The sequence below is a fragment of the Staurois parvus genome, unplaced genomic scaffold (assembly GCF_062004578.1).
Source record: "Staurois parvus isolate SC_StPar_1 unplaced genomic scaffold, SC_StPar_1.0 ptg000340l, whole genome shotgun sequence".
Taxonomy (NCBI): Eukaryota; Metazoa; Chordata; class Amphibia; order Anura; family Ranidae; genus Staurois; species Staurois parvus.
The window spans coordinates 4,719,937-4,792,025 of NW_028318136.1; the positions used below are offsets into that span (position 1 = coordinate 4,719,937).

General features: G+C 44.0%; 1 protein-coding gene across 1 annotated transcript; it reads right to left on the reverse strand.

Moving 5' to 3' along the window:
• Positions 1 to 40,588: 40,588 nt before the first annotated feature.
• On the reverse strand, positions 40,589 to 53,574 carry LOC149456971 (olfactomedin-4-like). Its single transcript, XM_089684218.1, has 5 exons — positions 53,518 to 53,574; positions 51,834 to 51,983; positions 48,842 to 49,054; positions 46,455 to 46,614; positions 40,589 to 41,397 (listed from the first exon to the last, which is right to left on the reverse strand). Exons 1-5 carry the CDS (start codon positions 53,572 to 53,574, stop codon positions 40,589 to 40,591), a joined length of 1,389 nt encoding a protein of 462 aa, XP_089540344.1.
• Positions 53,575 to 72,089: the final 18,515 nt, after the last annotated feature.

Below are 72,089 nucleotides of genomic sequence, written 5' to 3' on the forward strand. Positions count from 1 at the left end.
GTTGGATTCCATGGCCAGAAAGAATGCATTGCTAGATCTATTAATTACAAACAACACAGATCTGGTCACAGAGGTGAAAATACAGGACAACTAAATGGTTAGCACTTCCGCCTGGCAGTACTAGGGTCATTGGTTCGAATCCCAGCCACGACACTACCTGCCTGGAGTTTGCATGTTCTCCCTGTGCCTGCGTGGGTTTCCTCCGGGTGCTCCGGTTTCCTCCCACACTCCAAAGACATGCTGGTAGGTTAATTGGATCCTGTCTAAATTGGCCCTAATATGTGTATGTATGAATGTTAGTTAGGGACCTTAGATTGTACACCCCTTGAGGGTAAGGGACTGATGTGAATGTACAATATATATGTAAAGCACTGCGTAAATTGACGGTGCTATATAAGTACCTGAAATAAATAGACTTGGGAATCAGCGATCACAGGATAATTACATTCAGCATAAATCAAAGGATAAGGAGGCACAAGAGTAGTACAAAAACACTAAACTTCAAAAGAACAAACTTTTCTAAAATATGCTCAATACTACAGGATATTAAATGGGAAAAAATCCTAGAAACATTGAACACTGAGGAAAAATGGGAATATTTTAGAAACATACTAAATAAAGGTATAATGTAATGTATTCCAATGGGCAATAAATATAAAAGAGTGAACATTAAACCTGGGTGGCTTAACTTTGATGTAAAAGGACATATCAAAGAGAAAATAATGGGATTCAAGGAATATAAGGCAGAGGGGTCATTGTCTGCATTCCAACACTACAAGGAATGCAATAAAAAGTGTAAGAAAGCAATCAGGGTGGCTAAAGTAGGCTACGAGAGAAACATACCAGAGGAGAGTAAAAAGGAATTCTAAGAAATTTTTAAAATATTTTTTACTATTTTTTAATAGCAAAAAAGCAAGGTTAGAACACATTGGTTGTAATGTGCCGAACACCCCCCTGTTCGGTTCGCGGTCGAACATTCGAACAAAAGTTCGACCGCAAACTTCGAACATGGGGGACAATTCACTAAGTGGTATCTTACCGCATCCGAGTATGCGGTAAAATACTGCACAGCATTTTTCCAAACAAAAGTTGGCATTCACTAAAAAGCGCTACTAAAATACCACAAGTTATTTTATTAAGTCATGCGTTAATGTTTCAGCTGTCAGTGGGATTCCATGCTGACAGCTGAATGTAAATAGAATTGCCGGCAATTAAAAATAAAAAAAACCCGGATGCATGCAGACCCGTCCGCACCCAGCGCTATCTGACATTTTACCGGTCAGATGTATACAAATTGGGTGGAGATAGCAGTGTTGTCACCGCTAGCTCCGCCCGGTTGTGCTGTGTATGGAAAAAGTATTGCACCTGACCTGTGCTCAACCTAGCCAATCGCAATGCACTGTCAGGGCCCAGTGCATTGTGGGGCGCGGCGGACAAAAAGCTTGCTGAATGCCCTAACCGTTTCTTCTGCTCGCAGAACACACAAACACCTGATGTTTGAGTTGAACTTATGTTCGACTTGAACATCCCTACATATTGGCCCCCTAAAGGATGATGAAGGGAAGCTGGTTACAAATGACAAGAAGGAACTGTACTAAAAACATTCTTCTCAGTTTTACAAAGGAAAAGGAGGGGTATAATCTAGACTGTATCAGTAATAACACATCACAGACTGTACCCTCATGGCTAACAGAAGACAGTGTTCGAAAAAGACTAGAAAATATCAACACATGGAAATTACCAGGACCAGATAGCTTATACCCGAGAGTCCTCAAAGAACTCACTCAGGTTATTGCCAGACCACTATACCTAATTTGTATGGACAGCATACTGATAGAAATAGAGACATATACCTGGGAACTTCAGACCAGTCAGTCTAAACATTGTCAGGGGACTAGTCAAAGAAAGACTGGCACTATCACCAATCGTCAACATGACTGCAGGTTGCGCGCTCCTGTTCGCATTGAGTGTGCGAATCGGCAGGTATGCATGCGTGGTGGCAAGCGCAGAGCGTGATAGATTCTGGCACCTATTCTCCTTTAAAAGGACAGCAGCTCTGAGAACTAGTTGCTGGATGATTGTTAGCACCCCTGTGTTCCTGTACCCTGTCTTATGATTAGTGCATTGCCTGTTGCCAATTCCAGATTATCGTTGACCTATTTTGTCTCTTCTCCCAGCTCTGACCCCTGGCCTGATTCACCGACTTTGCTGCTGCCTGATTACCAGTGTATGACCTTGGCTTGCCTTCTGACCCTGCCTCTGCTTGACCCCCCTGTGATTGACCTAGGCCTGTTTCTGATATTGCCTCTTGCTCCTGCTTCTGCCCGACTCTGTGACCTGAGCTTCAGCCTGACTCCTGACACTGTAATCTGCCTGCTGCCACGTTTCACCTGCAATGTCTGGGGAACATCTGCCTGCTGCCAAGTTCCGCCTGCAACATCTGGGGAACATCTGCCTGCTGTCATGTTTTGCCTGCCACATCTGGGGAACATCTGCCTGCTGCCACGTTTCACCTGCAATGTCTGGGGAACATCTGCCTGCTTCCAAGTTCCGCCTGCAACATCTGGGGAACATCTGCCTGCTGTCATGGTTTGCCTGCCACATCTGGAGAACATCTGTCTGCTGTCAAGTTCTGCCTGCCATGTCTGGGGAGCATCTGCCTGCTACCAAGTTCCGCCTATCATGCATGGGGAACATCAGCTCTGCATCCCCTCCTGTCAGTTTTACATCTTCAGGTGACCATCATCCCAAGGTTGTCAGGCTCTCAAAGCTGGCAACCCATGCTTCTCTGGGCCGAGCACCCCCTGTTCCTACCCTTAGGACTGTTCTGCAACAAGGGGAGCCCTCCTAGCACTCTGGCCTCTGACCAGGTACATGACAAACATCAATAGTATGTAAACTAATTGAGGGGATGATAAGGGACTATATCCAAGAATTTTCTGAAGTAAACATTATAATTAGTAGTAATCAGCATGGATTTATGAAAGGTCGTTCTTGTCAAACCACTGTTAACATTCTACGAGGAAGTGAGTGGCCATCTAGACAAAGGAAGGGAGGTTGATGTTGTATATCTGGATTTTGCAAAAGCATTCGATACAGTTTCACATAAATGTTTAATTTACAAACTAAGATCTATAGGTATGGACCACAGGGTTTGTTCATGGATAGAAATCTGGTTACAGGGGTGCATGGTGATAAATAGCGAGTACTCTGACTGGACTGAAGTGGTAAATGAAGTACCACAAGGCTCTATCTTGGGGCCAATTCTGTTTAATCTTTTTATAAATGATATAGAGGTTGGGATAAAGAGCTCAATCTCAGTGTTTGCTGATGATACAAAGCTAAGTAGGGCAATCATTTCACAAAAATGTATAGAAACTTTACAAAAAATACCTAATTAAAATGATGAGGTGGGCAAATACATGGCAAATGAGGTTTAATGTTGAAAAATGTTAAGTAATGCACTTGGGAATAAAAATAGGAATGCAAATTACTTGCTTGGGGGAGAACCTCTAGGGGAATCCAGGATAGAAAAGGACCTGGGGGTCCTAGTAGTTGACAGGCTCAGTAATGGCATGCAATGCCAAGCTGCAGCTGCAGCTGCAGCAAGCAAAGCAAACAAAATATTAGAGTGCATTAAAAAGAATTTACTCAAGAGAAAAAACTATAATCCTGTCACTTTACAAAACTCTGGTTCAGCTGCATCTGAAGTATGCTGTCAAGTTCTGGTCTCCAATCCTCAGGAGGGAGGTGCGGGAACTGGAGAGAGCCCTGAGAAGGGTAACAAAGTTAATAAGGGGACTGGAGGACCTCAGTTATGAGGAAAAATTTCAAACACTAAACTTTTTCTCCCTGGAGAAGAGATGCTTGAGAGGAGATATAACAGCAATATAAAAGTATCTAAATGGTGATTCCAATATAGAGAATAAACTATTCAGTCTCAGGGAGTGTAGGAAGACATGTCAGGGTGCAGTGCATTGTGGGACACAGCGGGCGAAAGCCAGTCCAGATGTAGTTAAAAAACTTGTACTGAAATCAAAGTGCAACTGTTCACAACAAGCCTAGAGGAAGGACGCCCATTTGGGAAACACTCATGGATGACAGCAATGCATAGCAGAACAGGTTGCAGCTGAGCTGACAGCGTCTGTCTCGAGGGGAAGAATGCGGCCTGGCCAGTCTGAGCCCAAGTGGGGAGGTTTCCAGGAGAGTGGCGATTCCCTAAGCTTTCTCTCATCATCTGGAACCTTTACATACTGCTAATACTGTCCCTACACTACCAACACGCTAGAACCAGGGTTTGAAATAGACTCTGCCACAACTAAGATGGCCACCACCTCAAGTCACATGGGCAGCTAGCATCCAACAGCATTTGTGCCCCAGTGACCCAGGAGACCATAGAGGAACCATGTTCCTCTTGACTTCCTCTTCTTCTGCACTGCCACTGCAGTTGAGCGCCTCCTGCAGTGGAGAAAATGGACTGCACCTGCTTGCATCCTCAACAGGGCTTCAAGGGAGTATTTTTGGAGAGAGGGTGGATGAAGAAATTAGGCTGTAACAGTATGTCCAAGATGGGGACAATGGAAAACTTTGATTAGAAAGTGCATATTCCAGTATCAGAGTTAAAAGTATGGTGTTCACCCACCTGAAAGTTAGCTACGAACCTTTATATTCACTTTGGTCCAAAGGACGGTGTCAGGGATCATGTTAAATGACTATTTGTAGGAGTGTTTTATAGGGGAATGTGGGGTGCACCAGCAATCAGAGGTTTGGAACCATTTCTTAGGTAATGTAACTGCTTAGGAAACACAGACACCTTGGTAAACTAAAGAATGTAAAATTCGTGGAGATCCTACTATAGTTGCTTCCAAATCCAAAGCCAAGTTTCCATAAATGAGTGTGAACCACCAGTCGACAGTAACCAAAAGGGATGCAAAGTAATAACAAAACAGATTAGGCAAGGCTAGGCCATCTCCATCGGTAGGGAGTTAGGTAGACTATTCTGGAGGTTCTGCCCTATAACAAGAAGGCTGAGCGTATGGCATTGTCAGACATCTGCAGCTTGAGTGCAGAGCAGGAACAAGGGCAGGCCAGGTGTCCCGATTTGTAAACTAGAGATTGTAGAATTTATGGAGAACATACTATAGTTGCTTCCAAATCTAAAGCCAGATTTCCATAAGAGTTCATACCTCTGAGCCCTGCACTCTGGTGGTGGGGGTATTGTGGGGGTGCATGGCTGAGTTCCTGGGCCTATTTTCTGAAAAAAAGCCCTGCATGTAGTTTCATAGCTTTGACTTGCAAGTTCTGCTGTTACCTGTTGTCCCACAAGACTAGTTAACCACCTGTTGTTGATCCAATTAGCTATATGCCTAGCCCAGCCAGGCTATTTCTCTGCATTCAGCTCAACCCATCTCCACGAGCTCTGAAGAAGACCAGGTAGTTCCTTAGACTCTGCCCTTCCAAGGGCCCTCACCTTTGCAGTATGTGCGGGCATGATATGGTCTCCCCCAGCCAGTATCAGTAGGTATTATTCCTGTCCTAGACCCCCTCATGTACGTTAATTATAACCTGTTCCCACTCCCTGGCACCCTTGTGCACCTCAGTTTACAATATTGTTACTTCTGTGGTCCTGTAAGCTCAGTATCCCACAGTTGATAAGATACTCCTGTCTCTCTGTGAGCCCTGTACCCCAGTGCACTAAGTGCAGTTCACACCATGAACCGCATTTGATGCACATGCAATCCGGGTGCAGTGTAATTTCAGCCCATTCATTCGAATGGGCTGAAATTGCACTGGACCACACCAGACGTAGTGCATGCACTACTTTAAAAAAAACTCACAGGAACTGGATGACTTGGTACTATTGTAATATGCGATCCAGTGTAGGCAAATGCATTCTGTTTATGACATGCATTTGGGGTGTCATTAAGTTAACACTGACCCACTGCAGATCGCAATTGCAGTGCATTTTGACATGGTGCAGGAAATGCTCGGATTGTGAGTTTTATGCAAGGCTTTCTGTTGTAATTGGGCTCTACATGTTTCTTATTAGTATTCTGTGTCCTACCTGTCTGTAAGACCAGCACCCCAGTGCTGCTTTTTACTCTTGCCATTCCAGTGAATCCTGTATTCCATGCTTTCCAAGATCCTTGGCGCTCTGCTTTCTTGAACCAGGACAGCTATAACCTTCATGGGTGTGCCCTCTGAGCACTTTGTCATCCAGTGAGCAGGCTGCATGGAGGGTCCATGATCACAACCATACATGACAGGTATTGATCTTCTGGAAAATTAATTGGGGAATCCAAATTGGAGATTGTCTGTCTGAAAATAGAGTTACATTTGGGTAATGAAGATCATTTTAATAAGATTTAGGCTGAACATTTGTTGTCCGTATTCTGTTTAATTTTTGAAGGTGGTCCTTGTGTGCCTTTGAAACTTTTGACTGTGGTAAAATAAAGATTATTTTGTGGTACAAGGACTGTGCAGCATATGTGTGTAATAATAAGTTTCTAAAAGAATTTGAGATTCAGTGAGACAGTAATTCATAAATTTTGAAATTGCTGAACCCATTGCAGTGGAGTGGAATCTGCCAGAATTGGTACATGTTTGTCTAGGGGAAATAAGATTAGATTTAGAGCAATTTTTATCTTTATACCCAAGTAGTGCCTGAAAGTATTAAATGTCTGTAGGGTGGCCATCAATGAGGATTGAGCTTCATTCAAGTATAGCAATGCATCATCTTTATACAAATTTAGCTTTTGCCAATTACCCCACCTGCAGACTGTGAGCACCCTAGCTGATGGGGCTAAATACAAAAGTTTTTATCCACGTAATGTCCCTTTCACATGAACGTTCCGATTGGGATTCATTTTAAAACCAAACACATATTTAATTACATAGGTTTTGAGGCTAGTTTAATGCAGATAAAGCACTGTGGGTTTAATTACCATCTTAATCAACCACAGAACCTGTGTAATGTGTTCAGTAATAAAGGGATGAGGTGGCAACCCTAGTTCAGATTGCTCCACCTGTCCATTATTCCCTCCATTATCCTCTATGGAGCAGTGGGTGCAAATGGAGATTTACACCCACCTACATATAATCCGATCCACTAAAAACAGATGGATGGGTATTCATTCCCCTTCTGTCCAGCACATCAAATTGGATGGCAATTTGGTGTAAATGGACAGGTGGTCTACTTACATCCAACCACCCATAGAGGAGAGTGGTCTCTGTCTGCTCTGCATGAGTGAAGCAGACATGGACCTGTCGCCCACCTGCTCAGTGGGGCAGATCTCCTGCTGAGCAAGCGGATCCCACTCCATGTAAAAAGGCCCTGATAAATTGCTCCCTAAATTTAGCCAGGGTGGCCCAGAGATGGGGCCAATTCACTTCAAAAACTTTTTGCACCTTAAAGCAGAGTTCCACCCAAAAGTGGAAGCTCTGCTTTTCTGCCTTTCCCCTCCCCTCTTCGTTATTATGGAGGGTACCTGGGAGGGGTGAGTGGGTACCTGGTAACTGAGCCGGAAGTTGCCCCCCCCCCCCCCACACACACACACCCCGCAGCCCTCTGGGGCACATCCAAGGTCCCAGAGAATTGCGGCCCATTCACAAAGCTTCTGCTTACAGTGAAGACACCGCTGGACCCCTGGACAGGTAAGTGCCCCAATATTAAGTCAGCAGCTACAGTATTTGTAACTGCTGACTCTTCATTATTTTTTCATGGAAGGGGGGTGGCTGGGAGTCGGAACTCCGCTTTAAGAGGAAGCGTAAATTCTGGTGCCAACATTAGCACGTTGAGCAGAAAGATAAAGGTCTTTAAGGTAGGCTCAGACAAATGGTAGATTGTTGTCCGTATTCTGTTTGGTTTTTGAACGTGGTCCTTATGTGCCTGTGACACTTTTGACTGTGGTAAAATGACAAGGATTATCTTGTGGTACAAGGACTGTGTAGCATATATTCTGAGTAGGTCCAGACTGTATTAAACTTTATCCTTTTATTCAACACTGAATATTAAGTGTAAAATAGCTGAATCCATGTTTTGCTGCAGCACACAGTGAGCCACGTGTGTGGGTTTTTTTTTTTTGTTTTTTTTTTCCTTGCCATGTTATTCCTCTTTCTTAATTCCTGAAAATGTGGAGGTCTGCTGATGGGTATAAATCATAAAGTAGTCCCTAGAGTGCAACATCAGGCCTTTCACCATATTGCACTAATAAAAACGCATAGGTATCTCTGACCTTGTGCTGTTCATTGTTTTAACACTTGCTGATTTTAATGAAGTTCTGTTTTACCCTATGTTCACACCTAAGCGGTTTTCTGCAGCGTTTTGCGGAAATGCAGTACAATCCATTTAACATGATTTCCTATAGGACATGTTCACATCTCCGCATTTTCACCTGGTGCAATTTTTTTTTTTTTTTTTTTTTTTTTGAAAGGGTTGGGGACTTTTTTTAATGCAAAAAGTTGCATTATTGGTTCTATAGACTTCAATAGAAATGCTGCAGAAAAGCATGTAGTGCTGTTTTTTGTTTTGTGTTTTTGTTTTGTGTTTTTGTTAAATCCACCTAGCAGCAAGGAAAAAAAAACAAAACACGCAGGTGCAAAATGCAGTGCAGAAACAGGTCAAGCGCAACCTGCATAAGTGTGAAACTTTGCCTAAAGGTATATATGTTCAAATAAGTTGGTGCAGCGCTAAACAGTAATACATATTAATAAACATACTGCCATGCAATTTCAAATAAATGTGGATAGGTGATATCACCTTAAGGTGATTAATCGTGATATATAGTTCAAAATAATCGCGTGGATCAATCAGAGATCACAATTCCAAAGTGTGTGGACGTCCTGATCCGGGAGTGACAACAGGTGCAAGCCACACGAATGGGTAAAAAACGCACTCACCAGATGTGCATTTAGAATGCACAATAATAAATCCTGCGTCATCAGGTTATAGAAAGGTCATCAGATCTCGGGTCAGGTTACCATACGAGTCACTATCCCAGCTCCACAGAAAAGGTCACCAGAAACTGCTACCAGGTATCACCATCAGTGTCATCTATCCTCCAAAAGGGCACTGTGAATGATGACACTCAGACAGAGTGCCCAATGAGAGACCACATAGTGTGATATTGCTTAAGGTACCTTTTATTCAAGGATAATAGGTGCAATGGTAAAAACAAACTTTCAAAAAGTTAAGGGGTAAGCCCTTATCCCTATGACTATGTGCAATGGACGAAACGCGTCAGAGGGGCAACAGCAACTGGACATCTAATCACAGCATACCCTGAATACATGGTCAGTAACTTTTTGGAACTTTTTGAAAGTTTGTTTTTACCATTGCACCTATTATCCTTGAATAAAAGGTACCTTAAGCAATACCACACTATGTGGTCTCTCATTGGGCACTCTGTCTGAGTGTCATCATTCACAGTGCCCTTTTGGAGGATAGATGACCCTGATGGTGATACCTGGTAGCAGTTTCTGGTGACCTTTTCTGTGGAGCTGGGATAGTGACTCGTATGGTAACCTGACCCGAGATCTGATGACCTTTCTATAACCTGATGACGCAGGATTTATTATTGTGCATTCTAAATGCACATCTGGTGAGTGCGTTTTTTACCCATTCGTGTGGCTTGCACCTGTTGTCACTCCCGGATCAGGACGTCCACACACTTTGGAATTGTGATCTCTGATTGATCCACACGATTATTTTGAACTATATATCACGATTAATCACCTTAAGGTGATATCACCTATCCACATTTATTTGAAATTGCATGGCAGTATGTTTATTAATATGTATTACTGTTTAGCGCTGCACCAACTTATTTGAACATATATACCTTTTAGGCAAACTATACTATTGGAGGTTTTCTTTTGGTTGCCTTTCGGTGTATCAGCTGCTTATTTATTTGAATACATATATGTGTGTGTGTGTGTGTGTGTGTATATATATATATATATATATATATATATATATATATATATATATATATATATATATATATATATATATATATATATATATATATATATATATATATATATATATATATATATATATATATACTTTTTGTTCTTTTGGTAGCGCTCACTAAAATCTCTTTTTTTGCCTAAAGGTAGACTCAGACAAAGTTAGTATTTTGTGCGCAGAAAAGCATATGTGATTTGATAAATTTAATTTTTTAAAATGATCCTTTTTGTTCTGTGGTTTGTCTATAAGACTGTTATTTGTGGTTCTAGTAGTTGGGGAATATTTTTTTGTAGTTAATACGACTGTAGTATACGTGTGCAACAACAGGCACAGGTTCTGTTTAATCCCCTCTTTTGGGCCTTCGTTTTCAATAGTCGTTTTTGTCATATTTCAGGTTGTGAGTAAAAAATGTGCTATGTCAGGACGGTTTTTGGGTTTTTTTTTTTATTTTATTTTTTTTTGTCAGTGTAAAAGATGCAAAGGGTTGGCAACCCTGATTTTAAAGATCATGCTGTACTGTGCCTTCTATAACAAAAGGTCATGGGCATATGATGGAGGGAGATTTATAGGAAATCCACAGTATTTTACACATGAGAGACTGTATTATATTTGGGGTTTGCATACTGCATGTTTATATATTGAATCACAAGCAATTTTTTTTTTTTTTTTTGCAAAAAGCATAGTTACTGCACATGTTAATAGAATGAATATCCCTACACCCCTTCCAAAGGTAAAGACTGGATCTCTGTTCTTTGCCACCAACTCCACGGACCTCTACCCTACTGACACACCCAGTTTTTCTTTCCGTTATCTGGATAGAAAATTGGACACACACAAATATCCCAACACTCTGTGTCCAGCTGTTACATGAAATAAATTACACTATTGATTATTAATAAAAGTGCTAATTGGACAAATACAATCAGACAATTACCATTACCCTAATCAGCAGTCTGGATGACCAATATTTACAATGCAGACAGTGGAGTACACAATATATAAGTAAGTAGCCATTGTGATAGACCATATCAGTGTAAATTGTATCAATACCACCCCGAGAAGCTGGTGGGCAGTGAGAGATATTAACAAACAAGTGACAGGACTGTATTGCCCATGTGATCTTATGGTGGCTGTGCTGGGCCTAGATTGATTAGGATGTCTTACTCTAAACCGGACCACATGAACAACCTAGAAAGGAGAATTGTAAAGGGGGCAAGAGGGGCAGTCTGAGAGGGATCTTCAACAGCTAACATTGGGGCCTAGTAGGCAACCTTTGGTGCATTGGTGAGGGTGATTGTATCCTGCTTGAAAATGCAGTATTGCGCTCATTTAACTGTGCAATGCAAACACTCCTTAGCCAGGGGAGAGTTTAGTGGATTTAATTATGTTCTGAGGTGGCAATATATGAAATGAAGTCAAGAGTTAGAGGGCCACAGTCATAAGTATCTAAGTGTACAGCTGCATTTCAGATGTTAAGTGTAGGTGGGCTGGTGGCCCTCTCACCAACTCCTCTGAATGGTGATAAAGCCTGGTGGACTGGTTCCAAGGTGTGTTGAGCTTGGTATTGGCAGCCTGCTTCACAATTTGGCTGGTCTGGTGAAAAAGATGGTCTCTACGTAGATGAACAGTAGATATTGTGATAGCAGCAATCTCATGTAATCACTCTGGTCAGTGGGTTGCATAAGAATGCTCCTGCCCCAACAGCTTGGGCCTCTACAACAGGTCTAAATGGCTCGACTCTCACAGCGCCAATAGCATGGGCTTTTCTTGGGAAGAGCATATAAAAGGCTTCTCCTGGCATCTACTGTTGCACGGGCTATAGGGATTTTCGTTTAGAGTAGGCATAGACCTATAACATGGATGTTGCCTTGGACTTGGCATCAAAGTCTGTAGGCTTTGAGTAGCCTGGGTCTCCTTATACTGGTGTAGCACTACCCCCTTAAGGGTTGCTTAGTAATTTTCAGGTTCCCTATCAATCTGGACTTCTTTATGAAAGCCCAACCTTTGCTGATACCATCGTACTCACACACAAGTTAGTGTAAACCAATTTGAAGTTTATGTTGACTTTGAACGTAGCTTGAACAAAAAGCACAAAATAACATTGGCATTTTGCAGCAGATATAATCGCTCTTGTCAACTTTACGTAAAAGTAACAGCATCCACACTAAAGTGCCAGTAACTGTTAGCAGGCCTGCTTTCAGAAATAATCCATTGCCTCCAATCTGGGGTGACTGTTGGATCTTCAGTGAGCGAGAACTATCAATAAATGGGTAAGCTCACTGTAGTCCTCAAAACCTGATGGCAAGGATTAGACTTGAAAATGGAGACGGCTCTCATCTGTAATCAACCAATTCCACTTGAAAAACAATATGGAGTCTTCTGCACGCTAGTTGGGACCCCATTGGTGTGAAGATTATCTAAGGCAGGGATGTCACACTGGTGGCCCTCCCAGCTGTTGTGCAACTACAAGTCCCATCATGCCTCTGCCTTTGGAAGCCATTTTTGTAACTGTCAGCTCTGCAATGCATCATGGGACTTGTCGTTTAGCAACAGCTGGAGGGCCACCAGTTTGACATCTACACCTTAGATTAGGGGTAAGTACTTCTCCTCCTAATGGTAGTAAACTGATGCAAGGTCCCCTTTAAGGCTCTAAAGAACAGATTCTAAGTAGTGAAGTGTAACAGTTGGCATAAGTGTCTGAACAAAAAAACTATCTCTGGGTGACAAGGGCCAAAGGCAACAGTAGTAGAAATCCCATTCAGCTGGGAAGAGTAATTTTTTTTTTTTTTTTTTTTTTTTTTTCTTCAGTTGCAACTGCTGTATTGTGGCCTGCAGCTGTGTCCTGCGGTCAGCTTGGATGATGAGACTGTAATGCAAACATGTTCCAACGATGGTGGCTGAGAGAATTGGGCCACAAACTGGGGTAGCTAACTGGCGCCCCCACAGACTCTCCCAGTCCTGATTTGGCATCCCGTCTGGTCTTCTGCTTACAGATTTGGCTCACTGGACAGTGAGGCAAGACTATCAGTAGACTTTCTGCTCCTCCTTCCTCTCTGGCTCCGCAGCCTGGTCCAAAACTTCAGCCGTCAGCACACTTCCTCCTCTCTCAATATCTCCCCTCTAATTTCCTGCTCACTTTCCCGGTATTTGAAATATACACTATATTGCCAAAAGTATTGGAACATCCCTCCAAATTATTAGATTCAGGTGTTCCAATCACCTCCTTGGCCACAGGTGTATAAAATAAAGTACCTAGGCATGCAGATTGCTTTTACAAATATTTGTGAAAGAATGGGTCACTCTCAGGAGCTCAGAATTCAAGCGTGGTACCCTGATAGGTTGCCACTTGTGCAATAAGTCCATCCGTGAAATTTCCTTGCTACTAAATATTCCATAGTCAACCGTTATTGATTTTTTAACAAAGTTGAGGGAACTGGGAACAGCAAATCAACCATGAGGTGGTAGGCCACGGAAAATGACAAAAGTGGGGTCAGCGCATGCTAAAGCGCTCAGTGCGCAGAAGTCACTAACTGTTTGCAGAGTCCATAGCTAAAGACCTCCAAACTTCGTGTTTCCTTCAGATTAGCACAACTGTGTGTAGAGAGCTTCCTGGAATGGGTTTCCATGGACGATCAGCTGCATCCAAGCTTTACATCAGAAAGTGCAATGCATTGGATGCAGTGGTGTAAAGCACGCTGCCACTGGACTCTAGAGTGATGAATCACATACTCTGGCAATCCAATGGACTTGTCTGGGTTTGTCGGTTGCCAAGAGAACAGTACTTGCCTGACTGCATTGTGCCAAGTGTAATGATAACACATGCAGTGCTACAAATGGTTAATATAAAGTAACATATAAGGTAATACGTGATGGACTACTAGTGCTTAGTAGTGATTGATAAGTGTCCTCATAACATAATGCAATAGTCCCAATAACCCGTGCAAAAACGTGGTTGACTCCGTGCTGAAAAGTGTCTAATATTATGCACTCACCAGAAAGCGCATAATATGCGCATTTGAGTTGTCAGACCACTCCTGGTCCCAGAAAGTTGAACCTGTGTGGATCATCTGGCAAGCTGTCACTCTGATGAGAATAAACTTTTCCTTGGCCAGCAGGGGGATTCCCGACATCCAGAGACCCTTAGTAGCACTGATCCAGGTTCCTTACCCAGGGCACTCATATGGAGTATCCACCTTAAGAGAGGGGGGAGCTTGACCAAAAAGCCCACCCCAAAAAACACTGATAGTGTAGTATGTTTCAACAAAATCCTTTATTGTAGAGTAAAAGACAGGTCACTCACAGGGTTTCCCAGAGTCAAAGATGGCCGCCGGCCTCCACGAGGTACAGAACGGCGTGGCTCCACCCTGACGCGTTTCGTGCGGACGAGCGTGTTATCAAAGGGAATCCCCCTGCTGGCCAAGGAAAAGTTTATTCTCATCAGAGTGACAGCTTGCCAGATGATCCACACAGGTTCAACTTTCTGGGACCAGGAGTGGTCTGACAACTCAAATGCGCATATTATGCGCTTTCTGGTGAGTGCATAATATTAGACACTTTTCAGCACGGAGTCAACCACGTTTTTGCACGGGTTATTGGGACTATTGCATTATGTTATGAGGACACTTATCAATCACTACTAAGCACTAGTAGTCCATCACGTATTACCTTATATGTTACTTTATATTAACCATTTGTAGCGCTGCATGTGTTGTTATCATAGTGTGAAGGTTTGAGGTTTGTGCCTTTCATGCCAGCTGCTTGTTGTTCATCTCCAAGCGCTCGTTATTTATTCTTTTTGCTGTGCCAAGTGTAATGTTTGGTAGGGGGGGGGGGGGATTATGCTGTGGGGTTGTTCTTCAGAGGTTGGGGGTTGTTCTTCATAGGTTGGGCTTTGCCCCTTAGCTCCAGTGAAGAGATGTACCTCTAGAAACCCACTGGTTAGGATTCCCCAGAGAGCGGAGTCTAAGTCCCGGTCTGCTTGTTCACCAGGGCCCCTGATGGTGGGGATGGACTTTGAGCGAACCGAGACCAGGTTGCGGCCCCTGAGTACACCTACCTGTGGTAGAGGGATCCGCCAGAGGTATCTGCAGGGTGAGAGCCTGATGTGAAGAGGTGGATGTGCCAGAGCAAGATGGATGGATGAGCAGGAACGTGGTCAGACAAGCCGAGTCGGTAGCCGTGGGAGCAGTGCGGTTTAAAGCAGCGGGCAGAGAATGGTCGGGTCACACGCCAGGTCAGCAACAGAAGATCAGATCCAATAAGGGGCATCCAGGAGGGGGGTCAGGCAAGCCAGGGGTCAGAGCAGGAGAGTACAGCACAGTCAGGGACAATCCGGGTCAGCAACAATCAAGAATCACGAGTATGCAGGATCAGGAACACAGACCAAGTGGCAATTCATGTCAGTGCAGGGCGGATTTAAATACTGCGCCCTGCGCTGTCATTGGTGCCAGGCACGCACCCGCGGCTCCGAGTGCGCATGCACGGGTTCGGTCTCCACTGCGGCCGGCCAGGACCTAGTGCCCGTACACCAGCGTAAACAGGCACACTGCGCCTGCGCTGAGCCGTGTGTCGCGGCGGCTCCTGACGAGAACTCTTAAGGCATCAGCATACCAAGACATTTTGGACAATTTCATGCTTCGAACTTTGTGGGAACAGTTTGGGGATGGCCCCTTCCTGGTCCAACATGACTGCACACCAGTGCACAAAGCAAGGTCCATAAAGACATGGATAAGAGAGTTTGGGGTGGAGGAACGTGATTGGACTGCACACAGTCCTGACTTCAACACGGTAGAACACCTTTTGGGATGAATTGGAGTGGAAACTGCGAGCCAGGCCTTCTTGTCCAACATCAGTGCCTGACCTCACAAATGTGCTTCTGGAAGAATGGTCAAACATTCCCATAGACACCCTCCTAAACCTTGTGGACAGCCTTCCCAGAAGAGTTGAAGCTGTTATAGCTGCAAAAGGGCGGGGCCAACTCAATATTGAACCCTACAGACTAAGTCTGTGATGCAATTAAAGTTTGTATGTTTACAGGAAGGCGTCCCAATAATTTTGGCAATATAGTGTATGCCCACATGTCAACTCATCTGGGAAATGTAGTTTCCAAATCCACTGCTCTTTAGTAAAGTCCTGCAATTCGGCTTACATGGTCCATTTGGCTACTCTTCATGTGAATGCTACTGTTCTGCAGGACAATGTCATCTTGTGTTGGCTTCAACATCCTGCATTAGACATTTTATAGCTGGGTGTTAGTGGCAGGAGAAGAATGTGGCCACAACATAACATCCTAAGGAGGGTCAGCAGCCAGATGCATTCTGAACACGGGTATATCCCACACTGGGCTACAGCTGTCTTTTTTTTTTTTTTTTTTCATAACAAGTACCTGTACTAACAGGTGTGCTTGATGAGTGGCTGTATTAAATGTATGTAGGCTCTGCTACAAACAGTATACAGCGCTCCGTTCTGTTACGTTGCGGTCTTGCTCCCAGAACAAAATGCAGTAGGGTTGAACGCTGCTCAGCCATTCATACAAAGTTTGGTATTCTACATATGAATACAAAGCTTCCTGTAATTGGCAGATATCATGTTATCTGCATGCACCTCAGCCAATCAGAGGAAGCTTTGTATTCATTCAAAGAATTCAAAGCTTTCTGTAAAAGCGCTTTTGCTTGACTTTTTTGTTCCAGGAGAGCAAAGGGAAGTTCCCGTCCTGTTGCCGGAACACAGAGCTGTATACTGTGTGTACCTAAGGCTATATACAGTTAATACTAAAATACTATAATCTTTTTTTCTTTTGGGGTGGCCGGGGGCCTGGAACTCCTTTCTTAAAAAAAAAAAAAAAAAAAAAAAAAAAAAGAAATTTTATTGATTTTATTCTACATAATAAAGCTCAAACAAAACATGGGAAAACATATCATTGCATCGGAGAAGTAGCAGTCATCGACCATTTTGTTACTTGTGTGGAGCATGATGAGAGAGGTGCATAGCGGTTGATAGATGGAACTCTGTTTTAAGAGGAAGCAATCATTCTTGTGCCTACACTAGCATGTTGAGCAGAAAGATCAAGGTCTTCTTTAAGGTAGGCTCAGAAAATGGTAGATTGTGGTCCATATTCTGTTTAGTTTTTGAAAATGGCCCTTGTGTGCCCTGTGAAACCTTTGACTGTGGTAAAATAAGGATTGTTTTGTGGTACAAGGACTGTGCAGCATGTGTGTAGTGTATTTTCCAAGTAGATCCAGACTGTGCAAAACACCACACGAAAAATTGCACTTAGGGGTGTGCTTTGTCCTTCCCCCGAAGGGGATGGACCACTACCCTGATCCCCCGGGGCACGAAGCTCCTGACAGGGACAAGGTTCCCATTTGGTCCTCCTGGCCAAAAGGCCTGGTGGACCACCGTTCCTTGTGTCCAGCCGAAGCCAGACACCCAGTACTTGGTCAGGGGGCTCTCCCGAAGAGAAAACCCCCTAGGGACAGGGGAGGAAGGAACCAAAAGGCCACACATCCTCCCCCTAGACTTCAGGGCAGGCCCGAGGACCCACACCCTCCATCCTGTGAGAAAAACACACACATAAGTAAAGAAAAAGTGACAAAACGTGGGAGGTGTAATAAATTAAATAAAGTGGTCGTGCCAAATTGTGCACAGACCAGGCCCTGAGGCCTGTAGCAAAAATTGCCCTGGTCCTAGCCAAAAGGCCTGGTCCTAAGGGCGCTGTGCAGGAAAAGTGTAAACACAGTAACCATGTGCCATCTTCACACTGTGGGGTCCCAGACTGTATTGAACCTTATCCTTTTAAGCAACACTCAATATTAAGTGTAAAATGGCTGCACCAATGTTTTGCTGCGGCGTGCACACACACAGTGAGCCACATATGCTTTTCCTTGCCAGGTTATTCCACTATTAATTCCTAAATATGTGGAGGACTGCTGATGGATAGAAATTAGGATAATCACGACGCGGTCCCTAGAGTGCAGAATCAGGCCAATATTGGACCAATAAAAACGCATTGATACACTTCCCCTGGCTTCGCTTGACTTTTGTTTCAAGAGTGCAATGGGAAGTTCCCATTCTGCTGCTGAAACACAGCACACTGTATGTACCTGAGACCACATACAGTTAATGTGCCCAGCAAGCACACCGCCATCTTGGCTCAAACAAACTATTTAAACTCCCATTTAAATGTGGATGTAGGCTTTTACAATGCCCGCTGCTCACTTTAGTGATCTCTTCATAACACGCTGGAAGCACTTCTGACTTTGTCAGAGTCCATGTTAGAAAACTTTTATGTTGGATATTTTTACATATATTTTACCTTCCTTATAAAAATTAGTGGAAAATTGCTGGTAAGGGTTTAACAGAATGTTGTTCCCCTTTTGCTGACAGGTAATAGAATAAACAGGTGACTTAAATTCCAATGTTTCCTGTTAAGATTACAATGAGATAAGTAAACCCAACTGATAAATGCATTATCAACACATACACAATGGTCTTTCGTCAGTGTTTACATTAATTATGGGGAAGTGACTTGACAGTCAATCTTTCGGTGTGCACAATTGCTTTTTTTTATGGTCTTTTGTTGTAGGATACATGACACAAGATTCGTCTACATATGTATTACCTGCCAATTTAAAATACCACCCTAGGATATTTTTACTAGTCAAGTATGATGACATAGGCTCATAAGGAAATAGGTTGTACTGACATTTTTAGAATGCATTATGTGATGGTTTTATAATCCAAGTCTCTAATGTTCTGTCTCCTATACTAAATGTTATTTATAAGTAGCTATGGATGAATCTTTCGGGGTTTGATTCGCAGGGGGTTAATCAGATCCTGTTTTAAATTTGCAAAACCTAATCTTGGCAGTTAATCCCCATAAAATCTATCGGTGGCTAATTCTGTCAGTAGAATATGCTTTCATAGTTATTAGGCAAACTACTGTGTACAAAAAAAAGGCATGGGAAGCTTTTGTCTTGTGATGTTGCAGGGGCCTATTTCACAATTCTAGGTGGGGGAGGGCCGAGACTGAGTCACCACTTTGGCTCAACACTCTAAAACCCTCAGACTGTACTGGGACACATTTTCTCCTACATATGAGGGGCCTCTTCCAGCAGTCCCAGGCCCAATTTGTAGGGATCCTGCTGAGCACCTGGATCAAAATGTGTAGCTTCGAAGTTACAGGGCATCTGGTTAACCAAAAGACCATTTTTTTTTTTTACCACCGCTGTATCGCAACTACCAACTCCTTGAAATGCATCCACACCTGGAGGACCTAGGTAATGAGGACTGCAGGCAAAATGCTAGTGGGAGAGGTTATACTGGGCTGTCCGTACAGCTCTAAGCAACAGCATAACCCTATACTCCTGAATTCTTATGTATCCTGTAATGTACTTCAAAAAAAGAGATATCTGAATGGATGCTGCTACCTCTGGTGACCTTCAGTTGTCATCTTGGTGGTGAACATAATAAGATAGTATAGCGTCCTTATAGAAAGCTAGGGAGAGCTAGATAGTTTTTCTAGTAAGAAAGGCTGAATAGCAGCCTGGGTGAGTCAGCCAGAGTAAATGCAGATAATGACTGAAGGCTCTGCATGTCAGATCCCTGATACCTCTCCCTGTTCTAGAGACTTGGAGAAGTCTCTAGAACTCAGTGGGCAGGGGTCCACAGTCAAATCTCCCTGAGGAAGCAGGCTTTTGTCCTGTGAAATGCATTGGAGAAAATTAAAAGGAGTTATTTGGGAGCTATATACACATCTGTTTTTATATGTACTGTATATGGAATTCTGGAGCAATTTTTATATTGAGCTTGATGCTTGTATTGTCACAACATGCAATGGTCTGTTTTTTGTTTTTTTGTTATTAAATAGAGCTAGCTGATGCTCATCTTTTTTTGTGCTACAATCATGTTTTTAACATTTTGTGTAATCACAAAGCTGTGTGTGTGGGTGGGGGGGGGGTGTTTTTTTTTTTTTTTTTTTTTTTTCCCTCTGATTTCCGTTTTTTTTTTTTCTATTTCTTCTACTTTAAAGCTGAGTTCCAGTTGAATAAAAAAAGTCAGCAGCTGCAAAAACTGTAGCTGCTGACTTTTAAAATACAGACCCTTACCTGTCCTTCGGTCCAGCGGTGTCCTCACCAAGGCTGGTTTCACCAGCCATCTTCTCTCCCTGGTGCCGGCATCTTTAGTGTGGGCACCCGGCTGTGACAATTTGCGGCTTCACAGCGGGTGCCAACTGCACATGCGTGAGTAGCGCTGTGCTTTGTTATTGGGCCCCGTAGTCTCCTGAGACCTGTCGCATGTCTCAGAAGACTACGAGGAGGGAGGGGGGAGGACAACTTCCAGTTGTGATTGCAGAGGAAGTGGGAGCGGGTACCTGTCAAATTAGGGTAGCCGCTCCCGAAAGGTACCAATCCTTAACGCAGAGGGGGGGACAAGGGCTTAAAGCCTTTCCATATGTTAGTCTATCCTACCTGATCATGTTTATATATTGAGTTGCTGTTGGCCAGTTTTCATCAAACCATGCCCAAAGGTTGAGGTCAGGGTGCGTGGTGGTTTGGTACACAGTTGTAACGCCCTCTAGTGTACATAGAGGTGTGTTGTGTGTTTTTTTTTTTTTTTTTTTTTTTTTTTTTTTTTTTACAGTCAGAGGCTTGCTAGAAGCTTGGGAGTGAGTTCAGCGAGGTTACTTTAGGTTAGGCTGGAGGGCTCTGCAGGTCAATTCTCTGAAACCTCCCCCCTTCTCTAGAAATTTGGAGAAGCTTCTAGAAGCAGTGGGTGAGGGGCTGATCTGCATACTTGGGGGATCTGGCCAGTCCCCAAGCAGAAGGCTTGGCATTGTGGCTAGCTAGCCCCTTAAATATGAGAGCCTGAACAGCAGGGGAGTCATGTGGAAGATGGAGTGAGGAAGTGCTGCTGATGTGAAGCCTGGGAGGGGGCCCCAGAGGAAGGGGGTCTATTTCTGGTTAAATAGCCAACATTCCCAGAATATGAATTAACATGAGAAACCCCCTAAAGGAATTGGGACTTTGAAGGCATAAATATATAAAATGGGAATACAGAAAGTACAAATTTTTTTTTTTTTTTTTTTTTTTATTAAAATTTTCACAGCATGACGAACCATTCAAGATCTTAGTATAACATCACCATCAAAAGTATTTGTTGGTAATACAAATACTTTATATAGTCCTACATAGTTGACCATTTTTAAAAAACATAATGTGACATCACCATCAACACATATTGCAGAGACAATTTGTATAGATCCAATGCGTTTTGGAGTGCCTTCAGGGAAAGAGGAAAGCTCTGCATAGGAGTGACATTATCTACAAGATTGAACAAATATTTGTTTGAAACCGTGCAATACCCAACTAGTTCTCCCTGGGACTACATTATTTGTCTTGGAATCCCTTTCCCTGCGATACTATCAAGACCAGGTGGATGAGGAAATTTTCATCTGGGGTCTGAGGATGTTCACTTACGGGGACCACATGCTCCTTTACAAAGACTGTGAGATAATCTGTTAGAAGGGAAGTGGAGAAGAGAGTTTAGGATTTATTTTTTTTTTTTTTTTTGTGCTGTTTTCTGGGTTCTTGCCATTTTTGTCTATGAAGGTGTCCTCCAAGATGTTACAGTTCCATTAGGCATCCTATATATCCCTAAACCCTATCCAAGTTGTTAACCCCTAATAAAACAACAAAAACAAGTGCATGGACTGTGTACTGACTTTGGATCAAAGTGTGAAAAATGTGTGTTGCCTGGCTGTGCAGAGCTTGGGAGAACCAGAACACTTAAACAAAAAATTAAAAAAAACACTGAAGGCCGCTAAGGATACAGTGAGGTCCTACAAAAACACCAGCCCTTGAATAGTGTCAGCAGCAACTGCCTGATGCACCCCAATCACACCATGTTATAATCTAAAAAAAAAAGTGAACAGGGCACAATTAATAGGAAAAAGTAGCTAAACTATTGAAGAGCTATCAGTTGGTTATTGCAGATATTTGTTCTTTAAAATGTATTTTTGGTGTACAGATCTGTGCACACAGACGAGACACAAAAGATGTGCCCCAGCACTTAAGTTCAAAGAACCTAACCATAATTTTGTTAAAGTATATGAAAACCCAACAACTACCTCATGTTTTAACAGATCACTTGGAAATCCTGATGTTATTTTACCTAAAATAAATTGACAGCCTAAAAACTCTTATTAGGACTTTGAGTTTACAAAAAAAAAATTACCAAAACCCATACTGATATTGATATATAGAAACGGCCAAAATTGCCCCACTAACTGTGAATATCGGCTGATTTTTCGTTTGGATGAAAATTCGGCCGATAAACGACCCGTTTATGGCCTGCATAAGAGATGCATCAAAGCAGTATTGATTGATATCAGCCATTTATGCAGTAATGTGCATAAATGGCTGATAAATCTTAATTATGTCTGGTAGCTCTCTGCATGTTAAACTGGAATACTCAACCAGCATATCAATGGGATCGGACTAGTTTTACCGGTCTTCCCTGGCTTCATCATAGGTGTCTAGGGGGCCAGTGAAACTGGTCAGGTGCTAACCACAAAGCTGGCACATACGCATGGGAAGCTCAGACCTTAGAGGACCCAATTAATTTTATGAGCATCATTCAGTTATATATATATTTTATTAAATTGCAGACTTTAGAAGAGACTTGTGGATTCATGAATCATTAGGTTTGATTTATTCTTTCTATCTATGGAATGCTAGGGTTTGAGAAAGTTGTTGATGGTGGAACCTGTTTATTCACTTTGAGGTAGGTTGAGAGATGGAGTGCACAGTGATGCATTGACATTTATTTTCTACAGTTTGATACCAGTCTCAATCAAATATCTCATGATAAATGCAGCTGCCATGTGTGATTTGATGTGATACAAAATTTTCAATACAAGGGCCATTTGTGTTAAAAACAAGTCAATAAAATTTACTTGAATGAATTAATGTAGCCAGGTAGTTTGCTAAGAATTGAGAGTTAGAAACACTGACTGCAGCTGCTCTCTGTAACTGCTGCCCTGTGGTGCTGAAGTGGTTAACCGTTATAACCGCAAGAGGTGGGAACTACTGAGCAGGTTTAGAGTTCAATAGAATGAGTTAGGCAGCACCAGAGGTGACTGTGACGTGAGTGACTTTTGGGGGTGGGGGGACCCCTGTATCATCTCCCCAAATCCCTGTTATGTGTAACCCACCCTGTGCCTGTTAGGGGTACAGGGTGCTCTGTCCTGATATGGTGTAGACATGTATAGGTGGGCTGGGGGGTTGTCTTTGTTCACTGCCACCTGGTTGATCCATTTTCATTGTTCTCTGCCATGCGGCTGCATCCCATTATTCTAGCAAACTATTATGGGATGTTTTGTTTATTGGTGTGGGGGTTGGTAATTGTTCGCTGCCATGTACTGCATCCCATTGTTCTGTGTCTTGATTTGGTGGGGGGTGTTTCCTGCAGCCCTTCCCCCTGATGGGGCGGCCTGCTGATGTGTTTCCTGTTCCTGGTTGTATTTCCCCACCCTGTGTATATATCTTGTTTGTGTTTTAAAATAAAGCAGTTTACTTCCTGTCTTAAGAAGAGCCTGGTGCTGTATATTTCCTGTATGGTCAGCGGTGGTGTCCGTGGATAATGTTCGGACAGGGAAGCGGGAGTCTAATGGAAATACCCTAGTGCAGTCGGGGTCCAGTTCCGTTACAGTGAGATTCTGTATTCAAGAGTGTTTGAACTGTATTTTCGGGACATTTAGAGGACAATGGGGAAACTGCTACATTTTCTTGGTCTGTAAAGGACAAAGCTGCCTTTTGCTGTGTGGGAGTTGTGAACATCGCTGTCCAGCGTGCACCATCACTGTTGCATATCAGCAGCCTGAGTGGGATTCAGAGCAGAGAGTTTAGGGGCTCTGACAGTCGCTTGGGTAAAGAGCAGAGAGTGATCTAATTGGAGTGTGTGTCCTGATGGTGACCTGCGATATTGCCGGGAGTGGTGAGCTGGCATTGTGGGTATTATCTGCTGCTAGAGAGACTGAGCCCTTTAGGAACTGACCATACAGCCATCTAGTAACCATATTACTAGTCTGCAGGCGTCGCTGGGACTACTCATGTGCACCAACAGTACAACTGGGCCCCAACGCTAGCAGGATGAAAAGTTGGGAATAAAGACTATCCTTTTTTCAGCTGTTAGAGATCTTTATCGAATTGCTTATGCTAATCTGTATCTCTCAGAGGACATTGCACCATATCCTAGTCATTCTCCTAGAGCGCACTGTAGACTAGTTATAGTAGTATTATTCACATTGCAGTTAATGCTTATGCACTGTTTATTGCTAACTTTGCTAATTCATGGGTTAATCCTAGTCTAGTGGTACAGAACTCCATTCCAAGTTACCTTAGCATAGTGATTATACTGTTTAGCAGACTATGTCCGAACCTACTGTGACAAGTTGAGTATTGTTTAACTCAATGGTAGTGCAACTGTAAGTCCAGTCCACTTCAGATGTGCTTTTTTAGGGCTTTTTCTGCCAACTTTTATTTAAAGCAGGGAGTTCTCAAATGAATATCTTCCCACGCAGGGAGTTCTCACCATCAATATCGAAAAGAACAATATTCAGCCTCATGGCTTTCTGCAGCTCTACTGTTCAAGCCTCATGCATGGGTCGTCCAGACCATCTACTACACTTCCCAGTGCTCGTGCACAAACACTCTGTGTCTTTCCTGCAACTCCCTGCTGCTCTCACTTTCAGGCTCGGGCCTCTGTCCTGTCCTGAACAGAATGGTGCAGACGTGTACCTCTTTTCCCTTGCAACATACATTCACTCCCGGGAGGGTGGCGCATTGAACTCTGATTCTGGCTCTAATATGAACCCAGCGCATACCTGTGCCATTAGTGTGCCTGTTTTCTAGAAATCCTGTCCTTGACATGGATTTGACCTTCTGTGTGTTAATTTTATACTCAAGACAAGACATGTTCTAACCCGTATTAATACATTGAGTTATTTTACCACTAAATGGTCTTGTGTGTATTTCCTAATGCTAATTCACAGCCGAATGTAAAGGTATCTATATTTGCGTTCTTATGCTTGCAGTAACTTTCATTCAACCAGATGTGTCAGAGGGGCTGAGGTTGTTCTTGGAGTTGAGGAGCAGAGAACTCAAATTATCAAGCGGCTCCTGCGGGAGTACTGCAACACTAACTTCATATCAGAAGCTCCCTTTCACATCAGAAAGTACTCCTTTACAGAAGCCTCTTCATCACATCAGTCTCCCATCACTTCAGAGCCCATTTACATATCAAATTTACTTTTACATCAGGGTACATATCAGGAGTCAAGACAAGCAGATCTGACTCCTCAGTTTGTGCTGAGGAGTCCAAGGATATGCCAATGACCCTAACTGTGATCCAGATAAAAATCTTGATATGGGCGATAGTTTGGAGACCACCGTGATGGCTAAATTCATGCATTGGATGTGCTATTAAGTGATGGCTAAATGCATGTTCATTATGATGCAAAGTCTATTAAGCATGGCATGTGTATGAGATGTTCATTGCAAGTAAGGAAACTTTAAAGCGATCTCTAAATGTTAATTTTTTTCGGCAGTTAACAAACATGCAATGCTTACCTACTGTGTGCAGTGGTTTTGCACAGAGCAGCCTGGATCCTCCTCTTCTCGGGTCCCCTGCAGGCTCTCCTGGCTCTTCGTTCTTGTCGGGTGCCCCCACAGCAAGCAGCTTGCTATGGGGGCACCTGCTGCTCTGTGTGTCCACACATGGAGCTGTGGCTTGGTAAGGCCCCCTCTCTCTCCTCATTGGCAGACTGACTGTGATTGGCCGCTGGAGCCAATGGCTCCCACTTGCTGTCTCAGCCAATGAGGAGGCAGAGACCCAGGACAGCTAAAGCTCTTGTTCACATTGCTGGATTGTGATGAGACTCTAGTAAGCATTCAGGGGACTGCTGCACATAGAATGTTTTTTTTTTTTTTTTTTTTTTTTGCCTTCATGGTTAGAATGCATGAAGGTAAAAAACCTTGAGCCTTTATAACCACTTTTATGTATAGAGATTCTCTTGTGGATATAATAATACTCGACTATTGGGGAAATTCAATAGTGTTAACAATTTTTCAGATGGTAGTTTTTCTAAGGTATAATTAAGGCAATATTTATTTATTTATTTTTTTGTTTTGGACAGAGTGGCGATTGATTAGAACACCTACTAGGTTTTATTGCTGTCTGTGTCCCCATTAGGGAGATTCACTCTCTAAATTTGTCTTATTGTTCACATTGAAGTGACAGAAAATCGCACATTTTGGGTTGTCCCCAGAAACAGGAAGTGAAGGTAAATCTCCCTAATGAGACATAGATGGCAAAATAATTATCAAAGGGGTTCTAACTCTTACTCTATCCAAAATGGGGGGGGGGGGGGGGCGGTTGCTTATATTGCTAATTTTAAGAGCTACCTGTGCCTAATTAAGGCAAGCATTTGAAATTGTGTTGGCAACCTTACCAACCCATGCAGCAAATGTAGGTACAACGGTACTTCCTACTACTACCCCTTAAGAGTCTGTCATTATGACAGGGAAAAATAACAAACTGTTGCTATGGAGCCTATAAAATCAAAGACATATTAAAGAGACCTATCCTATCTCACATTACAACATTTCCTTTATGGCTGGTTTTGCAAGACCCAGGCCTAGGTCATAAAACCCATTAGCAAAATATATCTGTCTGAAAGCTGAACTCTAGGGTTTTTTTTTTTTTTTTTTTTTTTAAATCTTAACTTTGTTTTTAAGCTGGTCCAAACTAACTATTTTCTTCAATTCATGTGCTCCCTAGGAGGGCTGTATAAATTGTAGAGCATGAGCTACATACAGTATACTGTGCTTCCTTCTGGCTGCAATTCAGAGACTTCCTGTCCCTTTTCCCTAAACAAAATCAAGTCGGACTGAGCACTGCTCAGCCATTCACAGGAAGCCTTGTCATTTTATGAGTGACTACAACTCTACCTCTGGCTGCGAGACACAGTTTCTATCTTGGCCAATCACAGGAAGCCTTGTGTTCATAAAATAAAAAGCTTCCTGTGATGGGCTGAACAGCACTCGGTCTAACTATTCTGTTCTGGTAACAGGACAAAGTCCCTGTACTGTTGTCGGAACACAGCAGTATGTAGTATGTAACTGATGCTACAAACCGTTTTATACAGTGCTCCCAGTGGGCTTGTGTATTAGTGAAAGAAATAATTTGTTTGGGCCAGCTTGGTCCAATCAAATTTTATTTAAAGCTAAATCAAAAAGTGAGTGAAGGGGGGGGGGGGGGAAGCACATCTATGCATAATTTGTAAAACCTACATGCATTACATTAACAAGTATCAAACCAAATGTATAAGAAATTACCAGTCTCTTAGATACTAAAGATCACTAAATTATGAGGTGCAGAGAGCTGAAGGGACACATGACCCCTTCTGAAGAAACCACATATAAGAGTCATCTCATGTGTAGTCTTTCTTTCAAATGGTAATCGTATTCTATTCAACAATATGTTGGTGGAATGTAAAATTGCATTAGCTGGATATATTGATATAGTTAGGAAACTTGCATTAAAGGAGGTGTTGGTTCTATTGACCCTTAGACCCCTGGTCTAAGTTCTCTGTCACTCGTTCTGTCTCCTCAGGCCTGGAGAAGCATTGGTTACAAGTAATCACACATGAGACCGTCTTATAAGTAACCAAAAACTTCTAATTTATTCCACAACGAAAGCTCTCTTATATAGTACAATATAGCATGCAAGTGGGAATACAAGCATTTACGTCAATCCTGAATAATGATGAGAAGCAAAATTTAACTTTCTCAAGAATAAGGAATGTCTATAATATTACATAAAAACTTATCTGCTACATACAATAGAATCTGGCTAGATACTTTTCAAGGCTGTGAACATGATCTTTCTCAGGCATTGTAATTAGTTATAAGTAACAAACAATTATTTTCTCATGGAACAGAAATATTTGACATTTAATTGTATCATAACAGAAACAGGTGCTTGTTAATACAAAGAAATAGTTGGATACTTTCACCGTCTCTACCAAGGCTAAGATAAAAGATAGAAGAATTTTGTGAGTATAGTTCTGTAATACATAACTGACATAGCATATTTTCATTAACTCATTCTGGTTATAATACAAAACAATTAATCAACATGGAATATAAAATGGAGTGGGAAAAACAAAATGACAGACCTAAAAGACATACATTTCCCTTCAGGAGGGTGTGCTGAAGTATCCTCAAACCTTTCACCCTCTTACCTGCCGCTCCTCACACCCTTTGATTGGTTATGTTGTTTTCATAAACTACCTCTAGAGGGTCCACAAAAATCTGCTGGAGCTCTAAGTTTTTTATCAAAACTATACACAAATGCTAAAAAATCTCTGAGGGCCAATGACTCTGATACACCTGAGCAGACTTATGCTGCATTGATCTGAACTCTGTTGGAACCAAAGGCTAGGCAGAACCTTGTTAATTACTTTAGTATTTTATTCCCGTTTATTTTACTGTTTTCAATTTTGTATCCTCTTTCTTATGCAAATATTTTTCTTGCATTTTTTTTTTCTTGCAGGCTCCTATGGCATACCTGCAGTTATTTAAGTGCCATGCTGCAGCTGAGAGGAAAGCGATTGAGTGTCAGGCTCAAAGAGGTGCTGCCCGTCTGCATGACTTGGAGATGGCTAAGCCCTAGCAACAGCAAAAGGATCAGTCTCTTCATTTTCTTGAGCATGGTGAAGTGCGCTATGCAGCCACCTTTCCAGTTATGGAGAAGGACAGTGATTTTGATTATGTTTTTGCTTTTCCTAAAAAGAAGAAAAAACTGTCATTAGTACCACTTTCCATAGACACATGTGCCCTGTATCTGATGCCAGGGCTGAGAGGTTCTGGTATGTCGCCTGGAGTCCTATGTGGATTTGCCAGTCCAGCAAGATTACAGTTATGAGGCCATAAAGGATGCAACAATCAGAAATGATCAATTGACACCAGAAATCCAGGTCACATCAGAAAAGAACTGCAGACTCTTATATAGATGTGGTAAGCTGTCTATGTACCACATTCTGACAACAGATGAAAAGACTGAAAAAAATAGCTACAAATTCCTGGAAGACCTGATGATCCAGGATCAACTCCTGCCCACTCCTTGCAGACGTTTGACAGTCTGTGTTGGAACGCAAACCTGAATCTATCAAAGCTGAAGTAGAATTGGCAGATAACTACATGAACATTGGGTAACTGACCGCCTCACTGCAATCTATGCCTACTTTGTAAAACCTAATCTAATGAAATTGCATAAATAATAAGAGTCTAACCCCTATATTACGAGGTACAGAGAGCTGCAGTGAGTAGGAAAATCAACAGTGGCAACCCCTGCTACACCTGTGAGTGATGCCTCCCAGCAATCAGCACCTGAAGTTCCTGGTAACAAGCCAGCATCAGCTGATTCCCACATTTTGCTTTACTTGTGGCAAACCTGGACACCACAGAAACCATTATTGACCAAAGAAAACCAACATCACATTGCCAGCCAACCAGTACCCGTTCCATTGAGCTGTTCATCAGTGGAAAAGAAGGGGAAGCCATCCATCCCAAATCAGTCTGTCACTGGGTTAACTGAACCTTGACTGGTAGAGATGAGCGAATCGAACATGACGAAGTGGAATTCGTTCCGAAGATTTGGAAAAATTCTATTCGCGACGAATCCGAAGATTAGCAAACTTTGGATGCACGAATCGAATTTTCCCAAAAATGGCGGCGACATGTGTGGCGATGGAGAAAATGGACAGAGAAGATGGGGCGAGGATCTCTGGGAAGACGCGCAGACAAGGCGCGCTGACCCATAATGCATTCATGACATGTGATCGCATTAGCCAATCAGCAGCCAGCCAGCACTGTGTAATGGTGGAGCTATAAATCGCGGCCATCTTAGAATTCTCCATTAGCCTCCGGTCATTCAAGAGAGACAGACCTGTGTGTATTAAGGGACAGAGTTGGGGCCACAGAGACTTTAGGGCCACAGAATCGTTACTTAGGGACAATGACTGGCTTCTGAGACTGTAGTGCAGAAGTCACCCAGACGCTGTGGCTTTATCCTCCCTCAAGGTCAAAGATGCTGTGCTGTAAATCTTTGAGAAGGAAGGGGGGTTGTTCCTTGCTTAGATCCATAGTTATCACAACCCACATTTTCTGTCTGAGCTGATGCATACTGTCTGTGTGTGGAAAGGCCCAACCATGATATGCATCTGCATTTTCTGACAAACAGCCTGTGTGAGCATTTCAACGGGACTGTGGAACAGGTTTTACTGATGATTGTGAGATCACAGGGAAGGGACTGTCAAATATATTAAACTTACCTGATATTTGACTACAGCGAAGTGTCCCAGAGTAAACGGACTTATCACTGTTCTAATTTCTGTATTAAAAGCAAGTGGGAGGACCCTTGGCCCTAACCTAGGAGACTTGGGAGGACAAGGTTGCTGTACTGTGGTGGATTATGTTCTAAGGTTCCAGATCATTACACTGCCCCTGATTGGTCTGGTGTAGAGGAACATGACAGTGGCTCAGGCCTAACAGAAACGCTGATGCAACCTCAATGCCAGAGAGCAGATCCGCAATGTGGGTCAGAAGGTACATGTTCTACTCCTTGTGTGATAAAACAAACTACAGACAGCATGAAGGATCATACCCAATCACAATGCATCTGAATGACATTACATACATGTGTGATTAGAAATGAGGAATGGAAGACTTGGAAGGCTTTCCATTTGAACATGCTCAAAACAAACTATCAAAGGATGGCATATGTAATGCCAGCTTGCAGCCAGTTTGCTCAGGATGAGATAGACGTACAGCTAGATATGTTATCTTACACTTGTGTAATGGGCACAGACCTCAAGATTATCTCACACCTCTCTTCCAAACAAACTGTTATAAGTGCTGGCTTGGTTCACAGGTAAACCCTGGAGGATGCACCTTGCAGTTCAAAAGGTGGACACCAGGGTGCATCCTCCAATCAAATAGTCTGCCTACCACATTTCTTTGGAGGTAAAGGGGGACATAAAAGGCAGGCTTCAGTCGGGTCATTCAGAAGTTGCCTGGAAGAAATTGAATGTTATCTCTACTGCTGATGCCTATGCCAGGGTTCAGGGTCAATATTGTTGGATAAGCTGGCAACCATCCGCTATTTAATCATGGACATGATCAGGGGGTATTTTCAAATTTCTCTAGCACCTGGGGGCTTGGGGAAAAAAATGAGACTTCATCCTCCTATTCAGAATATTTGCTTTTACGTTAATGCTGTTTGGGATGAAGAACACACAAGCCACCTTTCAGAGAGTCCTAAATAACTTGCTGGAAGCATTCACAGTTGCTGATTGGGATTACATTGCCGTGTTCAGTCCTACCTGAGAAAAACACTTTGTAAACCTGTCGGTCCTGGAAAAAATGGCAGTTGCTAATCTGACATTCAAGCACAATCGGTGTCTAATAGGAATGAAGAAGTCCAGTGCACCAGCTAGGAAGAGGGACCCTCAGACCTGAGACAGGGAAGGTCAAGGATATCGTAGCTTGGTCTTGCCTTTTAAACCAAGAAACAAGTTACACCTTAGACAGGTGCCTACTATAGGAAATTTGTATGCAACTACAGCATGCTGGCTAAATCTTAAAAGCTGGAGAAGGACTTCCAGGCCTTGAAGGGGCACTGACCTGTACTACACTGCTCCAGACCTCATCCTTTGGTTTCTGGGGGAAACCAATGCCCCTAATATATTACTTCAGTCCTGAGCCAGATGGATCTTTCTGGGGAGGAATATGCCATCATCCACCTGAGCAAGAAGCTACTTCCCATCTACTTTAACAGACCTGCCATACATAAAGTACATAGTACTCCTACTGGATGGACCATATCTGGGAGCCCACTTACTGATCCAATGTATAGACCTCCGTTACATACACTTTTTTTTTTTTTTTTTTTTTTTTTTTTTTTTTTCCCCCAAAAGTGTTTTCACTGCACTAAATCTTTTGTCAAACTTCTAAATTATTGCATTTGTTAGCTTCAAAAGTCATTTTAAAGGAAAAACTGTAGTAAAGTTGTGGGGCAAACCAATCATTTTTGAGTATTCTCTATATAATGCAAGTGTGACAGTGGTGTCTGGTCTACACACGTTTTGCTAATGGCTTTCTCTCTTTACCATCTTAGAAAGTTGGGAGGTATGGTCTATTCCTACAGCTAGACTCGGCACATATTGAAAATCAGTTAAAGCAGATCTATACACAATGGCTACAACATCATATAATCTTAATGTTATGTTAATGTAATTCCAAGAATTGTTTTTTAATATTCTTCTTGTTCAATATCTATAGTAGGTTTTCAGGTAATACTGTAAGTAATACAAAGGTTGAATAGCCTGATATCACAAGTTCACATATAGACATTGGATCATGAAAACAGTGGATAACCCCTTTTAAAGGTATGATGTTGTAGGATGCAACCATAGTAAAAGAAATAATAAGGTGGTAAAGGGGAGGAGAGAAGTTTCAGGGCAAGAAAGGGAAGTGGAAGATGTGGCCAGGGAGGATTGTTAGCCATTATACGTAATCATTATTGTAGACAGAATTTTTCATTATTCAGGAAGATGGAGACTGAAACTCCCTGGTATAAAGTGAGAAACCATAGTTCTTATACTGTCAGGAGTGTCCAATGCTCTTGGTCCATAACAGCTGCTGATATCATTCCAGTATGCTTGTTTTAGTTGTGGCGCATTCTCCCTGTCTGTCCACCTGCAAGGTGATTGATGTGGCCAGTCTCTGGGTGGAGAACAAACCTGATTTAAGCCAGCCAAGACTGTAGTCTCGTGCTTGTGATATTGTGTTTAACATGTGCTTCAATCTCCCTATTTTTTTGCCCTTCTGTGCTATTTGGATCTCCCTGTTTGACTACTCTCAACTCCTGCCTGCCTTTTGACTATGAATTTGATCCTGACTGTTCTGAACCTTGCCTGCTGTGTACTTAGACTGTCATTGAACCCATCTGCCTGTTTGCCAACTGCAAGTATCTGTTTGTTGTGCTCACTTTGTGCCTGCCCCAACATGGTAGCCAGGCACTATAGCATTATATATAAGCCCTGGGTGCAACCAAATACCAGTAAGTCTGCTTGCCTTATGGGAAAGGGAGCTGCTATAGGTGAAGAACACAGAAGCCAGCTATAGTGTCTGACCACCTGCAGTAGGGGTATGCGAGACATAGACCTTTTTATGAGCTTTAGGTATTGATCCTTGTATCTTGGCCCATAATTTCTCATTGGGTAATGTCCATTGTACCCAAGACTTAACCTCTGTCAAAAATAGGTTCTCTGATAGCCATGCCTCTTCTGTTTGTTTTTGCTGCTGCCAGGATGTGAGTCATTAATGTAAATTAGCATGGGGAAATAGTGTTCCAGGAGAGTGCACAGGATTCTGTATACTTGTGACCACCATCTGCAGATAACGGTGCATGTCCACCAGATGTGTGGAAATGTGCCCATACCTGAACAGCCACGAAAATGCGTAGAGTGAGTGCCAGGTACCGTATACCACCGAAGCAAAACTTTATAATTAGTTTCAATCACTGAAACATTGCATGATTTCCATCTTAAATCTTGTTACCATTTTTGAACATAATTCAGGGGCACAGGAGTGGATTTAGACAGGAAAGTGCAGTATAGGAGGGAAATCAACCCTGGAGAATGTGAGTCATCCTTATATTTAGATTCACATGTAAAGGCTAGAGAGGGAAAATGGGAAGGAGACTGCAATGAACAGACTCCATGTCCATTTTGTTTTATTAGTTTCACATCCCTTTATATAAGACACTGAAGTAAACTGAAAAACCCTACCAGATAACACCTACTAGGACTTGAAAGGTACAGCATCAAAATTATAAATAAAACCTATCCATGTTGTACAAACTATTTAAAAATCTCACATAATGTGGATGTCATATAGACATATTATTTATATATATATATATATATATATATATATATATATATATATTCTTCCTAAAGTCCATAAAGACCCAGTTAAACCGCCTTGGTAGACCCATAATTAGTGGGATTGGGTCTTTATGCTCAAAAATCGGTGAATATGTGGACTTTCCTGCAACCTTTTGGTCATACAAACACCCTCATATCTTCGTGATACTAAGCAGGTATTAAATGTAGTCGACAACATGACTATAACACCAGATACGTTTCTGGTCACGGCGGATGTTACGTCATTGTATACAAACATTAACCACTCAGATGGAATGGAGGCCGCTGACTTTTACTTGATGCACTATAGCACCTTACCTTTAGCACAAAGGAACTTTATTTTAAACCTCTTAGTTTGCTATGCAACACAACTACTTTTGGTTTAATAAAGCCTACCACTTACAAGTAAAAGGTGTTGCTATGGGGGCTAAATTTGCCCCCAGCCTTGCAAATTTGTTTGTCTCGCTGGGAAGAGGACATAATTTACGCCACACTGGCCTGAATTACTGGTACACAAAAGATATATAGATATTTTTCCTCTTGTGGAAAGGAGTCACTCAAACTTTTTTGGTACGCTAAATAATAAACTCAACATCAGCCTGACCTATTGGTAGAGTAAACATGACATTAATTTCCTGGATCTGACACTAATAGTAATGGTAAAATTGTAACAATCATTTTTCAAAAATTCGGATCGCAACAGCTATATCCCTACAGATAGCTGCCACCATCCTGCTTGGCTGGCGAACGTACCAAAAGGCAATTTATGAGAATCAGGCGCAATTGCACAGATATAAGTACTTATTTTTCTAAAGCTAATATTCTAAAGAATTGATTTCTCGAAGGGATATGATAATGATATATTTTACATAGTACCTTGAATGCCGTTGCGAGTATGAACAGAAGCGAAATGTTATAAGATTAGACCAATACGATCCAATATGTGTCCTTTTATCTCGACAGCATAAATCCATTAGTAAGATAATTAAAAATAATTGGAGTATCCTGAAGGCAGATCTGGTTTTATTTAATATTCTCCCAGACAAACCGGAAATCACCTTTCGCAAAGCCACATCTTTTAGGCACACTTTGGCTCCCAATGTAGTGGACCCTCCGAAAAATATTTCATTGTTCTCTGACCTTAATGGGTTCCATCCTTGCAATAGGTGTATCATTTGCCAATGTAACAACACTCGGAGATATAAAATTGATAGCTTCACTTCACACATTACCGGTAAAACATACAAGATAAAAAAGTTTCTCATGCTATAGCAGGTATGTGGTTTATTTGTTGCAATGCCATTGCCGCAAACAATATGTAGGCCTAACCACCAGAAGGCTGCGTGACCGCCTACGCGAACATGTAGCAAACATTAAAGGATTCAGAGAGCACTCTTTATCTAACCACTATTGGGTACACCACAATAATGATCCCTCTTCCCTTAAATTTACGGGGATCGATATAATCACCCCACATTGGAGGGGCACCAACAAAATGCGTGCTGTCTCACAGGCAGAAACAAAGCGGATATTCAAACTTAATACCTTGCATCCTTTGGGGCTGAATATTGAATTAGATGTGAATTGTTTTATTGCTAATAGCTGAGAATTAAAGTTTATTATCTATATTATTTCTGTTACATACTTGGTATTCGAATTTATCTTGTACTATATGCTTACCACCTTTTTATATATCTATATCTATAGAGAGAGAGAGAGAGAGAGATCATATTTTATATATTTCTTATGATGCTATCTGTTATATCTTGTCACCATTCCACACTTCAATACCAAATTACTGTTTTATATATTTTTATGTGTTATTACCGATTTAGCCTTATTTTTCTAATATATTGAATATCCTTTAGAACATTTATTTGTAATTTTTACATATTTATTATGTTCTATTTACTAGAGGTTTCTTGACCCAATTTTATATTGAGTTTGATTATGCATATGATTGTCATTTTTATTATGATTTTTTTTTACTGAATATATTTATATTACATACATTTTTGCCGTGTATATATGTGTGTATATATTTTATGTTTTCCGAGATTGGAATTTAATTGCCACATATTAATTCTTTATTATATATAAAATTGGGCAACCCCAATTTCATTATGCGCTGGCATAATTACCTGTGTGTGGCTTTAACATGATCGGTACTCTCGTAGTAACGATCGTTCATTACTGACACAGCTGTGCTCACAGACAGCATCTCTTAAGTTCTTTTATCCACGGCAAAATGGAGTTTCTCGGAGCCGTGCATGCGAACTCCGACAAAATGGTGGCGGTGTAATGCACATGCGCCATTTTCTCTATATAATGCTAAGACGTCAGTCACGCTTGTCGGTTCTCCCTCTGATTGCACGAAAGGCCTCAGGAGGAACCAAACAGAGCGTGACGTCATCTCCGCCGGAGCTACAGGGAAGCCAGGCAGCAATCTTTCTTAGGGTTAGTGCTGCATGCTCTGCAATACTGTGGATGTCACATTACCACCCTTCAATTTTAAATTACTCTCAATAAAATACTCAAGTATACTACACTATGGGTATCTGTTTCTTGGCTCCTTCATGGAGCTATTAAACTTTCAGGAGACCCCCAGAGATTTTCTACAACCAGAGGAGAGGAGCCCTGTACTCAGGCTGAGCACCTAATCCATCTTTAAGGGGATCTCTGGATCCAGCAGATTACTACTAATTCCCAAGACTAGACGACCAGACCATGGAGGGAAGTTCACCTGGTGGTTACTTTATTACATGCGTATTACCTATGTGCTTCCGGTGAGTGCGCTCTTTAACTATTGGCTGGTGTCACAAGTCTATCTGCTGCTGATTTCACTACCCTTGGATTTCTTGTCTGCACAGATTTATACTCTGGACTGATTCATATTATTTATTGAATATTCAGTTATATTAAGCTGTGTGTGTGTGTGTGTGTGTGTGTGTGTGTGTGTGTGTGTGTGTATATATGTATATGTGTATATATATATATATATATATATATATATATATATATACTTTTTTTTTTTTTTTTTTTTTTTAAATCTGAAGGTTTATTTTGGTATGCTCACTATTTTTTATATTCTATTTTATTGCCCTGGAGTCGTGCTTGCCATGGTGCATGTGAGCTAGCTACCCTCACCATATTTTTGAAGATTACTTTGTTATAGATTACAACTATTTTTTTTTTTTTTTACACTGTACCCAGGATGTCACATATATTGTTTGCATAATAGGTACTGTATAATATTGTACATATGTGAAAGGGGGGAAAAAAAGTTGTTTAAAATCCTACAAACACCAATGTGCAAAATAGAGCTAAATAAGTGCACTGAAAGATAGGACCACACTCCAGCATCTTACCAGATCCTACTCACCACCCTGAATATAAATGGTCAGTCGGCACGAGTGGCTAATGTTTCTCAGTGGTTTACAGGTCTGCTCCATGGACAAAAAGCCAGGGTATACAACCAAAATATCTCTCAAAGAAAGAAGATACAGGGTGATGTTATAGCATGAAACCATATAAACTATTTTAAAAAGCATTGGAGCATATCTGGTAGTGTTCCTATAGACAAGCCATACAATCCAGGTGGTCTATCTTCATAGGCCCCAAACTATGTGTTTCATCACAGATGACTGTTAGGACAGGCTGTGTCTGAATATTAGGGCTAAATACTGTCTCAACAACTCCATAATATTTCCTTGTCCAACTGATCCTCAATTGTCTGACTAGTAGGGATAGAGAAGACTCTTTACACAATTTCTAGAGAGAAATATTACTCTGATGTGCACAGCCGTGTTATGTAAACAATATACCCTTCCTATAGCAAGGAATTGTGCTGTGCCTCCAGACCCTGGAACATTTCTGGATGTTATGCTGTTGGCAACCTGCGCCATGGCAACTCATGGCGCTGATCTGGGGCAAACTGGGTCCCGTGCTTGCAACACCCAGGGGGAACCCAAACATTGAGAAACGCTGATCTAAATGGTATATTTTTAAAGGGTTTTTTTCATTTGCTTTTGTTTGTGAATGAAACCTAATCCATAAACTATAAACAATTTGAGATGACATTCAAATATACTTTCTAAGACAATGTGAATAAACCAAGCTTGTTAGCACAATATTATATATCAAATCTGACTGGACTGCACTGCATGGGCATTTTGAGTAAACAATGAAGTAACTGAAAGACAATTTGTACTCTACAAGAATGACAACTATTTTTTTTTTTTTTAATGCTCATTTATTTTATATCTTAAAGCCATAGAAAGGTGTAAGAAGGAATTAAAAAATAAATCAAATACAAATATATGTTTTGTTTAAAATTGCATTATAAGAACTGATTAATCTACAGTATTTATTAATGAGGGTAATCTACAGTATTTATTAATGAGGGTATGTGCTCTGACTATTTTCAGCATTTATAGCCGAGAGCTAAAAATGATGATTATGGTTACTGTAAAACTCAAAAAAATGACCTATATGATGCAGTGTGTCACTAGTGTTAATTTTTTTTTTTTCTGAGGCCCTCCCGTAAACTAGTTTTATTAACTTTTGAGTCTGCCAGTAGATCCATTTTTTTTTTTTTTTCCACTTCCTTTAACAGGGTCACAACACTTTTTTTTTTTTTATTTATTTTTTGCACTGAAAATATTCAGCGGCCTTGTGGAATGGTATTTTTCCACGTTCTATAACAGGTTATGCTGCTCAGCAACAGTGGCAAGTACAATGTTGGGACAAACCATTTCACACTGGTGAGTGGTTTCAACAGTTAGCTTTTATTTACATATTTCTAAACCTTTATTCCAAAAGTAAAACCTGTGGCTGTTTAAAAAAAAAAACATAAGCTGTAGTTAGGATTTGATTAGTTTGTTGTGTACATGACTACATATGCCTCTAATTCTACCCTGTCCATAGGTTGACAACGCTACTATGTGATTTCACCTCAGAATGAGCAGTGTTGTCATTCTATTACAGAAAGTGGAAAAAAAATAAGGGATCTAATGGCAGGCTCAACAGGTAATAAAGGTATACAGAAGGAACTTGAGAAAACAAAACCTGCGGTGTTGCTAGTGCCAGACTGCTTCTTATACATAATTTTTGATTATGCCTAGAGTAACACAGCATTATAAACGTGCATTTTGTTTCATAACGAATCAATTTTCGGACAAAAATTGGACTTTTGGAGATTTGGATGTATACAAATCTCTGCATAGACATGGTGACAAAGATCGATAAATCCAAAAAATGTTCTAATGAAACGAATGACTGTGTAGTAGGAGCATTATCCCATAAAACGCACAGCCTCCTGATTAAGCTCCTAGGGGCCCAGCAAAACACATGGGGGACATGGCCTGGTCGGAGCCCAGCCTGAGGTTACCACAGTCTCTCATAGTGGGTCTGCGTTTGATGTGTGGCTTATGGGATATTCCTCCTATTAGACGTTGATGTTTTGGAGTGGAGCCAAGCTTTTTTTTTTCCCAGCTGGCACTTTCAGCAGTGGGCATAGGCCTAGAACCCCATACAGAGCCTTAGTGGCCTATACAATTTTCCATTTAGTGCACAGAAATTATGTGAATGAAACAAAAAGTATGCATTTGTTAATGTTGTGTGATGTGATGATAGTTCAGGTCCATTGGGAAATTAATTTGATTTTCAAATTTGTTCGATAATTCGGATTCAGGTACGTTTTGTGATTTAATTTGTAATTGTGAGTCAGTAAATTCCGTTCCACAATCTAATGCAATTCTTAGGTTTGAATAAGTCAGGGCTGCCGACTTGTGCATCGTTTTTCTGTTGCATCTGAAAATATTGAACCCTTCCAAATAGTTTCAATATATGATTATCGAATCCACCCAAAATATATAGCAGTCTTCTAAAAAAACTAGAAACTGTTTTAAATCCACCCGTACCATCGGATATAAAGATCAAATGCCAAAGATATGAAAAGAATCCTGAAAACGAATCTGTTCAACATAACTAATATGATGAATTCTTCAATGAATGAATGCATCCGGAATGAAATTAAACAAATATCTGGCATGCACAGCATTATAACTTGGTGGACTGAGTCTTTTTGGTGTGGTGGTTTTTTTTTTTTTTTTCTATTTCTGCTCCTGCTGGGTACTTGGTGAATTAGAAATATGGCACTAAATCCTATTTTTGATGTCAATTTGCATTTATATAAAACCCCAAAAAACTGAAGAAAAGGAAGGTACCCACAAAATGCTATGGGCTGTGTATGTTTTTAAAAGCCTGGGGCTCCTAATTACTAAGTGTGGGATCTCATTTCTTTTTCCATTTGGTAGGCTTGGCCCTGTAACACTGATTCATAAAACTCTGGAATGTACACCAAAGCTGGAGCCAAAATCAATCAGTCATAATAAACTTTTTTATCCATTTTAAAGAAGCTAGAAGAGTAATATAATTTATATGTTGGGTTGCTATCACATATTGCATTTTGCTGTTTATTATTATTTAATTGGGTAGCTCTCCATGAGATTACTTTTTTAGGATAGTCATATGAATCAATATTATGGAAGATTGGTTCAGATAATTTAAACGTTTACCTCTTTTTTTGGAAAGAAAGTAAGATCATAGGTGAACAGGAATCCGTCAATGTACATATACAGCTTGTGGTCATTTGGGTTGTAGGACATACTATGAATTGTATCCATTGTCTTCTCAAAGGGGATACTTAGATTCTCCTCCTTACCAGTTGTAGTATCATACATGTAAAATATTTCCTCTGTTTTTGTTCTGGCGATTCTTGTAGCATACAAAACCCCACAGACCATAAAAGCATTGGTGACACCCGGTTTGGGGATGGAAGTGGACCAAGTTTGCATTACTTCCAATGTGGTAGCATTAAGTTTACCAATAAGCATGTCCCCGCTTTTTTTTTCGGAAGCATAAATGACCCAAAGACCTTGTTCGTCACCTGCAAGGTCAATTTCCTGCCAAGGTGTGGATGCATAAGAGAAGTAATTGTTGTAGGCGGCATCATTCAGTGCCTTTCGCTCTAGTTTGTTAGTTTTCATGTCATACTTGCAGAGAATATTTGAAGATATGCAATTATAATACATTGTGTTGTTGTACATAATCATTCCACCACCTTGCCCAGCATTGCCAAGGCTTTTTGATACAGTATTTGCGTAGAGCAAGAGGTCATTATAAGAAGGATAAGTGTAGACATAACTCAGTGAACGGCCATCAGTACTTAGTGGGGCAACCCAAGCAGTGTTATGATTAGTTCCAAATAGTGAGTCTTTTCCCCAACCGCCCCATTTGTTGCTTCCACCATTCAAATTCCGCTGTACTACATGTGGTTTACTAATACTTGCAATTCGTCCATGGTCACAAGTACCTGTGCAAAATGAAAAGAAATTTTAAAATATAAATGGAGTATTTTCTAATATAAAAGAATGGGAGTAAGTAGGTGTTAGTTCCAAAACTTTTAATTGTAAATGAGAAATCTAATCCTATTTTACCATGCTACCCACTACACTTTGCAGCCTAAAAGTTTAGTATGCCTAAAGCCTGAAAATGAGTACGGAATACCAAGATTGCTCAGGAAATTTAACCAGAATCTACCTAAACCAAAATTCTTAGATTTCTGTGGACAAGCCCTTCTAGCAAAGTGAACTTTTATTCAGGTGTCTAAATCTTTAAAAGTCTTTGGTCTTACATGCATGATCCTTTCTTTCTGATAAATGCTATTCTAATCCAAACCAGGATTTGTCATGGTTATGCCATATATAACAAAATCCTTTATATCAAAATTTCGAAAACTATCATTATTTTGATTTACAACTCCATAAATTGTACAGGAATCACTATATATATATATATATATATATATATATATCTATTTAAAAAATTTATCATTTCTGGTACCACAACCATATACTGTATGAAGGGTCAGTGGAATTGTTAGAACATATAAAGTACACAGATTTAGTATTACAGGTGACATTGATACTCGGATTGTGGGATGGTTACACGTTTCACAGATCTTTACTGCTTCCTCTCTATGATAGCATGACATATAGTAAACATAACTTAGTATACATGTTCAGTATTTAACATAGGTACCTCAGGCCACCTGGAGGGATTTCGGGGGACATGCACAAGCTAGGTGGACCATGCCCTTCCAACAGGAACTCTATACATACCACATAATCATTTAATTTGATCCAGAGTTAGTGTATATATAAGGGTTGCATATGGATGATATCCAGTACATTAAATTTTGCTTCACCAGACACACACCTCCTATACTTTATATCCTTTTCAGCATAATAAGCAAATAATAAATCTTTTTAAGGGACCTGCTGTAATCCACAACAAGAGGTCACCACTTTGCTGCATATAGCCTCTCAAGGTCCACCATCCCTATGGAGAGATGGACGTCTAGAAAAGATCTGCAAAACGTGTAACCATTCCACAATCTCAATGTTAGCTGTAGGACAAACGCCTGTGCATTTTACAGTTGCAAGAAAAGGTATGTGAACCCCTTGGGATTACGTGGAGTATTGCATGACTTGGGCATAAAATGTGCTCTGAACGTCATCTAAGTCACAACAATAGAAGAACACAGTCTGCTGAACATAATACTACACAAACATTAGATGCTGCCATGGTTTAATTGCACATAACATGTAAACATTCACAGTGCAGGGAGGAAAAAGTATGTGAGGCCCTAGCTTAATGACTTCTCCCAGAGCTAATTGGAGCCAGGAGTGAGCCAACCTTGACTCCAATCAGTGTGATGATATTGGATGTGTTACTGACAGCTGTCCTGCCCTTAAAAAACACACACCTGTTTTGGGTTTACTGGTTTCAAGAAGCACTGTCTGATGTGAACCATGCCTCGCAGAAGAGAGCTCTCAGAAGACCTACGATCAAGAATTGTTGACTTGCATGAAGCTGGAACGGGTTACAAAAGTATCTCCAAAAGCCTTGATGTTCATGTGTCCACGGTAAGACAGACTATCTACAAATGGAGAAAGTTTAGCACTGCTGCTACGTTCCCTAGGCGTGGTCGTCCTGTAAATATGACTGCAAGAGCACAGCGCAGAATGCTGCATGAGGTAAAGAAGAATCCCAGAGTGTCAGCTAAAGACCTACAGAAATCTCTGGCATATGCTAACATTTTTGTTGACACATCTACAATAAGGAAATTATTAAACAAGAATGGAGTACATGGGAGGACACCACAGAGGAAGCCATTGCTTTCCAAAAAGAATATTGCAGCACGTTTTGAAGTTTGTAAAAGAGCACCTGGATGTTCCACAGCACTACTGGCAAAATATACCGTGGACAGATGAAACCAAGATTGAGTTGTTTGGGAAGATCACACTCCACTATGTGTGGAGAAAAAAAGGCACAGCACACCAACATCAAAACCTCATGCCCACTGTAAAACATGGCGGAGGGAGCATCATGGTTTGGGGCTGCTTTGCTGCCTCAGGACCTGGACGAATTGTTGTCATTGATGGGAAAATGAGTTTATCAAGACATTTTGCAGGAAAATGTACGACCATCTGTCCATCAACTGAAGCTCCGCAGAGGATGGGTGATGCAACAGGACAATGACCCAAAGCATACAAGTAATTCAACAAAACAATGGCTGCAACAGCACAGAATACGCCTTCTGGAGTGGCCCTGTCAGAGTCCTGACCTCAACCCGATGGAAATGCTGTGGCATGACCTTAAGAGAGCGATTCACACCAGACATCCCAAGAATATTGCTACACTGAAACCGTTTTGAGCAGAGGAGTGGTCCAAAATTACTCCAGATCATTGTGCAGGTCTGATCTGCAACTACAGGAAACGTTTTGTTGAGGTTATTGCTGCCAAAGGAGGGTCAACCAGTTATTAAGTCCAAAGGTTCACATACTTTTTCCTCCCTGCACTGTGAATGTTTACATGTTATGTGCAATTAAACCATGGCAACATCTAATGTTTGTGTAATATTATGTTCAGCAGACTGTGTTCTTCTATTGTTGTGACTTAGATGACGTTCAGAGCACATTTTATGCCCAGTTCATGCAAAACTCCACGTAATCCCAAGGGGTTCACATACTTTCTTGCAACTGTATATGTTGTAACAATTCCACTGAATGTTGAAGGGTAGTGATTTAAAGTATGGACATATTATTCAATGGATATGGTTGTGGTACCATAAATGATAACTTTAGTACAGAAACCGCACATTATTAAAAATACATTACCATAAAAAAAAAATAACAAGCCAGATTCTGACTGTGCATGAGCGAGCGACTCTGCACTTTTTGAATGGTTCGGCAACTTTCTAAGACCTGTGATGTGTGGCAAGGGGGTTGTGGGGGGTTGCATTCAAGCTTGACAGGTACCTGCTCCCCCTCCCAAAACAAATTGTGACTAAAAGTGATAGAGGAGCGGGGAAGAGGCAGAAAAGCAGCACTTCTTCTTTTGGGTGAGGTTTTGCTTTAAAGAACCACTGTCACTTTCCCACTCAAGATAAAATGAAAGTGTCTCCTAATAACTCTTCTCCCCCCCACGCCCTCACACATACATGCACACATTTATATCTATCCACAGTTCAGACAGAAAAAGCAGCAAGGTCCAGATTTCTTTTTTTTTTTTTTTTTTAATTTCCTTGTATGTGTAGCACATTTCTAGGCAGCTAGGAGGCGCTAAGACCCTGATTGTTAGCTAGGAAGACTGAGTAGCAGCCTGATGGTGACAGCAAGCAGGGGTCAAATTTTGGTCAGAGCTGAAAGGCTCTGCAGATCAGCCCTCTGGAATTTCCCCCTGACCTAGAACTTTGAAGAAAGGTCTAGAAGCAGTGGGTGGATCTGAGGAGTGGCTGATCTGCACTTTTGAGAGAGCCAGGCCAATCCCCAACAGAAAACTTGGCAAGGGGCCCGTACAACCCTCAAATGTGATTTAGCCTGCTCAGCTGCAGGAGAGTTCGGGTGGAAGACAGAGAGGAAGATGTGAGGCTGAAGGCAGGAGCCTGGGAGGAGGCCTAGATGGAGAGATGGACTCCCCTACATGCAGTGGAGCTGGAAAGAGCAAAAACTCAGACCCTCACTGACCCGCTGAGAGAGGACCGCCTGTGTAGCAGGGTAGGAGCGACCCAGCTAGAAGGCCTGTTAACAGCCACCAACCCACCAGCCACACAGGTAAAGGACCAAGGTGGTAGACCTGCACCTCCTGGGCCAGATAGGGTAAGGAGCACTCTGGTGGAGAAACATGATTTGCCACCTACTGGACTGTCTAAAGTGACAGGCACGAGATCCCCTTCTCAGGGATACCTCCAGACAGCTGGGTAAAAGAAGAAGAGTTTATCTAGGGTTTAGGGTGCTACACTAGGAGATGCTGGCTTGCTCTCCAACAGGGACTGTGCTGCAGTGGAGGCTTGTAAATCGTTCCAAGAAGTTGTCTTCAGTTTATTGGTTACATTGGGCATCCTGTACAGCCTTAACCCTATCCCAGTTCAAATCCCCCTAATAAAATTCACAAAAACAAAGCTCAAGGACTGATCTCTGACTTTTGGATGCAAGTCTGTGTGAAAATGTGTGTTGCTTGGCTGTGCAGGACTATTCTTGGATTGTAAGCTCTAATGAGCAGAGCTCTCTGAATCCTCCTGTATTCATTTGTATTGTAATTGTACTGTCTGCCCTTAAGTTATAAAGCACTGCGTAAACTGTTGGCGCTATATAAACCCTGTATAATAATAATAGGGGGACCCAACATCTTTGCAAACAATACCCAATCACATATGTAACACTAACCCCCGGGAGTTGCAAAGTGGATATTTATCCCATGCACCAAGCTAAATGCAAATTCTCTTTCAAAATAAACAGCCTATTTGCCTCTAGTAAATCAACCCCAGTGTCTAGGTTTGTCTTTAAAGAAAAAATAACAAATGCACACATTTTTGCAGAAAATTAAATGTGCATTTATTACTTTTTACTACAGGAAGCGTACCCGTGATCAGTGGATTGCGGATGCAATGTCAGGATCCTGCAGACACTTCCTCCAGCTTTCTGTCCATACATCCATATGTGCTTTCAGTCAGAAAGCTGGAGAAAATGTCAATGGACTACAAATGAGCTGATCAGAGCAAACCATTGAGAAATACAAGCTGTCTGCTGCGGTGGCAGACAGGACTTGTAGTTAACTCATTCACAGTTCTCTGTGAATGAATGACGTGGCTGTATGGGTGGAACATTGCACAGCTCCCCAATTTTAAATTTGACAACAGATGTGGGGAAAGGAACCCCTACACTCTGTCACAGTTGGGGGAGATATGATAGAACATGGTACATGTTACCCTAAATAGGGGTGTAACAACATGTTCTAAAGGTGAAGTTTACCTTTTAAAGCAGCATTGCTGTAATCTACTGATCAGTAGACAAATTTGTGACCTACCATAGTTTGTTGGAGAAAAGGAATCTAGATTTGGTGAAACGTCGTTCTGCTGACACTCTTCCAGCTGTTTCTGTAAGTCTGAAATCTTTTGTCTGATTACTAGAACATTGTTTGTATCGTAGACTTCAAGCTGGCTGACCATGCTGGAAATGTTGTGGATCTGTGGAAAAAAGAAGGGGCTTGGATCTTCTTTGGATCTGTTTAACTTCATGGTTATATTTTGTGATTACTTAAAAGAGAAATTATATTGTTTTTTGTGCCAGTTATATTTACACTTTTCTTCTATTTTATATAAAATCTCTATTTTGAAAATAATGAATGCAGAGCGTAACTATAGGTTTGGTGTCCCAGAGCATTTTTTTTTTTTTTTTTTTTTTTTTAAGCACAGCTTCATCAAATCGGTTTGCAATCAGGCAGCTTCTCTCAAACTCAGATTTCACTTTGAACTATTAAAGTGATATTAACGGCTGAAGGTTTTTTACCTTCATGAATTCTATGCATGAAGATAAAAAAAAAACTTTATGTATGCAGCAGCCCCCCCCCCCCCCCCCAATCCTTGCCTGAGCCCTCTCTGATCCAGCAATATTTGCAAGAGACTCTGCTCTACAAGGGCCCTCCCCCCCTCATTGAATGAGAGTGGGTGGGGGGGAGCCATGGCTCTGTGTCTTATGGATGCATAGAGCCACGGCTCAGGAGCAAGCATGCACCAGTGCCCCCAGAGCAAGCTGCTTGCTCTGGGGGGTACTGCTTAAGGGGGAAGAGCGCTGCAGCGGGACCCGAGAAGAGAATCAGGGCTGCTCTGTGCAAAACAATTGCATGGAGCAGGTATGTATACAATGTTTGTTTTAGAAAAAAATTAGGCTGTAATACCACTTTAAGCTCTGGAACAAACCGTAAACTAATAGCTTCTAGCTTAAAATGTGTTCGGTGATAGGTTGCCTTGCACATGGCCATACGAGCAACTGAGAAGACCCTCAATGTGAACTGACCTTCAGGGCAATACGATACGATACTTTGCCCACGACTCCTCCCAATGTCTGGGTGGTGGGCAGAGATCGGCCCCCTGTCCACTCTTCTGGCAGTATGGCTTTGTCCCCTCACTACCAGGGCTTCCAAATGCTGGCCTACTTTTCCCAGGCCTGATAATCAGGGTACATCAGTAGGAATCATTCTCCCTTTCTTCAGAGAGGTATTCTGACCGAATAAAGGTACCACAAGGCTGGATGTGGTCAAGGGCTTTACTTGAAAGCCTCAATTAACATGGCTTCAATGGGTTGTAGACCTCAACACAGTACCAATAGCAAAACAGACTCTTGGTTCCAGGCCCTGCTAGTGGCTGCCACTCTCTGCAGGCCTGCCACTTGTCCTGGGATAGGGAGGGGAGAAAGCAAGTGGTAGGCCAACTTTCAAAGCCCCCTCCTGAGCCTGCACCGACCCACTGTCACTGCCCTCCTGGGTCTAGCATGAGGGAACCCAGGGCACCCTGCCCTCCTCCAGGAAGGGGGGGGAGCAGGAGCATAGCAGATAGATCCTGCCTCTTTCTAGGATCCCAGCCTTTTACCAGGGTGAGGAGGCACCTTAAAGTGGTAGTAAATTTGAAGCTAAAAAACCCTGTTTTCCTTGAAAAGTAATGCTATAATGTGTTAGTATGCATTGCATACTAGCATATTCTGTGAAACTTACCTTAAAATGAAGTCTTCCATCGGTGCACTGTCAACGCTGACAGGGCTTCCATCTTCACCCAGTCTTCCTTCCCGGTTTGTGGGCTCTGGTCCTTTGAATGGCCGAGTTGCAATGATGTATATCCTGCACATGCACGCGGGAGTCGGTGCTTACGGCACAGTACTCTAAAAGAACGGCATACCTGTGCCATTCCTTCAGAGTGCATGCGCTGGTGACTTCAGTAGTGGCTGCACAAGTGAGTATCTCCTAAACGGTGCATGTTTTGGAAATATTTAAAGTACCTACAGGTAAGCCTTATTATAGACTTACCTGTAGGTAAAACATACTGCAAATATATACGGCTTTACTATCACTTTAAAGGGGAACCTGCTCTCTCACCTGCCTACAACTGTAGAAAGTGAAAAATGAATATGTAATATTTCATGTTTACTTGACTACAATAGTAATAAATGAACTGATTAAGAAAGAGAATAGTATTTATATTTCAGCTAAACAGATGTTTTCTAAACTTAAAAATGTTCAGTATTTATTAAAAACGTATATGCTTTGTGTGATGGAGTTGCAAACTTTTAAAGAAGACCGGAGAACATCGATTGAGGTTCAGCTCCCTGATATAAAAATCATTACCTCTTAGACCTCAGGAAGGAAATTGTGTTAGATTAAATTAACCAAACTATAAATATTCTAAGCTTTCATTTTCTCACCTCCAGGTAGAGAGATTCCACAATCACATTTGAACCATTTAATGAGGTTCTCAGCTGGTGTATGGTGTTTTCCATCTCTTTAAACTCCAGCTTGATGAGCTTAAAGTCCAGCTCAGAGTAAGAGGGACCTCCTTTCTCCATTGCCTCGACACGTCTGGTTAGGTCCTTCAACTGCTTCATGTGGGCATTCACTGTGTTTTCATAGTTGTGGATCTTTAAAAAGATTTTACTTATTTACATTTTTTTTTGTATGACTTTTGCCTTTTTCCACAGTAGTTTTAAGAAACACTATATTGTTACCATCAGCTTCTGCCCATAAAGAAGGTCAAAAGTGTAGCATCCTCCTAGTAAGGTGCTAGGATGTGTTAAACATAGCTGTGTTTCTTTGCTTACCAGAGAGACTGTCAGGTAAATTCAATGTGGTATTCTGCTTAAGGGAGTGCTGTGATTGATGAGTTAGGTCAGCTCATGCTGCTCTGGTGCTGTTGGAGTTTGTCTCAGTTCTGCTTGCCTTCAGGAAGCTATGAGAGCCTACCAGAACATGGGTAGGGGCTAGCCAAATGAACAGCATTCATATGGATACAGCCCTGGCAAATTGCAGGGGGGAGTTGTCCCACTGAATGCTAGGAGTGGTATTTATATTCTGAGATGGGTTTAGTGTCTTTCCTGGGAGTGGATTGCACCAGCCAGGCTGGAGTGAGGCTGCCTCGCCTGGCACTTGCTGCCATACAGCCTCAGGTGGGTCGACCTGAGGGCCTAACGTTAGAGAGAGTAACCCTTTTTCTACAGTAAGCTGACGGAGGGGAGTTGTCTGCCTGTCAAGGATCCGGGTGTGACCAGAGGTGTGTGGACTGACACAGGGAAGTAACAGGCTTCAGAAATGATATAATAACAATATACTTATTATTAGCCACCCAAATATACAACGCACAGTAAACAAACCAACCTTCTACTAATCTTAGTATGTGCAGGAACACAGGCGTAGTCAGGGCTGGAGAGGTGGAATGGTCAGGCTGGCCATATGGTTCTGTTAACGACCGTCTGGTGGTACCTCTAGCAGTCTTCGGGACAGGATTCCCCAGGGCGCGGAGTCTAAGTCCCAGCTTATTCACCAGGGCCCCTGATGGTGGGGATGGACTTGGAGCAGACAGGAAGCAGGTCGCGGCCCCTGAGTACACCTGCTCGTGGTAGAGGGATCTGCCAGAGGTATATGCAGGTAGGAAGCCTGATGTGAAGAGGCAGAAGGTGTGAGCAGGGATGACTGGATCCGTGCAGGATGGATGGATGGCAGAGTAGTTAGCGTGGGCTGAGGGGCCGGGTCGCTAACAGCAGGTCAGCGTGGTACTAAGCAGCAGGCAGAAGAGTAGTCAGGTCGCTCGCCGGAGTTGGTAACAGGAGTTCAGATCAGATTAGGGATGTCCAGGAGAGTAGTCAAATGAGCCAGGGATCAAGCAGGAGAAGTCAGCAGAGGTCAGGATCAGGCAGGGTCGGCAACAAATCAGATCGGCAGAGGAACAGGACACGGGATACAAGGTACAGGGGCTCATGGGAAACATACATCAAGGCACTGATCACAGGCCTGGTCCTGCTTAAATACACGTCCTGCAATCAGCTTCAGGTGATGGCCTGATTGCAGGAGTGAGATTCTGGCTGCTGAGAGCACCCGCTGGCCAGCCTTGGTACTGCAGCCCACAAGGCAGGTGAGTCCCACCACCATTGGCAAGTCCATTCCTGACACTGCCAAAGCTCTGCCTGGTATCACTGGTGGGGTTTGCTTGGAAGATTGGAATTGGAGATTGTGATTACTGATAATGGAGAATTTGGAGACACTGTGTGCTTGCTACCTTCCTTGGTGCCTGATAGTCAGCGTGGGTCTAAAAAAAGGGAACACTGGCTAGGGTTCTGAACAGCTTGTCCGAGTGTTGCTACTGCAAAAGTACTTTGCTCAGCTACATTACCTTTTGGGCTGTAGCAGTCTGTCGTAATTAGCTTATACCTGAGGAGCTCAGCCCTGTACCTACTCCTACTGAAAAAGGGACTTTACTGACTCCTAAACTACTTGGACAAGGATGTCTGCTATATACTGTCAGCCAAGACTTCATACTGTAAGTGTTCAACTAAGAGATCAGCTAGATGTCCTCAGTGGGAATAGTTCTGATTTAGAGTATCCTACGATGATTCCCAGTTCTACAATAAACTCCAAAACAAAACCTCTCCTACACTGGTCATTGAAGACAATGAGCAGAAGTGTGTGTGAGTGTATTTGCTGCAGAAATACACTGTGCATGGCTGCGAGATAGAGAAAGGGAAGCCCATAGAAGACATACAAGTTGTTTCTGCGGAGATAGCACTATACAAAGTTACTAGCACCATTATCCACATCTATACAATGGCCAGTTTGGTCAAAACCCAATTAAACTTTGTCTATGTTTCTGGGTTAATGCACATAGGGAGAATACAGAATATCTATGTAAACGGCACTTTTGACTGGATCTGATTTGTATGTTTCTCACTGTGACCTTACAGCACTTGGAACATACAAAGTAGCCACAAAAAGCCACACCCCGTTGATCGTGTCCACCCGCTCTATGGCTGTACAATTGAGCCATAGTAGAAGGCAAAATGTGTCGAAGAAAGAACGTAGATGAAATGTGTCTGTAATTGCTGACAGAATACTTTTATTTATATTAAGATCAGTGGTATATGGCTTTACTATTTGGAATGTAAACAGTGTGGAGAAGTGACCAGATCTGGAAGTTGCCAAAGGTTGCCTACTGGACGAAGTGGATCTCAGAGTGGTTTCAAGGATATGCAAGTGCCACAGTGTTAAATCCTAAATATGTATATTTATGTTTGCAACTGATGTTCACACACTGCATTTTAATTAATACAATTTATATAACATTTTTATTAAGCCATAGAAGTGGCAGAAATGTTTTAGTCGTCACCAACAAATTCACAACAATATGGATATTTGAAATGCATTGTCTACCTTAGTGATTTCTTCATTGACAATTGTGGTCAGGTTACGGTTTGCGATTTCCAAGCTCTCCATTTGATCTACTGGGAAGGTGGAATCTAGGTACTTGACAGAGCAGTGACATACCCCATATGCATCCAGAGATCCAGTGGAGTCCTGAATCTGTTAAAGGACAAAAACGTTTAGATTCTAGAATAAGGACTAAACAATTTGGGTCTGCTTCACAGATGCTGTTTAAAGGAAACTTGTGCTGACTATAAGTAGACTTCAATTCCTGACCACTCCTACTGAAAATACTAGTTGTCTGGATGTTTTGCTTAATCAAGTGTTCTTCTTTTTTTTTTTTTTTTTTTTACTTTTTGTTACTGTCCTGGAACAAGTATTCAGATCAGAAGTATTGACTTTCTCCTGACTTCCTGTGAGCTTGCTCTTGGTTATTGACTCATAAACCATTGGAGCCAAGGAGAGGCAGGAAACTCACATTGTCAGTAATAGTCACCAACAGCAGCCTGTTTTTATCAGTAAGGGTGCAGTCCTTTAAAGTGACTTCCTAATATATTGCCTGAAAAGGTGCTCAATTTTAGAATCCTATTACAAGGTTATAGTTGTTTTTACTTTAAAAAGATACCCTGATATTCATAGGGCTTCTTTTTATCATTTGTTATGCTCAACGTTAAAATGAAATATCGATTAAACCAAGCAAGTAACACTCTGGATTATTTTACGCATGTTGTGGAGGTCACATTGAAAACATGGGAATGATGAGCAGATATTTAAACAATTGCATATGTTTGGGATCACCAACATTTTGTAAGATTGGAAACCGCATTATTATTCCCAGAAAAAGTCCCTTTTAAAGGAAACCTGTAATTCATAAAATACAGAGAGGATACTAGATTAAGTGCTTGTTATGCTCAGCCAATTACTTCTGTACTTTATTAGGGACTAACTGACTGAAGAAAACATGCAGATTATGATTCTCACAGATCCTGATCTGCATACTTGTTCCAGATCATTGATTTCAAAAGTGCTAAATCTATTGAAGCATTTCTTGACATCTAGGAAACTAGCATTTTCATAAAGGAAAAGTCAACAGTGGCACCCTTCCATACTTCTAACAGATGTTATCAAAAGTACAATAATGCTTCCTGCCCCACTTCAAAAGCTGCCAGGATATACCTAGGGTGGTGGAACCCTGACTTTGTCTTGTCAGAACCATTGACTGGATGGTAAAGCAGCCCATACATTATGCAACTTTTTTTCCTTTCATCACAGGCTGAAGGACAGAAAATAACTCCACTCTGTGGATGGGGGAATCTCTCCTGTAATGCCATTGTTTTCTTCTGGCTGGGAGCCTAATCTGCCAGCAGAGCAGAATGATCACTGCAGGTGGCTATAGCAGCTGGTTGTGATCGCATAAAAAAAATCTGACATGCTGGTTGTACTGAAGTCAGTCAATAGATCAACTTCAGCACAACCAGCCTGCTCACAGGTGGGTCTACCTTGTCCAGTTCCTGCTGAACTGAGCCACATTCGATCTATCTGTGGCCAGCTTAACGTCTCACTGGAAAGGAAGGTAAAATGATTTAGATAATGTTATATTTGCAGACAGATTGTAACCTTGTGTTCAGAATTAAAACCTCAATCTAGCCTCACTTTGTGCCCACTGTGAATGGGGATAACAAATATAACTTACCAGACTGGCAGCCTGATTTTGGTAAATGCTGAAAAATAGTATAATCAGTGGGAACATGGTGACGTTCTTGTCCTTTTTGTGCCTGAAGTCTCAACCAATACACCTATATATATATATATATAGTGAGCTACGTCTACACCCCTTCACATATTACATAAGAATGGTATTTTGGTTCTTTGCCAAAACTATGGCAAAAAAAGCAAAGCTTTCTGATTAAATACCACAGAATACAGTTTGGTGAGGCATTGTACATATCTCTGAAAGCGAACCTCTCCAGCATAGCAGATTACTTTTTTAAAGATTGTTTTGAGAGTGGAATCTGCCAGTAATCCTTTGTTACATTGAGAGAGGTGAAGTACAAAGCTAGACCTAATCTTTTAATCTGTTTAATTCCACCATTCAGGGCCTTGGATTATTAAGCTTGGAGACTTTATTTAACTTTCAAAAAACATTACATAACTGCCTAGTATGATTTTTCCTGGGGATTAGGACTATGGAGCTTGACCAACTCTTGGAGGACTAAATAATCCCTTGGACCAACATATTTTTAAACTGTGCTGATATAATCTCTTGGTGGGCTTTGGGAATATGGAGTGCTTTAATTGGACCCTAGGGTCTGTGACAATCACATTAGTTGGGCCTTCAAACTTTAAAATGTTTTTTTTTTGGCTTAATGTAAGAATTCCATGGACTTCTGTGTTTGTTTTGTTTTTGTTTTTTTTAGGAGGAGGTTTTCTGCTATCACGATCTACTATATTAAACTGGGAAGCAGGATCTTTGTAAATTCTCTGGTATACTGTCAGAGCCTTTATCCTTCTAGGGTTTTTTTTATAGATTTGGTAGGGCTTATTCTTTGTGCGCAGGTAGCCTTTAAAGTTATCCTTTGCTACCTCATTGACAAAAAGTATCCCTGTAATTTTGCTTGTAGTTTACTCCTCAACTTTGGTGGACTGGTTATATATGAGGGGCGTTCAAGTCAAACCAGGGCTTTAGAGTTTATGTAATAAATGAACACATTTATGTATCCCTGCTACATTTATACACTTATGCTAGCTTTTAACTAGTGCCTGGAAAGCTTTGGCAAACAGATTTGTCAGTACGCCTGAACCATCCCAGGACATCCTGCTTAACTTTGTCATGATTGTGTTCACCATTCCCAAAGAAAGATATTTGTCTCTTTTGCAATTTCATGACAGGTTATGCATCAATTATCCAGGATCAGGGAACCACCACAGCCAGGATTGTCACTGATGAATGTATGGCCAAATTTGGAACATTTACACCATTCAAATGCCTAACTGTGGCCGAGTGTCTCATCTCTGTACTGTGCTTGAAGTCGTCTGTAGATATTGGAGGGTTTTATACCTTCGATCACAAACTTCATCTCAACATGCTGTTCCACGCAAGCACGAACACTGTTCTCTGCCATCTTGATTAACAGTCTCTGGACTGGTCTGCGACATGTACACTGCCTATCAGTAATAGGGCACACTTGCCACTTACTACTGCGTGTAGTACATCCATACTAGCATCCCTTTTTATACCTGTAAATTTAACTTTACTTGAATGTCCTTTTATCTGCAAATGCTGTCTGACTCTAGGCATCACACGTGCATAGGCGCTTTGTGTTCCAACACACTTCATAGACACACACACAGTGCGGCTTGGCCACTTCCTCTGCTCCCCTCCCCATAGTATTGAGTGACAGCAACAGTAGCCAATGGTTCCTGCTGATATTCGAGTCTCCCTTGAGACTAGGAAGAGGGAGTAGTGAGGCTGTACACGGAACAGTTTCAGGTAAATGTTTAGGGGCGGAGGGCACAACAATGAAAGAAAGTTTTTCACCTTAATGCAGGGAATGCATTAAGGTAAAAAAAGATTTTACTTTAGAACCTCTTTATACTCTTCATATCCATGAACCAGACAAAGGTCATACTTTTGTATGGGAACTATTAAAGCAAATACATGGTAGCTCTGAAGTTATCAAGCTTGCCTTGTTCAAGAGGCTGTGGAACTTTACCAAACTATCCTTCTTCAGCTTGAAATTGCTGAGGAAGACTCACATCTACCAGGTCTTAGCTACTGAGACACTGCACACGGTGTTAACTTGGTTGTAGCAAAATTACTATATGATACCTAAGACAAATGGGCAACAGTGTGTTCAAGATACAAGGGTCAGCATTAAGTCCCCTTTCCACCTTTATTCTTTATTTCAAAGTTCATGAAAGACTTAGGCAGGGTTAAGCATGATCCAAACTTCTCAATTGTTGATTCAAGCATTCCTAACCCTTCAACTACAAGAAAAAACTTCAATACTAAGTACATAGATTCTGTTAATTTTGTTTGCGACCTATATGGGGTGACATCAGACCCGCTCCAAGAAAAGGTAAGTTGTAAAGAAAGCCAATGATCCCCCGCAGGATGGATTGGATCTATCCTGCGGGGGTCATCGGCTTGCTTTACAACTTACCTTTTTGTGGAGCGGGTCTGGTGTCACCCCGTGTGGTTGGTGTCACCCCGTGCGGACCGCACCCCCCGCACCTGCCTCGGGATGCCACTGATTCAGGGGCCTCCATGAACCACAGATGTATAAAATGAAGCACCTAGGCATGCAGACTGCTTCTACAAACATTTTGTGAAAGAATGGGTCGCTCTCAGGAGCTCAGTGAATTCAAGCGTGGTACCGTGATCGGTTGCCACCTGTGCAATAACTTCATCTGTAAAATTACTTGCTACTAAATATTCCACAGTCAACTGTTAGTGGTATTATAACAAAGTGGAAGCAACTGGAAACAGCAACTCAGCCACGAAATGGTAGGCTATGTAAAATGACAGAAGTGCACAGTATGCAGAAGTCGCCAACTGTCTGCAGAGTCAATAGACCTGAGTTATATTTATAGTTATAACTGAGTTCTGCTGGGAAGAGACATCCTAAGAGTCTACAAGCTACAAGAGCAGTGCAAGGTAATCTTGGTAATGACCCTTACACCCAAAGGGCTGAGGTAGGTTGGGTCGTTATTGGTGCTCCTCACTCCAGTAAGAAACAGAGTTCACTCAGTGTACACGCTTGTAAAGCAATTGTTGAGAGAATTCAGGATATCCCCTTCATCTCTTAAAACTTGTACCATGGGAGCTCAAAAAAGACAATCACTCAGCCAATAGGACTTCCTGATTGCAATCAAGTCTACAATAAATAATCATCTTACTGCTGTGCTCAATGAAAAGATGTTTAAAAATATTACTGATAGCAACAAGACTGAACCTTCAGTTGATTTCCGGGAATCTACTAATGCCAGGATCCTTCATGACAGCTCTGATGTTCATCAGTTCATGGACTGTGCAGCTAGTGATTCTACTGGGTCACTATCTACTTCAGTAGACACTACAGGGTTGCTTACAGTGAGCCAGCTGCAATCTCAGGCTGCTCCTTTCATCAATGGTGGCTACTAGAGATGAGCGAATCGAAGTAGGCGAAGTGGAATTCGAGTCGAATATTGGAAAATCCGAATCCGCCGAATCCGAAAAATAGCCTACTTCGGACGCGCGAATCGAAATTTTTCCTAAAATGGCGGCGGACATGTGCGGCGACGGAGCGGGGATGTCTGGGAAGGCGCGCAGACAAGGCGCGCTGACCCATAATGCATTCCTTAATGACATGTGATCGCATTAGCCAATCAGCAGCCAGCCAGCCAGCACTGTGTAATGGTCGAGCTATAAATGGCGGCCATTTTAGAATTCTTCATTTGCCTCCAGTCATTCAAGAGAGGCAGACCGCTCTGTATTAGGGACAGAGTTAGGGCCACAGAAACGTTACTTAGGGACAGAGAAACGTTACTTAGGGACAGAGAAACATTACTCAGGGACACAGAATTGTTAGTGAGGGCCACAGAATCGTTACTTAGGGCCACAGAAACGCTAGTTAGGGCCACAGAATTGTTACTCAGGGACAGACAGAATTGTTAGTGAGGGCCACAGAATTGTTACTGAGGGCCACAGAAACGTTACTCAGGGACACAGAATTGTTACTGAGGGCCACAGAACTGTTACTTAGGGCCACAGAAACGTTAGTTAGGGCCACAGAATTGTTACTCAGGGACAGACACAGAATTGTTACTGAGGGCCACAGAATTGTTACTTAGGGCCACAGAAACGTTACTCAGGGCCACAGAATTGTTACTGAGGGCCACAGAACTGTTACTTAGGGCCACAGAAACGTTAGTTAGGGCCACAGAATTGTTACTCAGGGACAGACACAGAATTGTTACTGAGGGACACAGAATTGTTACTGAGGGCCACAGAACTGTTACTTAGGGCCACAGAATTGTTACTCAGGGACACAGAATTGTTACTGAGGGCCACAGAACCGTTACTTAGGGACACAGAATTGTTACTCAGGGACAGACACAGAATTGTTACTGAGGGCCACAGAATTGTTACTTAGGGCCACAGAAACGTTACTCAGGGACACATAATTGTTACTGAGGGCCACAGAACTGTTACTTAGGGCCACAGAAACGTTAGTTAGGGCCACACAATTGTTACTCAGGGACAGACACAGAATTGTTACTGAGGGCCACAGAACTGTTACTTAGGGCCACAGAAACGTTAGGGCCACAGAATTGTTACTCAGGGACAGACACAGAATTGTTACTGAGGGACACAGAATTGTTACTGAGGGCCACAGAACTGTTACTTAGGGCCACAGAATTGTTACTCAGGGACACAGAATTGTTACTGAGGGCCACAGAACCGTTACCTAGGGCCACAGAATTGTTACTCAGGGACAGACACAGAATTGTTACTCAGGGACACAGAATTGTTACTGAGGGCCACAGAACCGTTACTTAGGGCCACAGAATTGTTACTCAGGGACAGACACAGAATTGTTACTCAGGGACACAGAATTGTTATTGAGGGCCACAGAACCGTTACTTAGGGCCACAGAATTGTTACTCAGGGACACAGAATTGTTACTGAGCGCCACAGAACCGTTACTTAGGGCCACAGAATTGTTACTCAGGGACAGACACAGAATTGTTACTGAGGGCCACAGAATTGTTACTTAGGGCCACAGAAACGTTACTCAGGGACACAGAATTGTTACTGAGGGCCACAGAACTGTTACTTAGGGCCGAAGAAACGTTAGGGCCACAGAATTGTTACTCAGGGACAGACACAGAATTGTTACTGAGGGACACAGAATTGTTACTGAGGGCCACAGAACCGTTACTTAGGGCCACAGAATTGTTACTCAGGGACACAGAATTGTTACTGAGGGCCACAGAACCGTTACTTAGGGCCACAGAATTGTTACTCAGGGACAGACACAGAATTGTTACTCAGGGACACAGAATTGTTACTGAGGGCCACAGAACCGTTACTTAGGGCCACAGAATTGTTACTCAGGGACACCGAATTGTTACTGAGGGCCACAGAACCGTTACTTAGGGCCACAGAATTGTTACTCAGGGACAGACACAGAATTGTTACTGAGGGCCACAGAATTGTTACTTAGGGCCACAGAAACGTTACTCAGGGACACAGAATTGTTACTGAGGGCCACAGAACTGTTACTTAGGGCCGAAGAAACGTTAGTTAGGGCCACAGAATTGTTACTCAGGGACAGACACAGAATTGTTACTGAGGGACACAGAATTGTTACTGAGGGCCACAGAACCGTTACTTAGGGCCACAGAATTGTTACTCAGGGACACAGAATTGTTACTGAGGGCCACAGAACCGTTACTTAGGGCCACAGAATTGTTACTCAGGGACAGACACAGAATTGTTACTGAGGGCCACAGAATTGTTACTTAGGGCCACAGAAACGTTACTCAGGGACACAGAATTGTTACTGAGGGCCACAGAACTGTTACTTAGGACCACAGAAACGTTAGTTAGGGCCACAGAATTGTTACTCAGGGACAGACACAGAATTGTTACTGAGGGACACAGAATTGTTACTGAGGGCCACAGAACCGTTACTTAGGGCCACAGAATTGTTACTCAGGGACACAGAATTGTTACTCAGGGACACAGAACCGTTACTTAGGGCCACAGAATTGTTACTCAGGGACAGACACAGAATTGTTACTCGGGGACACAGAATTGTTACTGAGGGCCACAGAACCGTTACTTAGGGCCACAGAAACGTTACTCAGGGACACAGAATTGTTACTGAGGGCCACAGAACCGTTACTTAGGGCCACAGAATTGTTACTCAGGGACAGACACAGAATTGTTACTGAGGGCCACAGAATTGTTACTTAGGGCCACAGAAACGTTACTCAGGGACACAGAATTGTTACTGAGGGCCACAGAACTGTTATTTAGGGCCACAGAAATGTTAGTTAGGGCCACAGAATTGTTACTCAGGGACAGACACAGAATTGTTACTGAGGGACACAGAATTGTTACTGAGGGCCACAGAACCGTTACTTAGGGCCACAGAATTGTTACTCAGGGACACAGAATTGTTACTGAGGGCCACAGAACCGTTACTTAGGGCCACAAAATTGTTACTCGGGGACAGACACAGAATTGTTACTCAGGGACACAGAATTGTTACTGAGGGCCACAGAACTGTTACTTAGGGCCACAGAAACGTTAGGGCCACAGAATTGTTACTCAGGGACAGACACAGAATTGTTACTGAGGGACACAGAATTGTTACTGAGGGCCACAGAACTGTTACTTAGGGCCACAGAACTGTTACTTAGGGCCACAGAATTGTTACTCAGGGACACAGAATTGTTACTGAGGGCCACAGAACCGTTACCTAGGGCCACAGAATTGTTACTCAGGGACAGACACAGAATTGTTACTCGGGGACACAGAATTGTTACTGAGGGCCACAGAACCGTTACTTAGGGCCACAGAATTGTTACTCAGGGACACAGAATTGTTACTGAGGGCAACAGAACCGTTACTTAGGGCCACAGAATTGTTACTCAGGGACAGACACAGAATTGTTACTCAGGGACACAGAATTGTTACTGAGGGCCACAGAACCGTTACTTAGGGCCACAGAATTGTTACTCAGGGACACCGAATTGTTACTGAGGGCCACAGAACCGTTACTTAGGGCCACAGAATTGTTACTCAGGGACAGACACAGAATTGTTACTGAGGGCCACAGAATTGTTACTTAGGGCCACAGAAACGTTACTCAGGGACACAGAATTGTTACTGAGGGCCACAGAACTGTTACTTAGGGCCGAAGAAACGTTAGTTAGGGCCACAGAATTGTTACTCAGGGACAGACACAGAATTGTTACTGAGGGACACAGAATTGTTACTGAGGGCCACAGAACCGTTACTTAGGGCCACAGAATTGTTACTCAGGGACACAGAATTGTTACTGAGGGCCACAGAACCGTTACTTAGGGCCACAGAATTGTTACTCAGGGACAGACACAGAATTGTTACTGAGGGCCACAGAATTGTTACTTAGGGCCACAGAAACGTTACTCAGGGACACAGAATTGTTACTGAGGGCCACAGAACTGTTACTTAGGACCACAGAAACGTTAGTTAGGGCCACAGAATTGTTACTCAGGGACAGACACAGAATTGTTACTGAGGGACACAGAATTGTTACTGAGGGCCACAGAACCGTTACTCAGGGCCACAGAATTGTTACTCAGGGACACAGAATTGTTACTCAGGGACACAGAACCGTTACTTAGGGCCACAGAATTGTTACTCAGGGACAGACACAGAATTGTTACTCGGGGACACAGAATTGTTACTGAGGGCCACAGAACCGTTACTTAGGGCCACAGAAACGTTACTCAGGGACACAGAATTGTTACTGAGGGCCACAGAACCGTTACTTAGGGCCACAGAATTGTTACTCAGGGACAGACACAGAATTGTTACTGAGGGCCACAGAATTGTTACTTAGGGCCACAGAAACGTTACTCAGGGACACAGAATTGTTACTGAGGGCCACAGAACTGTTATTTAGGGCCACAGAAATGTTAGTTAGGGCCACAGAATTGTTACTCAGGGACAGACACAGAATTGTTACTGAGGGACACAGAATTGTTACTGAGGGCCACAGAACCGTTACTTAGGGCCACAGAATTGTTACTCAGGGACACAGAATTGTTACTGAGGGCCACAGAACCGTTACTTAGGGCCACAAAATTGTTACTCGGGGACAGACACAGAATTGTTACTCAGGGACACAGAATTGTTACTGAGGGCCACAGAACTGTTACTTAGGGCCACAGAAACGTTAGGGCCACAGAATTGTTACTCAGGGACAGACACAGAATTGTTACTGAGGGACACAGAATTGTTACTGAGGGCCACAGAACTGTTACTTAGGGCCACAGAACTGTTACTTAGGGCCACAGAATTGTTACTCAGGGACACAGAATTGTTACTGAGGGCCACAGAACCGTTACCTAGGGCCACAGAATTGTTACTCAGGGACAGACACAGAATTGTTACTCGGGGACACAGAATTGTTACTGAGGGCCACAGAACCGTTACTTAGGGCCACAGAATTGTTACTCAGGGACACAGAATTGTTACTGAGGGCAACAGAACCGTTACTTAGGGCCACAGAATTGTTACTCAGGGACAGACACAGAATTGTTACTCAGGGACACAGAATTGTTACTGAGGGCCACAGAACCGTTACTTAGGGCCACAGAATTGTTACTCAGGGACACAGAATTGTTACTGAGGGCCACAGAACCGTTACTTAGGGCCACAGAATTGTTACTTAGGGACAGACACAGAATTGTTACTGAGGGCCACAGAATTGTTACTTAGGGCCACAGAAACGTTACTCAGGGACACAGAATTGTTACTGAGGGCCACAGAACTGTTACTTAGGGCCACAGAAACGTTAGTTAGGGCCACAGAATTGTTACTCAGGGACAGACACAGAATTGTTACTGAGGGACACAGAATTGTTACTGAGGGCCACAGAACCGTTACTTAGGGCCACAGAATTGTTACTCAGGGACACAGAATTGTTACTGAGGGCCACAGAACCGTTACTTAGGGCCACATAATTGTTACTCAGGGACAGACACAGAATTGTTACTGAGGGCCACAGAATTGTTACTTAGGGCCACAGAAACGTTACTCAGGGACACAGAATTGTTACTGAGGGCCACAGAACTGTTACTTAGGGCCACAGAAACGTTAGTTAGGGCCACAGAATTGTTACTCAGGGACAGACACAGAATTGTTACTGAGGGCCACAGAACCGTTACTTAGGGCCACAGAATTGTTACTCAGGGACACAGAATTGTTACTCAGGGACACAGAACCGTTACTTAGGGCCACAGAATTGTTACTCAGGGACAGACACAGAATTGTTACTCAGGGACACAGAATTGTTACTGAGGGCCACAGAACCGTTACTTAGGGCCACAGAAACGTTACTCAGGGACACACAATTGTTACTGAGGGCCACAGAACCGTTACTTAGCGCCACAGAAACGTTACTCAGGGACACACAATTGTTACTGAGGGCCACAGAACTGTTACTTAGGGCCACAGAATTGTTACTCAGGGACAGACACAGAATTGTTACTGAGGGCCACAGAATTGTTACTTAGGGCCACAGAAACGTTACTCAGGGACACAGAATTGTTACTGAGGGCCACAGAACTGTTATTTAGGGCCACAGAAACGTTAGTTAGGGCCACAGAATTGTTACTCAGGGACAGACACAGAATTGTTACTCAGGGACACAGAACCGTTACTGAGGGCCACAGAACCGTTACTTAGGGCCACAGAAACGTTACTCAGGGACACAGAATTGTTACTGAGGGCCACAGAACCGTTACTTAGGGCCACAGAAACGTTACTCAGGGACACAGAATTGTTACTGAGGGCCACAGAACCGTTACTTAGGGCCACAGAATTGTTACTCAGGGACAGACACAGAATTGTTACTCAGGGACACAGAATTGTTACTCAGGGACACAGAATCGTTGAATTAAAGAGTATGTCAGACAACATGCAGAGGAGTGGCAGAGGAGGCAATGTTTTAGGAGCGAGCAGACGTGGCAGCAGAGGAAGGGGTCGAGGCAGCACTATTCGCAGCCAGAGGCCAGTGCTCCAGGTGTCATCCAGCGGTCGTGTCTCCACCGACAACCCTGCCGTCATCGATTGGTTGGCTCGGTCGTCTTCCTCTTCCCAGGTCACCTCTGACACCTACAGCCAACGGTCGGTGTGTACGTCAGACACAACCGTTAGTTGGCATGGCCCGGGAGCAAGCCCACTGAAATCACGTGTCCTCTACCTGCCCCTGTCCTTTGCTGTTCCCTCACCAAGCGAAGTATCACATGCTGTGGGCTCAGCCCCACTGTACAGTGAGGAAGAGCTAACAGAGGGCGGTCAGGAACGGGGGGAGACATTCGCCTTTTCAGCAGCCAGGCGAAGAAGTACTGGCGAGGAGAGTGGCTCGGTAGCCGGTCTAGAGACAGGTCTGTCTCCTGACCCAGACGCAGCCGAGGGGGCTAGTAGTGAGGCGGAGACCCTACTTGATGATGAGGAGGTTGATCGCACTTGGCAGCCTCGTCGTCATCAGGTAATTTCTTCCGCATCATCAGGAGAAGAGGGTGCCAGCTTGGCAGCGAGCGAAACAGTCGGTGGGTTGCCCAGGACGCAGCAGGGTCGCAGCAGTGTCAGTGGAGCCAAACGGCCACGGAGTAGAGCACCAGCTCCACTGCAGCCTACCACCACGGCCAGTAGTGGTGCCGGTGCGCACGGAGGAAGTAGCAGTCAGCCAGTGAGGAGTAGCGGGGGCAAAGTTTCCTACTCGGTGGTGTGGCAATTTTTCGTCAAGCCGCCCGAGGAAGTAAACGTAGCCGTATGTCGACTATGTGGCCAGAAATGCAAGCGTGGCCAGGGGGCCCATGTTGGGACTACAGCGTTGCGTCAGCATATGCAGCGTCACCATTCGGTGGCCTGGGAAAACCGTGATAAAGATACGGCGGTTCTGCCTGCCTCAGCCCCCGCTCCATCACCCGCTCCGTTACTTGCTCCGTCACCCGACGTCAATCGCCCTCTATCAGCCAGTCAAGGCTCCAACACCTCTGCTGAGGGGAGTTGTCGCTCGTTGGCATCTTCCGCTGGTTCAAATGCTCCTTCTCCTGCTACTCCTCTTCTCGGATTCCGTCAGCAGTCTTTCTTGGAATCCGTTTCCAAGAGACAACAGTTTGCGAGCACGCACCCGACGGTGCAAAAGCTGAACGTCGTCCTGTCCAAGTTGCTGGTGCTGCAGTCCCTCCCTTTCCAACTGGTGGACTCAGCACCTTTCCGAGAAATGATGGCTTGTGCCGCGCCGCGGTGGAGAGTGCCAAGCCGTCATTTCTTCGCCCAAAAGGCAGTGCCAGCCCTGCATTCACATGTAGAAGAGATGGTGGGCCAGTCTTTGAGCATGTCGGTCTCTGCCAAAGTGCACGGCAGCGCCGACGTGTGGAGCTGTAACTACGGTCAGGGACAGTACATGTCATTTACGGCCCACTGGGTGAACGTGGTGCCGGCACAGCCGCACCAGCAACTTGGACAGGTCACGACGCTTTTGCCTCCACGTTTGCACGTCCTTGGTCCAGCAAACATGTCCGCCTCTACCACCTCTTCTTCCGCCGTGTCCTCAGCCGCCACCCCCGTGCCAAGTCCCATTACCCGACCGGCATATCACATGTGCAGGGCGCAACGGTGTCACGCTGTGCTGCACCTGGTATGCCTTGGCGAACGTAGTCACACAGGGGAGGAACTTCTGAGTGTAATGAACAGAGAAATCGACAGATGGCTGTCTCCGCGCAAACTGAAAATCGGAACCATGTTGACCGACAACGGAAAGAACATGGTGTCTGCTCTGCGTCAAGGAAGGTTGTGCCATGCGCCATGCATGGCTCACGTGTTCAATCTGGTTGTCAAGCGGTTCCTAAAATTCACCATCCCACTGCAAGACATCCTTAAAATGTCACGTAAACTTTGCATGCATTTCAGCCATTCCTACACCGCAAAGCACACCCTCCTTGAGCTGCAGCGGCAGAACGGAATTCCACAGCATCGCCTGATCTGCGACGTTGCAACAAGGTGGAATTCAACCCTACATATGTTAGACCGCCTTTACGAGCAGCGAAAGGCCATCACCGATTTCCTGATGTTACAAGCGGATAAAGGTACTCCCCTGTGTAACTTCGATGTCAGCCATTGGCAGCTCATGCGTGACACCTGCCGCTTGCTCAGGCCCTTTGAGGAGGCCACGCTATTCGTGAGTCGGCAGGACTATGGGATGAACGACGTCATTCCTCTGTTGCACGTCCTGGAACAAATACTGTTAACAATGGCTGGTCAGGGTGCGGTAGACGTGGCGCACAGATCTCAATGCCACATGACCCCTGTGGGGGCAGAACAGGAAGAAGAGGAGGAGGTAGAGGAGGACATTTGTGCTCAGGAATTATTGAGTGAAATGGGTGGTTTTTCCACTCAGCGGACAGGAGTGGAGGAGCAGGAGCATCTGGTAGAGGAGGAGGAGACAGAGGACCCAGACGCACCGTGGCAGTATGCTGTGGAGATGGAGGCAGGGAGTCCCTCGCATTCCTTGGCACAAATGGCCCATAGCATGCTCGGTTGCTTGCGTAGCGACAGCCGAATAATAACCATCAGACAGAGGGATGACTTTTGGCTGTCCACCTTGTTGGACCCTTGCTACCGTTCCAAAATGGTGGCCTTTTTCACACCTGCTGAGAGGGAGGCCAAAATTACGTTTTATAAAAACCACCTATGTAGTCAGTTGGTCTCTGCCTTTCTGCGCCAACGTCCATCCTCAGACACTGTGGGCCCTGTGCGCTCGCGTTCCGCTGCCATGGCAGCAGGGGAGGGGTGGGGTGGTAGGAGCAGCGGCTGCCTCAGTCTGCAGTCGATGATGAGTAGCTTTCTTCACCAGCGCAGTGAGGAAACTACTAACCAGCCGCAGCATCAGGTGGACCTGGAGCAGGAGCTCAAACAACAGGCTTGGGCCTACTTGGACAGCACCCTGCCAACCGAGGTAGACAATCCCCTTGACTACTGGGAAACGAAACTTGACCTTTGGCCCCAACTAGCTGAATTTGCCCTTGAAAGGCTGTCATGCCCGGCCAGTAGCGTGGCATCGGAGCGCGAGTTTAGTGCAGCAGGAGGTAATGTAACTCCGCGGAGGACACGACTGTCCACCCAAAGTGTGGAGAGACTCACGTTTGTGAAAATGAATCAGGCGTGGATTAGTCTGGATTTCAAACCACCAGTTCCTGACACAACTGACTAAATCCGCCATGAATCATGCCCCAAACATGTGCCACTTTCAGGTCTCCTCACACACTGCTGGTGTGTTCCATTTTTTGTCATAGGGTGCTGGCAGATTACGGGCCTCCCATAGCTGCTGCCAGGCCCCTAATCTGCCATGGGCCCCTGTACCGCCTCCTCATGCTGCGGCCAGGTCCAGAGTCTCTCATGGGTCCCTGTACGGCCTCCCATTGCTGCTGTCTCCATCGCCACACTCTGCCATGTGCCACTTACAGGTCTCCTCACACTGCTGGAGTGTTACATTTTTTGTCATAGGGTGCTGGCAGATTACGGGCCTCCCATAGCTGCTGCCAGGCCCCTAATCTGCCATGGGCCCCTATACCACCTCCTCATGCTGCTGCCAGGTCCAGAGTCTCTCATGCCATGTGCCACTTTCAGGTCTCCTCACACACTGCTGGTGTGTTCAATTTTTTGTCATAGGGTGCTGGCAGATTACGGGCCTCCAATAGCTGCTGCCAGGCCCCTAATCTGCCATGGGCCCCTATACCGCCTCCTCATGCTGCTGCCAGGTCCACAGTCTCTCATGCCATGTGCCACTTTCAGGTCTCCTCACACTGCTGGTGTGTTACATTTTTTGTCATAGGGTGCTGGCAGATTACGGGCCTCCCATAGCTGCTGCCAGGCCCCTAATCTGCCATGGGCCCCTATACCGCCTCCTCATGCTGCTGCCAGGTCCAGAGTCTCTCATGCCATGTGCCACTTTCAGGTCTCCTCACACTGCTGGTGTGTTCAATTTTTTGACATAGGGTGCTGGCAGATTACGGGCCTCCCATAGCTGCTGCCAGGCCCCTAATATGCCATGGGCCCCTATACCGCCTCCTCATGCTGCTGCCAGGTCCACAGTCTCTCATGCCATGTGCCACTTTCAGGTCTCCTCACACTGCTGGTGTGTTCAATTTTTTGACATAGGGTGTTGGCAGATTACGGGCCTCCCATAGCTGCTGCCAGGCCCCTAATCTGCCATGGGCCCCTATACCGCCTCCTCATGCTGCTGCCAGGTCCACAGTCTCTCATGGGTCCCTGTACGGCCTCCCATTGCTGCTGTCTCCATCGCCACACTCTGCCATGTGCCACTTTCAGGTCTCCTCACACTGCTGGTGTGTTACATTTTTTGTCATAGGGTGCTGGCAGATTACGGGCCTCCCATAGCTGCTGCCAGGCCCCTAATCTGCCATGGGCCCCTATACCGCCTCCTCATGCTGCTGCTAGGTCCAGAGTCTCTCATGCCATGTGCCACTTTCAGGTCTCCTCACACTGCTGGTGTGCAATTTTTTGACAGGGTGCTGGCAGATTACGGGCCTCCCATAGCTGCTGCCAGGCCCCTAATCTGCCATGGGCCCCTATACTGCCTCCTCATGCTGCTGCCAGGTCCACAGTCTCTCATGCCATGTGCCACTTTCAGGTCTCCTCACACTGCTGGTGTGTTCAATTTTTTGACATAGGGTGTTGGCAGATTACGGGCCTCCCATAGCTGCTGCCAGGCCCCTAATCTGCCATGGGCCCCTATACCGCCTCCTCATGCTGCTGCCAGGTCCACAGTCTCTCATGGGTCCCTGTACGGCCTCCCATTGCTGCTGTCTCCATCGCCACACTCTGCCATGTGCCACTTTCAGGTCTCCTCACACTGCTAGTGTGTTACATTTTTTGTCATAGGGTGCTGGCAGATTACAGGCCTCACATAGCTTCTGCCAGGCCCCTAATCTGCCATGGGCCCCTATACCGCCTCCTCATGCTGCTGCCAGGTCCAGAGTCTCTCATGCCATGTGCCACTTTCAGGTCTCCTCACACACTGCTGGTGTGCTCAATTTTTTGTCATAGGGTGCTGGCAGATTACGGGCCTCCAATAGCTGCTGCCAGGCCCCTAATCTGCCATGGGCCCCTATACCGCCTCCTCATGCTGCTGCCAGGTCCACAGTCTCTCATGCCATGTGCCACTTTCAGGTCTCCTCACACTGCTGGTGTGTTCAATTTTTTGACATAGGGTGTTGGCAGATTACGGGCCTCCCATAGCTGCTGCCAGGCCCCTAATCTGCCATGGGCCCCTATACCGCCTCCTCATGCTGCTGCCAGGTCCACAGTCTCTCATGGGTCCCTGTACGGCCTCCCATTGCTGCTGTCTCCATCGCCACACTCTGCCATGTGCCACTTTCAGGTCTCCTCACACTGCTGGTGTGTTACATTTTTTGTTATAGGGTGCTGGCAGATTACGGGCCTCACATAGCTGCTGCCAGGCCCCTAATCTGCCATGGGCCCCTATACCGCCTCCTCATGCTGCTGCCAGGTCCAGAGTCTCTCATGCCATGTGCCACTTTCAGGTCTCCTCACACTGCTGGTGTGTTCAATTTTTTGACATAGGGTGTTGGCAGATTACGGGCCTCCCATAGCTGCTGCCAGGCCCCTAATCTGCCATGGGCCCCTATACCGCCTCCTCATGCTGCTGCCAAGTCCAGAGTGTGTCATGGGTCCCTGTACGGCCTCCCATTGCTGCTGTCTCCATCGCCACACTCTGCCATGTGCCACTTTGAGGTCTCCTCACACTGCTGGTGTGTTCAATTTTTTGACATAGGGTGCTGGCAGATTACGGGCCTCCCATTGCTGCTGCCAGGCACGTAATCTGCCATGGGCCCCCGTACCGACTCCTCATGCTGTGACGTTGCAACAAGGTGGAATTCAACCCTACATATGTTAGACCGCCTTTACGAACAGCGAAAGGCCATCACAGATTTCCTGATGTTAAAAGCGGATAAAGGTACTCCCTGTGTAACTTAGATGTCAGCCATTGGCAGCTCATGCGTGACACCTGCGCTTGCTCAGGCCCTTTGAGGAGGCCACGCTATTCGTGAGTCGGCAGGACTATGGGATGAACGAGGTCAAATCTGCCATGGGCCCCCGTACCGCCTGGTCACGCTGCTGCTGGTCCCACAGTGTGACCTGGGTCCCTGTACGGCCTCCCATTGCTCCCACTCTGCCATGTGCCACTTTGAGGTCTCCTCACACTCCTGCGGTTTTCCATTTTGTCATAGGTTGCTGGCAGATTACAGGCCTCCCATAGGTGCCGCCAGGCCCCAAATCTGCCATGGGCCCCCGTACCGCCTGGTCACGCTGCTGCTGAGCCCACAGTGTGACCTGGGTCCCTGTACCGCCTCCCATTGCTCCCACTCTGCCATGTGCCACTTTGAGGTCTCCTCACACTCCCGCGGTTTTCCATTTTGTCATAGGTTGCTGGCAGATTACAGGCCTCCCATAGGTGCCGCCAGGCCCCAAATCGGCCATGGGCCCCCGTACCGCCTGGTCACACTGCTGCTGAGCCCACAGTGTGACCTGGGTCCCTGTACGGCCTCCCATTGCTCCCACTCTGCCATGTGCCACTTTGAGGTCTCCTCACACTCCTGCGGTTTTCCATTTTGTCATAGGTTGCTGGCAGATTACAGGCCTCCCATAGGTGCCGCCAGGCCCCAAATCGGCCATGGGCCCCCGTACCGCCTGGTCACGCTGCTGCTGGTCCCACAGTGTGACCTGGGTCCCTGTACGGCCTCCCATTGCTCCCACTCTGCCATGTGCCACTTTGAGGTCTCCTCACACTCCTGCGGTTTTCCATTTTGTCATAGGTTGCTGGCAGATTACAGGCCTCCCATAGGTGCCGCCAGGCCCCAAATCGGCCATGGGCCCCCGTACCGCCTGGTCACGCTGCTGCTGGTCCCACAGTGTGACCTGGGTCCCTGTACGGCCTCCCATTGCTCCCACTCTGCCATGTGCCACTTTGAGGTCTCCTCACACTCCTTTGGTTTTCCATTTTGTCATAGGTTGCTGGCAGATTACAGGCCTCCCATAGGTGCCGCCAGGCCCCAAATCGGCCATGGGCCCCCGTACCGCCTGGTCACGCTGCTGCTGGTCCCACAGTGTGACCTGGGTCCCTGTACGGCCTCCCATTGCTCCCACTCTGCCATGTGCCACTTTGAGGTCTCCTCACACTCCTGCGGTTTTCCATTTTGTCATAGGTTGCTGGCAGATTACAGGCCTCCCATAGGTGCCGCCAGGCCCCAAATCGGCCATGGGCCCCCGTACCGCCTGGTCACGCTGCTGCTGGTCCCACAGTGTGACCTGGGTCCCTGTACGGCCTCCCATTGCTCCCACTCTGCCATGTGCCACTTTAAGGTCTCCTCACACTCCTTTGGTTTTCCATTTTTTTCATAGGTTGCTGGCAGATTACAGGCCTCCCATAGGTGCCGCCAGGCCCCAAATCGGCCATGGGCCCCCGTACCGCCTGGTCACGCTGCTGCTGGTCCCACAGTGTGACCTGGGTCCATGTACGGCCTCCCATTGCTCCCACTCTGCCTTGTGCCACTTTGAGGTCTCCTCACACTCCTTTGGTTTTCCATTTTGTCATAGGTTGCTGGCAGATTACAGGCCTCCCATAGGTGCCGCCAGGCCCCAAATCAGCCATGGGCCCCCGTACCGCCTGGTCACGCTGCTGCTGAGCCCACAGTGTGACCTGGGTCCCTGTACCGCCTCCCATTGCTCCCACTCTGCCATGTGCCACTTTGAGGTCTCCTCACACTGCTGGTGTGTTCAATTTTTTGACATAGGGTGCTGGCAGATTACGGGCCTCCCATTGCTGCTGCCAGGCACGTAATCTGCCATGGGCCCCCGTACCGACTCCTCATGCTATGACGTTGCAACAAGGTGGAATTCAACCCTACATATGTTAGACCGCCTTTACGAACAGCGAAAGGCCATCACAGATTTCCTGATGTTAAAAGCGGATAAAGGTACTCCCTGTGTAACTTAGATGTCAGCCATTGGCAGCTCATGCGTGACACCTGCGCTTGCTCAGGCCCTTTGAGGAGGCCACGCTATTCGTGAGTCGGCAGGACTATGGGATGAACGAGGTCAAATCTGCCATGGGCCCCCGTACCGCCTGGTCACGCTGCTGCTGGTCCCACAGTGTGACCTGGGTCCCTGTACCGCCTCCCATTGCTCCCACCTTGCCATGTGCCACTTTGAGGTCTCCTCACACTCCTGCGGTTTTCCATTTTGTCATAGGTTGCTGGCAGATTACAGGCCTCCCATAGGTGCCGCCAGGCCCCAAATCGGCCATGGGCCCCCGTACCGCCTGGTCACGCTGCTGCTGGTCCCACAGTGTGACCTGGGTCCCTGTACGGCCTCCCATTGCTCCCACTCTGCCATGTGCCACTTTGAGGTCTCCTCACACTCCTGCGGTTTTCCATTTTGTCATAGGTTGCTGG

Coding starts and splice junctions, on each gene's coding strand:
- LOC149456971 (XM_089684218.1), bottom strand. CDS start 53,574: ATGTTCCCACTGATTATACTATTTTTCAGCATTTACCAAAATCAGGCT. Junction 46,615..48,841: donor TGGAATCTCTCTACCTGGAG/GTGAGAAAATGA, acceptor TTTTTTCCACAG/ATCCACAACATTTCCAGCAT. Junction 41,398..46,454: donor CTTTTCTCCAACAAACTATG/GTAGGTCACAAA, acceptor CATTTTGCACAG/GTACTTGTGACCATGGACGA.